The following is a 71,919-nucleotide window of genomic DNA, read 5'->3' on the forward strand; positions in this document are numbered from 1 at the left end:
CATCTACCTTAGACAAATAATCTTATTTAAAAATACAAATATAATCAATGTCTGTTTACAAGCCTTTAGTCTTATAATTGATGGATGATGTCTCACTGCTATATTGTTTGAATAGAAATGGCTTTTCATTGCTTTAGAGTTTTCTTTAACAAGGGTATTTGAAGAACTAAAAAGTCAAATGTATTGCATCTCCAACAACTCACTCTTGTTGTACTGGTTGCCCCTTATGGCATAATTACGGCCTTAACATCTCGTTCAGTCACATATACCAACCTACATCAGAAGCCGAAATCATTTTACAGGCATCCAAGGCTCATGCTGCCTTTCCTTTTAAGATACACTTGGTTTTGGGACAGTATTTGTTGTGGGTTGGATAAAAAATATATAATTATATTAAAAATATATAAATGGTGTTATTTTTTTAATTGTATGCAATGAAATATTTTAAATAATAATTAAAAACTTGATTAATATACTAGAATAAATTAATTGACCACCATAAATATTTTCTGTTTAACTAAGCGAGCAAACAGACAGAAAATTAGTTGCTCGCTCAAATGATGATTTGTTTTTTAAAAAAATCAATCTCTATTATTCTAGTTTTGTTTAACTTTAGTTTAAATGTGAAAATAAAAAACTGAGTGAATGAAATGAAAAAACGATAACAAATTATATTGACTCGAGTTCACACGTAAAATCTACGACCCGAATAATGGACATAACCATAATGATTAAACCCAATTGGATAATTTATCTTTCATTTTCCTTCTCTTATTCTCTTCCTAAATGAACCTTTATTATGTCTTAATCGTCAACAAATCAAATTAAATTTAGAAGCAAATAAAAGAAGCATAAAAGAGTTTAAACTAAAAATTTAAAAAAATGTCATATTGTATTGATAGTAATTAACTTTAATCAACAAACAAAATTTAAAACTCAAATCAAAACATGATCCTAATTATGTACGATTTTTTTAAGCTAAATGATAAAAAATGATTAAATTGCATTTTTTATTTGAATTTAAATAAAAACATCAATGTTAACAAAGGGCTAAATTGCATTTAAAAAAAAATTAGGAGGAAAATGCATTAAATGTTTTCCTAAATATTGTGTCACAACCCGTCAAATCAGCAATTCGCACCAATAGCTCAACCGAGTCTAATAATTTTTTTAATAAATTTATGTTGCACCTAAAAAAAGACAAAAGAATTGCAAAAGAAAAGCTCCACAAAAAAATCCAAGTGCGCGGGCCTAATGACCCTGGGTGTCTGGACCTATGAAAAAAAGAGCTCAAGATCGTGTGCCTAGGCCTTATATTTTTATTTTTTTAAGGGGCAGACAACTTGTCGTCTGCCCTTTTGATTAAAAATAATCATGTAACATGTTGTTTGCTGAAGTAGACGACGTGTCCCCTGTCTACCTAGTGGTAACCGGAAAATCTGAATAAAGATATTTTTTTCCCTAAAAATCCTTTTTTTCAACTCGTTTTAACAAAAAAAAAACTCATAAAAACCCTAACAATATCTAGAAACCAATTAATCAACCTACGAAACTCCGAAAAACGACCCAAAAACATGAAATCAAACAGGGTTAGGTTTTTCTTCCTCAACCTTGCTTTACTTTTTCAGGTGATATTAAAGTTTGAAACAACCATTATTCAAATCCTTTCATTAAATGAAACCCGTGGACATCAATATCAACTAATTTGGTGGCCGGAATATACGAGATGATGACTTTCTCTCTCTATGCTAGAATCCGGCAAAAATTTATCTCTCCTTCCAAAGTTAAGGACTTAAAAAATAACAGAAATGAAGTTGTGTACTAAAATTGAATATAGAAAAACATAAGGAACCAAAAAATTCTAATTTTATAAATTGGAGGATTAAAGTGTATTTTTAACGCCAACTTTAAAAACACCACTCATTTTCATCACCTTTTCTAAGTTGGTCCTCCTAGTCTTTTAATTTTGTCCCTAGCCAATAAATTTAAAGCAATTGGGTGTTAATTTCACAACCAAAGGACACAATCAAAAAATAAAAAATAAGGAACTAAAGTGAAAAAAACATTGTTTCTATTCATAATGCTCAATGATTAACACTGTTCAAAACATCCTTCCGTTTTAGTTGTTTACTAGTTACATGACCCGCGCGATGTCGCAGGTCAATGATTTTTGCATAAAAAATATCAAAAAAAAGTTAAGATCTAAAAGTATTAGGTCTTTTTGCAAAGTTATACCCAAGAGTCTTGGGTGTGGCTGCAACGTCTGACCCAAGAGTAATATTTATAATATTAATAATAACATTAAACTTGCATGACCCAAGTTTAAGTGAGTCTGACTACAATACCAGATCCAATAGTCTTGGATGTGGGTCTGGCTACAAGGTCGTGTCATAAAAGTGTGTTAATTAAATAAATTAATTAAAAAGAAAAAAACAAAGAAAAAAAACCAAAAGGATGAAAAAAATTAATGAAGAAAAGGAAAAAAAATCTGAATTAACTGGGTTAACCCTTCAAACCAGGTTAACCCGTCAAACCTTGGATTCGTGTCGTGAAAGTTTGATAACTAAATAGAAAAAAAAAATTGATAGGTTAACACAAAATTAACTGGGCTAACCCGTCAAACCAGGTTAACCCGTCAAACCCGGGATCCGTGTCATGAAAGTTTGATAACTAAATTAAACGAAAAAAATTAATTAAAAAGGAAAAAACCAAACAAAAAGGCATCAACCTTTTCACCGTGGACTCAGTATGCAGTCTACAGTTAAAGACATAAAAACAACAAAAAAGCAAAAAGCAAAAAAAAACTAAAAGCATCAGTCGATAACTAAATAGAAAAAAATTTAATATTGATGAACTAAATTAAATAAAAAAATATTAAATAAAAAGAAACAATAAAAGAAAAAAAAACTTATATGAAGAAAAAAACTAATGAAGAAAAAGAAAAAAAAATCTAAATTAACTGGGTTAACCCGTCAAACCTGAGATCCGTGTCATGAAAGTCTGATAACTAAATAGAAAAAAATTTAATATCAACAAACTAAATAAAAAAATTAATTAAAAAAAAGAAGGCATCAGCCTTTTCACCGTGGACTGCACTATGCAGTCCACAGTGAAAGGTATAAAAAAAACAAAAACTAAAGGCTTCAGCCTTTTCACTGTGGACTGTATATAATATTAAAAGATGAAATCGGAAGAACAAAACTAATGAGGAAAAAGAAAAAAAATCTGAATCAACCGGGTTAACCCGCCAAATCAGGTTAACATGTCAAACCTGGAATTCGTGTAATGAAAGTGTGATAATTAAATAGAAAAAAGATTTATTATTAATGAAATAAATTAAAAAAAGATTAATTAAAAAGGAAAAGGCAAAGAGAAAAAAAAAACCTACAGGAAGAAAAAAAAACTAATCAAGAAAAAGAAAAACAATCTGAATAAACTGGGTTAACCCGTCAAACCTGGGATCCATGTCATGAAAGTCTGATAATTAAATAGAAAAAATTTAATATTAAGAAACTAAATTTAAAAAAATAATTAAAAAAAAGACAAAAAAAAAAACTAAAGGCATCAGTTTTTTCACTGTGGATTGTACTGTGCAATCCACAGTAAAAGGCTTAAAAAGGAAAAAAGAGAGAAAAAAAAAGGCATGCGCCACGGGTTAAAATTTTTTTCTTGCATAAAAAATATCAAAAAGTGCTAAGATCTAAGAGTGTTAGGTCTTTCTGCAAAAATATGCCCAAAAGCCTTTAGTTTAGTTGCAACGCTTGATCCAAGAGTAATATTTATAATATTAATAATAATATTAAACTTACATGACTCAAGTTTAAGTGAGTCTGACTACAACACCGAACCCAAGAGCCTTGAATGTAAGTCTAGCTGCAAGGTCGTGTCATAAAAGTGTGATAATTAAATAGATTAATTAAAAAAAAAAGAAAAAAAAACCAACAGGAAGTTAAATACAAAGAATCTGAATTAACTGAGTTAACCCTTCAAACCAGGTTAACCCGTCAAATCTGGGATTCGCGTCATGAAAGTTTGATAACTAAATATAAAAACAAATTGACGGGTTAACCCGTTAAGCCCGGGATACGTGTCATGAAAGTCTTATAATTAAATACAAAGAAATTTAACATTAAAAAACTAAACTAAACGAAAAAAAATTAATTAAAAAGAAAAAAAGCAAAAAACAAATTCCGGGTTAACTCGTCAAACTTAAAAAAAAACAAAAAAAAAAAATTCCGGGTTAACTCGTCAAACCAGGTTAACCCGTCAAACCCGGGATCCGTGTCATGAAAGTTTGATAACTAAAAAAAAAATTAACATTAACAAACTAAATTAAACAAAAAAATTCATTAAAAAAAACAAAAAAAAAAAGCAAAAAAAAAAAAAAAAAAAAACCCATAAAAGGCATAAAAAGCAAAAAAAAAAAACAAAAAAAAATTTAAAAAAAAAAAAACAGCTTAGCATTTCACGGTGGACTGCACAGTGAAACACTGAACAGTTTTAGTATATGTTATTAATTAAAAATAAAAAAAGCAAAAAAAAAAATTCAAGTTAACTCGTCAAACCCGGGATCCGTGTCATGAAAATCTCATAACTAAATAAAAAAATTAACATTAACAAACTAAATTAAACAAAAAAAATTAATTAAAAGAAAAAAAACACAGAAAAAAGCAAAAAAAAAAACCCATTAAGGCATAGAAAAAGAATAAAAACAAAAAAAAAAACCAAAAAAAACCAAAAAAAAAACCAAAAAAAAAGTTTACTGAGAAGTTGCATAATAAAATACTGAGAAGTTTTAGTTTATTGTTAATATAATATCTATATACAAAATATTTATGCTTCATTCTGATTTAAAACCATTCCGGGTTAACTCGTCAAACCAGGTTAACCCGTCAAACCCGGGATCCGTTGTCATGAAAGTTTGATAACTAAAAAAAAATTAACATTAACAAACTAAATTAAACAAAAAATTCATTAAAAAAACAAAAAAAAAAGCAAAAAAAAAAAAAAAAACCCATAAAAGGCCATAAAAAGCAAAAAAAAAACAAAAAAAATTTTAAAAAAAAAAAAACAGCTTAGCATTTCACGGTGGACTGCACAGTGAAACACTGAACAGTTTTAGTATATGTTATTAATTAAAAATAAAAAAAGCAAAAAAAAAATTCAAGTTAACTCGTCAAACCCGGGATCCGTGTCATGAAAATCTCATAACTAAATAAAAAAATTAACATTAACAAACTAAATTAAACAAAAAAAATTAATTAAAAGAAAAAAACACAGAAAAAAGCAAAAAAAAAAACCCATTAAGGCATAGAAAAAGAATAAAAACAAAAAAAAAACCAAAAAAACCAAAAAAAAACCAAAAAAAAGTTTACTGAGAAGTTGCATAATAAAATACTGAGAAGTTTTAGTTTATTGTTAATATAATATCTATATACAAAATATTTATGCTTCATTCTGATTTAAACCAAAATAAAAGTTTTCAATTTATATGCTAGATTTTAGCTCTTTAATGTTTAACGCTACACTTGGATATTCAAATAAAAGTTTTAAAGGAAATGCAAAATGCTGGAAATTAACAATTAAAAGGTATAAGATTTTCAAATGCTTATATTATTAAGAAACATCCTAAAAAAAAAAAAAAAAGCTTGAAGACCAACCAACCAAGTTGTGGATTTGAACGTATTTTATATTCAACACGTGCATGTGAAAATGTGGTCATTCAATTCACCCCTACACTCTCTCCTTATATATCTCTCTTGCCTACCCCTGCCTTGCCTCTCTCACTTTTTGCTGCTGCTATCTTCTCTTCTCTACGATTTTTCTGTTTGGTTTCTCGCGATCAGAAATCCAGCACCAACCCACTAAAGGGCTGTCACCATATTTTCTGAAAACTGATTTGCAAACGTAAGATACTGCAAGTTTTTATCTTTATTTTCTCTCTGACCAATCTTCCGACAGCGCCCCAATTATTCATGGCCTGTCGTATTTTTTATTTTTGTTGCATCTGTCACTTGTTAGATCTTATATCGTTAGATTTAATTTATAAAAGTTAGATCCTTGAAACTTTGCAACAATTTGGAATTATAAATTTTGTGTCGGTTGCTCGCTATGTCTTTGACTGAACGAGGTGTTTTATTTTTATTTTTTGCGATGGAAAATGAAGAAAGAACTTGGGATTTTGTGCTTCTTCGAGATTGAGAATTGGTTCACTTGTTAAACATTTGTAAATGTTTTGGCTCAATGCTTTGAATGGATGATTTATTATGGATCATATATATACTTGCATTGCCAAATGACTGCTTGTGTTTGCTTGTTAAATTAGATGCAATGCGGAGAATACTTGTTATCTTCCGATTGCTCTTGAACTTTTGGATGATTGTTATAAATTCTTGGTACAAATACTACACTATGTGTTAATTTCACACTATAATTAAACAATGTTAGTGTTTAAGAACACATGAAACAAACTCTTGCACTGAATACTCAGTTCTTTCTAAAGTCTTTAGACTTAATAAACGATCAATGAAACTAATCATAGTGTCATAAAGGGCACTTTAGAAGAACAGCGGAGTGACTTAAGCCTTAGACAAAGACTTATCCGACATTTGTTCATTTAGTGCATGGTGTTGAGGGTTTTTCTTACTTCTGTTCTTTTCATTCTTGTATTTCCTGTTTGTGGCTGGATTAAACAATTTGGTTTTGATTCTGTGGCAATAGTTAATTGTATCTAGAAATGTCATTGTGACATCCCAGGCAGGTCTGCATGTGGCTATATTTAAGCTGGCAAAATCTTCAGAGGCTATGATTTTTAGGCACATGCCATTGCTATCCTGTGCAGGGCAATTGATCTTTTTCTTTTACCTGTGAGGTTATTTCTGAAGGCCTTCTGGCTTAACAAATGGATATTTGAACCGATGATAGGATCTTAACAACTAGAAGGCTTGCTGAACTTTGAACATGCGGACATGTTTCATGTTAGATGTATTGATTTACTGACTTTGTGTACATTCTTGACAGATTTGCTTGTACCCTACGCATGCTTTGCACATTAAGCAGTATTAGAAGTTTCTGATACTGTGGTTTTCTTTATCTCTACCTCAAGTTACAACATCTCGTAGGTAATTGCAAGGACGTTACGTGCTTAATGCTTGTATCTTTTGCTGCTTGTATGTCTAGTACAAGGAACTGAAACAAAATTGATTACTTTGATTTTACTTCTCATACATTAAAAGCAAACATATTTGATGCTTCTATTGCAGGTTTGGGAGTTTTAATCTGTACAATTTAAAATGTCTTCTCCAAGCAAGAGGAGAGAGATGGATGTCATGAAGTTGTAAGTTTATCATTGTCATTTATGCATGCATATGAGATAATTAAAGATAGACTGACTTAAAATGAAATCAAAGGCATGGTTCAATGAGCTTTGGATGGATTTATAGTTTTGTGAGAAGTGCAAATAAATTTTAGGGAAGAGGACGTCCGTGACTATGGCACCCAAGGCAAGTGCCTCCCTATTTTCTAGGAAAATATCAACAGCATTTTCATACTGTAATCTGTGTGGTTTTAGCTTAATCAGGTTGGCATGCACTGTTAGAGTTATGAGGGGAATATAATTGTTTAGAGATAGGTTTAGGATATGGGGGTTTATGCTTAAAACTAATGGAGTAAGGATGTAGCTCTAGCACAGGCTTTTCCATACCATTGGCTCCAGTAGTACCGATTAAGGTTTGTGAATGGGAAAAGGCTCCGCAGTTTACCACCAGGATTGAGTTTGGTTGGTCCATGGTGTCTTTCACCATGGATGATATAAGATCCCATTTACTATTAATGATTGTGCTAAAGTTGAATTTTTATTTGGTATTCCTGATGGTTTTCTTTCTTTTTTGGCATATATTTGTTTGGATTATAGGCTTTTTATCTGACCAGCATAGTCTGTACAGCCATTTGCCTAGATTTGGAGTTGCTGCATTACTTCTTGAAGTTATGGATAATTATTTCTTTGTGACATGTTTAACTGTTGGATTAATGCTGTACAGGATGATGAGTGATTACAATGTGGAGACTATAAATGATGGACTGAATGATTTTAATGTGGAGTTTCATGGTCCTAAAGAAAGTATTATCTCTTCTCTTTTGTTGTTTCTTTCTCCAATTTGATATATTAGCTTTTCTTTTTGTGTATCTACTTGGTACATGGTGCTTTAAAAATTGTACAGACAGGGTGTAGTCCATGTACAAGCATGCTGTTGTAAATCTATGAATGAACTCGGGAACATCATCTGTTTTACCAATGACAAAACAATTTCTTGGTTTGTTGTATGGATTATTTGATTCCAATAATGGCATGGAAATAACAATTGTTTTAATCTTCTGTCCACATGGATCTCTGGCATCCTTCAGTTATTGTTTTCCTTGTTTAAGTCTATTTAGTTTTGGGAGCTCGGGGAGCTTTCTTCCATTGTTAATTTTGAATGAGAAAAATATGAAGAGGTCATTTCATTTAGTTTCAGGACTTCATGATTGATGTCGACATGTTTGATGGCTTCTCACTAACTGAAGTACTGTAAACATTGAGTTTAGGGTGACAGAATCTTATGGCATATTTATGTAAGACCTTGTTACCTATTGGAGTTTCCAATTTTAGTATTTATCTTTGTTCTCCTTTTACCTTGAGAATTCTGAGATGCACCTTTTCTCTTGCAAACCTCTATTGGCTGTTTCCAGTTTTATTCTTTTATTTTTGTATTTTAGTAATGTCTTCTATTTTGTATTTTGTGTTTTCTTGCTTCGATGCTTACAGGCCTTTATGAAGGTGGTGTCTGGAAAATCCATGTTGAGCTTCCTGATGCATATCCTTACAAGTCGCCTTCTATTGGGTTTGTGAACAAGATATTCCACCCAAATGTTGATGAACTGTAAGCAATGATCTTGCAACTGCTGTGTTGCAAATAGTTTAGATTTTATGTTGTTTCTAATTTTGTGATCCTTCAGCTGACATTTGCAATATTTTTCTTTATCAATAACAGTTCTGGTTCTGTATGCTTGGATGTAATCAACCAGTCATGGAGTCCAATGTTTGGTAAGCATCATATATCACATTCTAAATAAAGCTATATATTGTTTGTTTAGATTGCACATTCTAGGTGGATGGTTCACATGCATTGTTTTCTCATTGAATATGCACCATCCACATGATCTGTTTTTGTCGATTGTTTCCTTCAATCTTGACTTTCACCATAGTTACTCACATATATGGTCTTTGTTTCTGCAGATCTTTTAAATGTTTTTGAAGTTTTCTTGCCACAGCTCTTGATTTATCCAAATCCTTCAGACCCCCTCAATGGTGATGCAGCTTCATTGATGATGAAGGATAAAGAACAATATGATCAGAAAGTGAAAGGTGAAAGTTATCCAGAATCATTTTTTTATTCCCCACCTGAAAAAAAATCTAGATTGTAGAATCTTTTCATCCTTGTCTATTCAAGTATTCATTCATATTCAAGTTCAGGAAATTGAAATATACTGGGATTTTGGGTAATTAGCTATTCAAAAACACATAATTATAGTATCCAACGCATGATTGGGTTAGTTCCTCAATGATGGGACTCTATACAGCGTAACCATGAGTTTGCAAGCGTGTTTGCCATTCATGTGAAAAGGGAAGTCTTAGATCCAAGTGGTTAAGTGATTGAAGACATTGACGAGTGATCTATCTATAGGCATCAAAGGAGCGCCTATAGAATGAGAATACGTGACTTCACATTCTTTTATCCTCGAGTTTCTGGAAAAGGGTGTTTATAAGGTGGTAGTGGTGTTTTGTTGCATGACTGAACATGAACCGTGTGCCCATTATGTTGCCTAGGGACCTGTCTTCTGATGTTTGTGATTAACTGCACTATTGGAATTTGCTGTAATTTAGCACTGATAAAAAGATCATAGGCTAATGCTAGGATATAAGGTGAGGTCTTATCACACTAGGGCTGTTCAAGAGTCGGGCCCCAGCTTAGGAACAAGAGATGTAATTATTTTCAGTCTTATTTGTTGAGCAGAGTATTGTGAAAGATATGCAAAAAAGGAGCATATTATGAACTCCACGGGCGAAGAGCTGAGTGACGAGGAGGATGTCAGTGATGAAGAAAGTGGATCCAGTGATGAGGAAGATGAGATTGCTGGGCATGTAGACCCTTAATGTTTTGCAGCAGGGGTTTAATCATCTTTAAATTAAACCCCCTTGTAAGATTGGCAATGGACCTTTATTACATGTTGATCTTCACTGTCGTTCCAGTCTACATCTACCTTCAGTTTGCTTGATTAATCATTAATCATGTAGCTCATCTTTCCCAGAGTAAGAAAATAGTTGGCATGAATTATTTGATTTGAAAACATGGACTCATATGGGAAATCGAAAGAGAAGTGATTACTTTCAGTATTTGCATGTTTGATTCTTTTAGTATAGGAATTGTAGAGAAAACATGGTTTAATTATGTAATTTGGACGGATTTGTGGTGCTAAAATGGGGTTTTTAGAAAGCTGATCTTCAACTAGGTAAAGTCATTAATATATAATTTACCTAACTAAATTAAATGAGAAAGAGTTGACTCAATGAGATCATAATATAAAATTATACAAAGATCCATAGGAGGATATTTAACTTTAAATACTCTAAATGTGAGTATTTCCATCCAACCCATGAACCTGTTTATCTGCAACATACCCCACAACATCCTTCAACTTTGCAACCTTTATGTTCATAGCTAATTTTCAAATGGCCAACACTATATCTCAAAAGTCCCTCACCTCCTATGCAAACATTACATTATTTCAGCCTTTCCAAATAAGCTACACAACTGCTCTAAAGATTACAACCCAGTCCCTTCTATAACAATCGCTATTTCTTGAAGCCAGATTATCCACCAACCAAGTATACAAACTAGTTGTAAAGAAAACTTGTTGATCTTCAATTCTAAGTTTCTAACCACCTGCTCTCAAATCTTCCTTGCAATTTGACAGTCCCTTAATGTATGTAAAATAGTTTCAACACTAGTGATGCAATGATGGCAACAAGGTCTTTATGCAATCCTTCACTTATATCTCTTTGCATTCATTAATATTGCATTGTGTCCAACTATCCACAAGAAAGTCCTAATTATTTCCATACCTTTCCACCTCTAAATCAGTTTCCACAAAGAATCCTTATAATTTTGATTCTTCAGCTCATAATTCTAAAGAGAATAAGTCGAGTATGTGAAAGAACCATTAGTCGAATCCCTCCAATACATATTATATTTCCCCAACATACTGTTTGAAGAAAGATAATTCGCGATTACCTAACTATTTGTATGGGTAGCAAATAAAAAAAACACTCTCATCTCCATTGTTTGTTCTCCCCACTATGTCCGAGACCGTGGCTTCCCTCAAATCCTATGGAATTTCCTACCTCACATGATTGATAAAGTAGTTTATAAGTGTCAAGCCAGCCATCCCTCCAAAACTTAATACATGCACAATCATTTACACTCCAACATAACTCTTTAGTAACCTAATTCTAAACATCACTTATTACTTTCCATAAACTTGAATCTCTATGCTTAGCAGTAACCTGAGGAACTCTCTCATTAGATTTGATATATTTTCCCCTCAATACTTTCACCCAAAGACTATCACTCTCAAACATAACTCCCCAAGCTAGCTTCATCACAAAAGACATATTCATATGATGCATCTTTTTTAACCCTGACCTAACTTTAATTTTAGGTTTGCATATAGTCTTTCAGTTTATATGGTGCATTTTACCTCTACCTGCCTCTAATCCCTAGATAAATTTCCTACATATCTTCTTTGTATCATAGCAAATTCCTTTTGGTAGTACTGTTAATTGCATTGTATAAAAAGAAATAATTGTTAGAACAGACTTACAAAGAGTAATCCTTCCTGTTAGAGAGAGATTGTTTGCTTTCCAACCTGCTAGCTTCTTCTGCACCTTCTCAATCAAGTAGCAACATGTCTGCTTAGTGATTCGCTGATGAAGAATAGGCACACCCAAATACTTTCCCATATTGTCAATTCTTTGAAAGTCACTATTTCTATTTGTATTTCTAGCAGTTGTTGTTGACATATTTTTTGAGAAGTAAACCCTTTTAACCTGAAGCTTTATAAAAAATGTTAAGACATCCCATTATGTTCTCCATTTGTTCCTTACTTGCTTCAGAAAACAACATGTCATCTGCAAAACATAGGTGATAAATATCAATCCTATTTCTATTAATTCTAAAAGGTTTACAAGAGTGATTTGTAACCTCTTTTTGAATTAATTGGGATAATTTTGAAGCTTACATTGCACAGTCCAATTGGACGAAACTGATGCATGTATTCAGGGGACTGCACATTCGATATCAATACCATTTGAGACTGATTCACCATTGCCACATTAATTCTTTCCTAAAAAATATCTTTAATGAAATTGCACACTATTGGCCCCACCACTCTCCATTGATCATGATAAAAGAATGGCTAGTAACCATCTGATCCTAGAGCCTTGTAAGGCTTCATGTAAAAAATAGCCTTTATGATTTCTTCATTAGAGAATGAAATAGATAACATCTCAAGCTAGTTTTGTGGAACCTTAGGAAATTTCCCATTCAACATCCTCATTTGCTCTCCCCTTATCTTTATCTCTACTGAATAGCTTTTTATAATACTCCACCACTATATTCCTCAAACCATACTCCTTCCACACCCATATATTATTCTCATCCTTTAGTTCCTTAATTCTATTTTTATGTCTTTTAATCATTGTCTTCGTATGGAAATATTTAGTATTGTCAAACACCACATTATTCCAATCCTTCAGCTGCTTAGTCATTTCATCCAAGGCTAGAACAAATTCCGTATCAGTTTGTCACTTTGAATAAAATCCCCAAACTCCTCATATTGCACCCATACAACTCCAAACCTAAAAGGTTTGCTCTAACTTTGAACACTTTAACCATGACCACACAACACTGCCAATATTGGATAATGATCCAAATTAACTTTGGGCAGAATCTTAATAAAAACATTTTAAAACTTCAGGCACCGTTGCATATTCCCAAACCCCATATCCAATTTGTCAAACAACTTACCAAAACCACTTCTTTTTTTACCTCTCCAAGTAAATTTCGACCCATAAAAACCCAAATCAATCAAATAAACTCTTGTACCCATCTCCCAAACCTAGTACAATGCCAGAAGGCTTAGAACGATGTGGAATATCTAAGGAGATTTTAGCTTAGTTGATTTGGGAAACATATTTTTTTGGCAAAATTCTCACAATCTGAAGATAGAGAATATGTGTTTTTTGGAGGACCCTGAATGGTCGCTGATCATTATTTGACAGTTCATACATGACATCCAAACATTGATCCGTATGAGGTGACTATTGAAAAGGTTGCAGTATGGGTCAGATTGTCAAATTTAGCCATGAAATACTATGATAATTTTATATTATAGAGAATTGGTGATCATATAGGAAAGAAATTAAAAGTGGATCGTACCACATCTTTTGGCATGAGGGGTAACTATGCTAGAATTTATGTGGAGATGGATCTAACGAGGCCATTGTTAGCTAAATTCAAATTGTATAGAAGAATTAGACGTATTATATATGAAGGGCTTCATTTAATATGTTTCTATTGTGGCTAATATGGTCATAAAAAAAAATTCCCCATGCACGTCAAAATCATGAGGAAAATATGAAGGTGACAATCAATGAGAATGGAAGCAAAGATGATGGTGATTTGGTGCAGGGTATGAAGTAGAAAGGTGGTCGAGTTACTAGGCCAGAGGTGGAAAAACAATTTAGGCATTGGATGGTGGCTACATGGAGATGACATAGCAATGTTAGGAAAGCACCAGTCATGACAAGTAATAACAAACCTAATAAAAATCCTGTAAATAATAGGACTGCTTCTAAAACGAGTTTGATGAGTAAATAAATTGCTAGAAGTGTGGGATTTAAAGGAGATGGATGTGGGGAATAATGAAGAACATATGTTTATTAATGATAATAATAACAGAAATATTCAGATGAGGTGATTGTGGGAAAGATACAAAAGAGAAGGTGGACTTCAAGAATAGAAAAGAGCCTAAGAAAGGCCCGAGTAATAAATTAGGTAATAAAAGGGTAATGTTGCATGGGCCACATGGGGTTATTAAGAAGAAAGAGGCTAGACCATTGATTAATGAGTGGGCTTGGGTAGTAATATTATCTCCTTAGTAAATAATACCAGGGATAACAAAAATAATGGAAAATTTCATCAACAACACAAAAATAAACAGGTTATGATGAATGACAAAGATCAATCTACAGTTATCTCATCCCTATCGATAACTGATGAGATGCTTGTGAGGGAGAGGTCTGTTCAAATCCAAAGAAGTGAGGTGTTTCTAGAACCAAGACCTTATGAATCAAGTTATTAGGCAATAATGGATGTTGCGAAAGATAATTTAATTGAAGATGATGTTGAAGTAGTGCAAATTATAGGGGTAACGATGGAAGAGGATGAACAAATAGGCACCTTTGTACCATCTTTAAAATAAATGAGTATGATGATTATGGTAATTCTTTTATAATTTATTATTATGAATTTTCTATATTGGAATTGTAGAGGGACGGGAAATGATAGGTTTTGTTCAATTGTTAATGATTTGAGGAGAAGTTGTAAGGTTGATGTAATGACAATCACTAAACCTAGAGTGTGTGGTGTAGTAGGTGATAAAATAGTAGAGAAACTAGGGTTTAATGCAAGTTTTAGGGTAGAAGCTCATTGGAGATATGAAGGGATTTGGGTGTTGTGGAATAAAAATAAAATGGAGTTAGATATTGTGAATTCTTCTCGAAATCTTATTCATCCTATAATGGATGAGGGGAGAGGGATAGGTTGGGTTTTTACAACTGTTTATGTTAATCCAAATGAGGTTTTGAAAAAAAAATGTTTTGAGAAAAATAAACAAATGGTTGATGGGGTTTTTGTACCCTAGTTGTTATTAGGGGACTATAATAAAATTTTATTTGTTGAAGATAAGGTATGAGGCTCCTGTTAATGTTAGGCTTTTACAAATTAATCAACTTCAACAAAAGTTAACCAACTATTTTATTAAGATCCAAGGGCTAAAAAAAAAAGAAAAGATAAAGTGATGTGGAAGGACAGATAAATGGGGGAAGAAAAAAAAAAAAAAGAATGGGTCACTGGGTACATACCATGATATTTTTTGGCTATTGAATCTTTATAAAATTTTAAATTGATTTTTTATGCATGTTAATTGAAATGAGAGGGACATGGTTTTTGGAACAATTATTATTTTCAATAATAATTGTGTTTAAACTGTATTATTTTTCTAATATTTTTTTAACATGTGCAACTTTTTCCAAAAAAAAAAGTTATGAAATATGTTAGAATCCTAAAATATCATTGCTCTCGCTACATGGACAGCGGCTTTAGGAGTAAACAAGTTTGGAAAACTACTGTAATACTATAATTAATTAATAAAGCTGATGGACATGTTCAACAGCAATGGTCCAGACCAGAAGCTGTTTAAAAAGGATCAACTACAAAGCTCGACCATATGGAGGATGGAAATATTGAAGCATCAAAGAGAAGGTTTCTAATTTCTTCTTTGTTGTTGGCCATCGACAAGAAAGTTACAGTTGTATCATTTTGATTAGTTAATGAATTAACTGAAGCATAAAACGCTGTCAATTTTGTAGAAACCAGCTGAGAAGGACACGACATTGAAAATGATGATGACTAGTCAAGTCTGCCGGCCGGCTCCTGTTTTGAGAATCTTGTTTTAGGCCTTTGGCATGTTTTTGTGAGACCTTATGGGCAATCCATTTTAAAACAATGCGAGCTCTCTTTGTAAATTCAGTCAATTGTCTCTCTATACTGGTTTAAGCAACAATGGCAATTTGGTTCCTTTCTCCTTGGTTTTACTTAGCTAGCCAATCAGAGGCTACCCTTTAAAAGAGAAACCACAATATAGCGCCATTTTCTCTAAACTCACTTGGTTCATCTAAGAAAAATGGATCGAATTCTTATCTGGATGCTCCCCATTTTGATGTTTTTCATACTTCCAAAGTCAAATTCAGAAGATGAAAATGTCATTGAGGCACTGGTGCAATTCATGGAGAAACTTTCAGCAGGAAATTCGCAAAATTATCAAAATTGGGGCTGGGACAGAAATTCAGATCCCTGCGTTGGCAATGTCAATTTCGTTGGCACATGGAAAGGAGTGGACTGCAAGAAATCGCAAAATGTTAAGAAGATTGTTCTTGATAACTTCAACTTAACAGGAACATTTGAGGCTGCTTTCGTATGCACGGCGAAGTTTCTTGTTTTCTTGAGCCTGAAAGAGAACAATATTTCTGGCTTCATGCCTAAAGAGATAGGAAACTGCGGACGTCTGAGACACTTGTACGTAAAAGGGAACCGATTTGCTGGTGATATTCCTGACACTTTTCCTCAGTTACGTAAGTTGAAGAGCATCGATATATCTGACAACAACTTCTCTGGTGAGCTTCCTGCTGATATGTCCCGGATTTCAGGCCTGCTAACCTTCTTTGCTGAAAACAATCAGCTCAGTGGGGAAATACCGGATTTTGATTTCTCCTATCTCAAGGATTTCAATGTAGCCAACAACAACTTTAGCGGTCCAATTCCTGATGTCAAAGGCAAGTTTGGGGCAGACAGCTTCTCAGGTAATCCTGAATTATGTGGGAAACCATTATCAAAAGCCTGCCCACCTTCAAAAAAAGGATCAAAGCATTCATCAACTGATCGCTTCCTTATCTACTCAGGCTATATAATACTTGCCGTGGTTGTGCTGCTCTTGTTAGCTTTATATTTATTTAAGAAAAATAAGCCTAAAGAAGAAACTGCGAAGGTTGTCAAGAAGGGGAGGGTAGCTAATGCAAGTAAGGAACATAGTAGTACTCCAAGTGAATCCAAAACTGGTGGTAATAGATCAGAATATTCAATTGCATCTGTTGAAGCTGGCATGACATCATCATCTCTTGTAGTTCTTCCCAGTCCTGTGGTGAATGGTTTGAAATTCGAGGACTTGCTTCGAGCTCCAGCTGAGTTGCTTGGTAGAGGAAAGCATGGAAGTTTGTATAAGGTCATGTTCGATAATGCTACGATCTTGGCAGTGAAAAGGATCAAAGACTGGGATATTTCGGCCGCAGATTTCAAGAGGAGAATGGAGATGATAGACCAAGTGAGGCATCCCAGAGTATTGCCTCCGGTAGCATTTTATTGCTCCAAGCAAGAGAAGCTCCTGGTATACGAGTATCAGCAGAATGGCAGTCTCTTCAAACTTCTCCATGGTAAGTCTATCATCTGTACTGGCATTCTAAATTTTAACATTACCTCATTTTAATGGTGGAAACTGGAAAGGAATTCTTAGGATATAAAAAACAATGTGAAACTGAAAGGTACAATAGGATTAGGATGAGAGAAATATTCACCATATTAAGTGCATGCACTTGGGGATGTGACTATAAGAAGTATGAAGAGGATTTTCTGAAAAAACCCATTGGATAAACATACAACTCAGAGACATGGTAAATTTCAGTCTGATGAGAGAAATATTCCTGGCAACTATTATTTGTTTTCTCATTTTTCTCTGCATTTCTCAGGCATAAGCAATTTCATATATATGAAACAATAATATAAGATACATACAGGAAAGTGACACGGTTCATATAACAACTTGGAATTGTTGTTGATGTTCTTAGGGTCCCAGAATGGGCGAGTATTTGACTGGGGAAGCAGACTCAATGTCGCAGCTAGTATTGCAGAGTCCTTAGCATTCATGCATGAGCAGCTTCAAGAAGGTGGGATTGCCCACGGGAACCTGAAATCCACCAACATTTTATTCAACAAGAACATGGAGCCCTGCATTAGTGAATATGGTCTAATTGTGGCTCAAGGCCAGGATCAATCATTCCTTTCTCAGTCTGATAGCTTCAAAAGTAATGCTTTGGGTGGAGATGGCGCCTATAGCACCTTCAAGGTGGATGTTTATGGCTTTGGCGTGGTTCTTCTTGAGCTTTTGACAGGGAAACTAGTCGAAAACAATGGGTTTGATCTGGCAAGTTGGGTGCACTCAGTGGTTAGAGAAGAATGGACTGCTGAAGTTTTTGACAGGGCCTTGATCGCAGAAGGTGCTAGTGAGGAGAGGATGGTGAACCTGTTGCAGGTAGCATTGAAGTGCATAAATCCGTCTCCAAATGAAAGGCCAGCCATAAACCAAATATCTGCTATGATAAACACGATAAAAGAGGATGAAGAGAGATCCATAATTTCAGAACCATGATCATGCCCTGGAAGCCTAATTCGCATTATTTAGTTATATTTAGGTCATTAATCCTACATCAGATCAGATGGTACGTAGACTTGGTTTAAAACATGCGTATTGGTGACAAAAATAATTATTTCTTCAAGCATTTTGATTTGGATTTTCTTCAATTTATGATCATTATATAAATTCTTATTACCATTGTTAATTATGCTCGTTGTTTCCATCAACAAATTTCATCTATCTCGGTGCAAGTTTGGAAACTCCGTCCAATCAGTGTTTTATAAAAAAAATTAATTTTATATTTTTAAATCGTTTTAATTTTAATATGTTGATATCAAAAATAAATTTAAAAAAATATATTATTTTAATATACTTTCAATCACAAAAATAATTATTTTTACATATCCAATACTCTGCTCCATTTACTTTTTTGAAGTTATAACTAAACAAATTTTATTATTTTATCACACTAGAGATCCAATCAAGATGTCAACTTTAGTCAAGTTAGTTGTATCATTAAATAAGTATTTATTTAATTTGACGAGATTTCACAATTTATGTTATATAATAATATTATATTATTGCTCTTTTATTAAACTCTAAATTGATAAAAATGATCGATTTAGTTAATTAGCTTGACTATATAATAGAGAGTAATATGGAGAGATTTAATTTAACTTTTTAATTAAGGATCTTAGTAAAATTTATCACACAAATAAAGAATTTCAATTTTTTTCTGTATAAAATAATATATGACATGCAATATAAAATAAAGAGATTTTTTTTTCTTCGTATACAATATTCTATTTGTTTTCTTTTTTCTTTTTTTTTAATTTAAATTTCATGTCTGACTGACCCTCTTTTATCTTTTTTCCCTTTCTCCCAGTTATACCATCAGGCCATAGCTTCTTTCTTAATATAACTAGAATAATTTGTGGATGTTAATGTGCTCGAGAGTAATTAGATATATTAGAATATCAAAGTTAGCTTAAAGTAATTTAAGTTTAAAATATATTATGTTAATTGTCTTATTATTGTTTGGTACTTGTTCATGGAGGTAGTGTTTAGTATGATCAACCAAAAAGGAATGGATATGACAAATGTTTCGTGAAATTATTTGGTGTACTTTTAAATACTATAAAAATCATTTTTTCTTTTGTTCAAGGCTATTGTAGTGGAAAACAATTAGTCCCACAAAAAAGGATAAGATAATCTTATCCAATTCTCTACACAAGTATTAAATCGATACAAGTATTAAATCGGGTTAATATAAATCAATACAAAAATAAAAATAGTTATTATTATAGTTTTAAAAACCATTTTAAAAGTCGATTCAAGACAAGGACCAGGTCACAGATTGGTTAACCATTAACCCGGGTCAACATAAAGATAAAAATAATTATTATTATAGTTTAAAAATGTGATTCGGCAGTCGACCTAGGGCTAGGCTCGGGTCACGGGTGGGGTTGATCATTGACTCGGGTTAACATAAGGATAAAAATGGTTATTATCATAGTTTTAAGACCCGGCTCAAGAGTCAACATGAAGTAAGGCTTAAGTTATGGATCGGGTTGCCATTAACCCGGATCAACTTAAGGATAAAAGTTTTTATTATCGTAGTTTTAAAATCGAAATCGGGGATCAACCCGGGACAAGGTTTGGGTCATGGTTCGAGTTGATCATTATCCTGGGTCAACATAAGAATAAAAATGATTATTATCATAGTTTTAAAACTCGACTCGGGGATCAACTTAAGTCAAGACTTAGATCACATGTCGTGAGGGTCAATTCAGGTTGACCTGAGTCAACGTATAAATAAAAGTGATTATTATTATAATTTTAAAACCCAACTCGGGAGTCGACTTGAGGCAAGATCTAGGTCACGAGTCGGGAGAGTCAATCATAGTTGACTCAACTTAAAAAAGATAAAAGAGTCAAAGCAACCTTATTTTGAACAACAACAAAAATCAATGAATTTTTCACCCTTGTTTTATCTCTAGTTGATCGGGTCGTGGGTCAACCCGAGTTTTTAACTGGGTTAGGTCAAATCAATTCTTCTTCTATTTTTTTTAAACCCGGACTAGTCCAAGCCCCGGGCCTACCATATTCCATCAAGTTTCTACCAAACATAAAATAAAATAAGACAACAAGTTGTTTGCCATAATAGATGACTTGTTGTCCAATTAAAAAAAAAAATTGGAATGGATGACGCGTTGTTTGCTTCATAAAAAAATTCAGCCTAGCACTCGAGCTTGGTTGATATCCATTGAATTCAGATTAAATTGTCATCCCAAGTTTAGGTAGTAGTTGTACAATTAGGGGTGGTGATGCAAAGTATATAGTGTTTATGTAGTATTGTGATAACACTTATTTTTTAAAGTGTTTTTTACTTATAAATATATTTAAATAATTTTTTTTATTTTTTTAAATTAATTTTTAATATCTACACATTAAAACGATCTAAGAATATAAAAAGAATTAATTTTATTAGCCGCAAGCCCTATTCCCAAATGATTTCATATTCAATTTCAAATGGTAGGTTTATTGATTAAAAAAGTTTGCATTTTCATTAATCTAATTTGTTCAATTTAAAATTCATAATTGAGAAAATTTGTTCTTTTACATGTATCAAATTAATATGAAAATATATTTAAAAATTATGAAAAAAGGATTTAGATTAATTAATACATAAATTCGTATAAAAAAGAAAAGAAAAGCATATCCAATCACTAAGTTACTTGAAACCGAGAGAGAGGGAGGAAAGAGAGGAATATAACAACTTTGCCACTACAAAGAACATTCTACATTTTCAAGACGAATTAATTAATATAATTGTTGTTGGTTGGTTGTCATTTTAGTACAAATTTAGATATTTTGATATAGATTTGTGATCCCTTCTTGTGGTTCTGAATATCCCTTTTAATTTATAAATAAAATTAGCACAAATCATCTTCTGACGGACGTGGGAGGTAAGACCTTGTTGAGAATTAGAACATGTTTGGGAATTCCTAAAAAAATTAATTAATTTTTTTTTTTAAAATTTAATATGGTTTGTACGTTTTGGATCGTTTTGATATACTGATATCAAAAATAATTTTTTAAAAATAAAAAAACATCTTTAATATGCATTTCGGCACAAAAAGTTATTTGAAAAACAACCGCTACCACACTGCCAAGCATCCTCTTAGAGTGTATTTGATAATAACATTTGATAATGACACGTCAACGTATTTTTAAAATTTGTTTTAATGTATTTTTAGATTATTTTAATATGTAGATATTAAAAATAAATTTTAAAAAATTAAAAATATTATTTTAATTTATTTTTAAATAAAAAACAATTTATTAATCAAATTTCTATTGGTTACCGTGCTGGTTGGACATCAGCAATCATCACATGAAAGTGTCTAACCACTACAAATATGGCAAGTAATTATCAACAGCTAGAGTGGGCATGATAATAATAATAAAAAATAAATAAATAAATAAAATTCAAGAATAAGTTATTAAATGTCATGCGTTCCATGAAAGCTCATGTGACCTACCATTAGGTTTTGTCTACGTTTTCATTTTTCTTTGACTGGTCATACTAAGCAGCTGCTCTGTATAATTTAATAAAAGGGAAGATTTAATTGTGCTTAACGTGTGTGTTAAAATAAAAGTGCTCATATATGATATCTTTGCGTTTACTTTACATATACGAGATTTTTATATTTATAGTCTATTTGAAAACGGGGTGTAAATTATATTCTTAAAAATTTTGATTTTTTTTGTTTGAAATGAATTTTTTTTTATGTTTTTAAATTGTTTTAATGTGCTAATGTTAAAAATAATTTTTAAAAAATTAAAAATTTTATTTTAATACATTTCTAAATAAAAAATACTTTAAAATCCTACAACTACCCAATAAATAGACCTTTAACTGGTTTACCTGGTTATTATCATTTAAAAATGGAGTTAAAATCATATTTTTTAAAAACTATTATTATAATCTTAAAATTCGTATTCTCAAACAACCCTTGATGGTTCAACAAACTTCAGGCGGATCAGCAGACAATCATGCCAAGAACCATCATGGAAGGGTAATATTTCGATAAATCCAAATTAATAAAGAATGTTTTTGTTCTTTCCTTTCCCAGAAAGCAGTCACAGTCACACGGACCACTGGAAAATCAAACTGTGAAAGGTGGTGGGCCTATGAAAGTATGAATCATTAGAAATTTGTGGTGTGGCACCGCACCCTCGTCTTTTCATTCAGCCTCTAAACCTTGACGAGGGAGACAAGAGGAGGTCTCAAGAAGAGTCTCCACATAAAAGGAGCCTCGTACAGGTAGCAGTGGGCCTGTGGAGTGTGGCTAAGACATGAGAGGATCATAGCGACAAAGCCACGGTGTGAAAACAGTAACCCAGTTTAAGTGCCTATTGCCAATATCATAGTCAAGATGGGCCACCGGCTCACATTCCTCCGCAACCACTCCTGACATTAAGTAGCAACCACTAACCACCCCTTCCTTCCCTCCTCTATCAGTCCACTAATAAATATATCAGACAAATTAAGAATCCCTTGTGTCAAAGCTCGAAAACTCTCTGCCTCATAGAAATTCAAAACAAGGACCCATCGTCATCATCATCATCAAATAGCCAACCGAATACATTTTCTTGCACACTTTTGGTGGTCATGTGTACTCGTACCAAAAAAAGGTAGGTGCTTGCAAAGCCTTACCTCACGCTCTTCAAGTTCTCCTTGTAACAAAAGCACCGAGCTTTCACACTTGTTTAAAGATAGTTGTTCTCTTTGGCACATAATCCTCATCTTAGAGCTAAAGAATCTCCTCGAGGCACACTCAATTCCTCCAAAAGAATATGTTCTTAGCTTGTTCACCCCTTTTATCCTTTATATCCTCAATAGAAGCAAGAATGTCTTTATGAGGGCAACCAGTTTTAGCAGTTACTCATGAGAAAGTCTTGTTCTTGAACACCCCCGTCTGCTAGAATGTGCAGATTTCTATTTGAAGTCAAACAAAAAGATGGCTTTGCAATATATCCACCTCCTGTATCACCTCCCTCATCAGTCTCGTCTCCATACAATGGTCTCAACTATGAAAAAGAATCAACCCCGCCTTCATCTTCTCTTAACAAAATTAGTCCCGTGCTTCTTTTGGTTATAGGAGTCCTTGCTGTTATTTTCTTTGTTTCTGGTCTTCTTCATTTGCTTGTTAGATTCCTCCTCAAGAGGGCATCTTTTTCCCCAATTTATCATTCCAATAGGTTCCCAGAAACCTCAGGGTCTCATTCTATTCAAAGACAGCTTCAACAGCTGTTTCGCTTGCATGATTCGGGTCTAGACCAAGCTTTCGTTGATGCTCTACCTGTGTTTTACTACAAAGATATCATGGGTTCAAAGGAGCCATTTGACTGTGCAGTTTGTCTCTGCGAGTTCTCAGGCCAAGAAAGGCTCAGGTTGCTTCCTCTATGTAGCCACGCTTTTCACATTGACTGCATAGATACCTGGCTTCTCTCAAACTCAACGTGCCCTCTGTGTAGAGGAACCCTTTTGGGCTCTAGTTTTCACATGGAAAATCCACTGTTCAATTTTGATCTCTCAAGGGAATTATCAAATGGATTCTCTAGTGAAGGAGAGAGTGGATCTTCGAATTGTCAAAAATCAGTTACTATTGTGGAGGACAAAGGTGTTGGTGAAAAGAGGGTATTTTCAGTGAGACTGGGCAAGTTTAAAAGCTTGAATGGTGGAGAAGGCAGTGGACAGAAACAACATGGAGAGACCAGCAGGTCTAATTTGGATGCTAGAAGATGTTACTCACTGGGAACAGTTCAGTATGTGGAAGGTGAATCAAGTTTGCAAGTGGCCATGTCGCCTGGTAACCTTAATTGCAGAGGAAGAGATAAAGGATGCCCTTCAATTGATGGGGATTTGGAAGATAAGAAAATCAGAGGTAGGACAGGAGGTGATAGCTTATCAGTTTCCAAGATTTGGCTTTGGTCTAAGAAAAGCAAATTCCCAACGTCTTCAACTACTCACATGGATATGTCTTGTTCTACTTCCCTTGCTGTAAGTTTACCAATCAATGCTAATAGAACTGGAACTCTAAGAGATATATAACTACTACTCACTCACTAAACTGTTTTTCCCTTTCTTGATTAATCAATTAATTATATACCGGCCAAAATCTGCATATATTTTCCTCTACTCTGATTTTTTTTAGTTATATATTTATATTTATTACCCATTTGAACATTGTCGAACACAAGACTGCAGTCGTTTTTATGACTAGTTTGAGATAAAAATGTTGCCTGAGAGATGTGAAGGGGGTCAGCTGTGAAGCGATTACTCATCAGCAAGTTTAAGGCACCTAGATCTATGTAATCTCGAAAGCCGAAGGCCAGAATTGCCTTGGTTTGGTTCACAGAAAATGTAACAAGTTATGGTTAAAATATCCAATTTCTATAATTTTATTGCTTCCAAGGTGAATTGCTTGCTTAATCTACTGATCCCCCTCCAATCTCCTTTACTTGATAAAAGCTGAGAACCTTGGAATGAGTGAATAGCCTGAAAAAATGGATACTGACATGAGACTGCAACTGTTCAATAAACGCACCAGTGCCCCCACAATATTCCCTTGCAGTTGCCCCCGCTCTGATGCAAATTTCCATGAGAAATATCACGACTTCCAAAATGAATGAGCTGGGTGGGGTTCTCCGCGAAATAGAGAGAGAGAGAGAGAGATTAACCATTACCAGCAGCAACCAAAAACCTTAACGTGAACAAGAAAATTGGCCACTAGCTTTTCTTGATGGGCGGGTGGCCAATCCTTGACATAAACAAAGTAGGATCACTGGGGGGAGAAAGCACACAAATTTTAATGATAATCACTATACCTCTGTCATCTAAATTCACTGTATATTGTATTGCAAAATGATCTTAAAATAAAATAAAATTTGCAAAGTGGATTTAGAACATGAGTAGGAGTACAGAGTACTACTAGCCTACCTGCTAGCCATATTCGTGTATGTCATTGTCTTCTTTGTTCACTGATAACTAATCAGATCAAACCCCTAAAACCCACTCATGTATTTGTCTTTTTTAAGAAAATTTCACTTTTCATATATGTATTCATATTTTCTCTTGTATAGGCTTTTGTTACTTTTTGGACAAAAATACCTTATAACTACCAAAAGAAAAACTAATCTTGAAAAGCCTAAAAAATTGAAAAATTAATGAAAAGGAATTGAAACAAAAAACCCACAAAGCATATATATTTTAAAACCTAGAAAAATATGAAATTGAAAAGCCTAAAACATAATAACTTGTAAAATCTAAAAAAAAAAAAAGTCATGTCTATAAAAACCCATAAATAGAAATGTCCATGAACAACAAAATAAGTTTTGTAGGACAAGGGTTTTTCAATTTTTTTCTTAAATTACCAATGTTTTTTTTTAAATATTTTGTATGGGTCATTTCAATTTTTTCGGGAGTTTAGAGTTTTTTTTACATATCTAGGTTTTCTGATTTTTTCTAGTTTGTTTAATTCTTTTATATATGTTTTCCAGGTTTTTCGAGTTTTGTTATCTTTTTGAAATTTTTTTTTTTTATGATTGAATATTTTTTTGTGACTTAACGGCATTTTTGTAAAAAAAAACATTAGCAAAAAGATTTATGAGAAAAACTATGAAAATTCAAGAACATGTAAGAGTGAAAAATTCTAAAAATGGTTCATGGAGGGATACATTAGTCATCTTATGAACATGCTAATCCACAATCATGTACAACTTTTGATGACATTTCATTTTTGTATTAAAATAATTTTTTTTTTATTTTTTAAAAATTAATTTTGATATCAGCGCATCAAAATAATCTAAAAACACCAAAAAAAATATTAATTTAAAGCAAAGAAAAAAATAAAAAAAATTTAAATTTTTTCAAAAGCACTTTTAAAATGCAAAAACAAATAGATCTATCTTGACTAATGAAAATGATGATTTTGTAGTCTTGTAAGGATGATAAAATCGAGTTTGATAACAATGACATTTTTTAATAAGCTTGTGAGATTTTTAATTGTATTTTGCATCTTAGGGTTTTCTTTTAATTGATTTATTGGAACTTTAATTTTGTTAACCTACCTAATGTCTTCATTTTTTAAATTTCTTTGTTTTCAATTGATTATCTTTTTAAGTAAATGCTTCTGTTACTAAAAAAAGGGTTTTTTTTTTAAAAAAAAAACTACAAGCTAACAAAATGAAAGAAAACCTATCACTTGACCAACATTAGTAAATGTTGGGTATTGTGGGTGAGTTACTTTTTGCAATTGTGGTTAAAAAAGCATTTGTGGGAAAAAAAAAAGCTAGAATAAAGAAGTCTTTGATTATAATTGTTGTTGAACGAAAAATTACTTGGTTTAAAATGTTATGAAAGTGTTAGTTGCAAGTAAAATAACATAAAAATACATGTATTACAAAAGAAAAAGTATTTGTTTAAATATGAAAAAAAAAAGAATATAATATGAGAAATAAACAAAACAATCCTTAATAATTTTTTATGAATAAACAAATTCTCAATTTCTAATTTTTTTTAAGTGAATTTTTTTTTTTTTTTTTTAGTCTATCAATCATAATCACAAATGAAACAAAATGATTATGTCTTAGAAATGTCCAGCTCTAATATTCACTAAATAATTTGGAAATATTAATATCTTTGATTAGTTTACGTGTATGTATGGGGACAAGGTACTCATTGTGAATGTATATGTACATGAGTTATAACACTAATGTGTACAACACTGATGATAAGCAATTAATAAAAAAAAAATCATAAGAATGTGAGTAACATACCTTAAAAACAAGTAAACTCTAAAAGGATTATTTGTTAAAATTTAATCCACAATGGAGGTTCATGTCACTAGATCCTTTTCCAAGTACATGAACTCATAATAATCACTATTTAGATAGGAATGAGGCATTTGATCTTCATTCATTCAACAAATAGTACGAGTGAATCTTGGGTGCTATAGAAACAATGCATTATCCATAGACATTTTTTAAAATCTTGGCTGGTTAAATCCACTCAATTATTCACTAACATGGCTTGATAAAATATTGATAGTCATATGTATATGGAATAAATAAGCATAAAAATATCAACTCATCAAAAAAAATTAGAAGTGACAAAAATAACCAGGATCTTAGAACAGATAAGCATGAAGCCTACCCTAGGTTTAAGTCATTGCAGTAGATTCACATGGACAAACCACAAATAAATTATGCACAAAATACTATTAGGAAAAAAAAAACAATTAGCAATACAACTTACCTTGAGTAAAATGCTTTAACATAATATTATCTTTCTTTTAGCATAACCAATTCCTTTCTCGAGAACTCCAAGAACTAGATAAGATTTTTCAGTGATCATAATATTATATGAAGACTCCTCTTCCTATATTTACTCTAAACATAAACAAGATTTGTGTGACATTTATTTTAACATTATGTGTATTTGTGATAATCTAATTATAGAATATTTATTTTATTTTATTTAAATTAAAAATTATCATGAAAAAATTATATTATTAACTAAAAAAATTTATATTAGATTTATAATAAAAATTAAATTTATAACACTAACTAAATATGAAAATAAGAAAATAATCATATATATTATAAAAGGTGCTTGTATATAAAAGAAAATAATTGTATTGTTCATATCTTTTCATAATTGTATTGTTCATATCTTTTCTTTATTTGAAAAATAGTGAAAATTCTGTAAAGAAAAACTATTGAAGAACTCTAAAATTATGTTTTCTAAAATCAATACAAATATAAAAACCTAGTTTTCTAATTTTTTAGATGGAGAAATATTGCATTTGAATTGAAAGTTTTAATTTTCCTTTTTCTAACTCTATTTTTTTCTAAAAATTAAAATATTACTTTATTTCTTAACTGCCCCATTGTTTTTATGCTATTCCAAAAATGATGGACCTACCTCAATTTTCAATAGGTTCCACGTAGTGCTTCCTTTATTCAAACAAATTTTAGAGTATGGTAAGCTTCCATCAAATGATGTTTATTAATTAAGGAACACAATAGACAAATTGAATAAGTAAATGAGTTGTCATGAATATAAAATATTTAAGATTTTTTTAGCAAGTTTTTATTTTTATTTTAAATACAATATAAATATTTCTTTGAGTTAATAATATAACTATTTTATGGTAAGTTTTAATTTAAATAAAATAAAATAAATATTTATAATTACATTGTCATGAATATAAAATATTTATTATAAATTTGATTTTTATTTTTTATAAAAACATATTTATAATCTTAATATTTTTTTATTTTTGTCTGTGAAAAAATTTATTTTTTTATAATAAATGAATAATTTTTTTAATTAAAAAAGAAAAAAAAAAGAAAATGGAGAAGGAGAAGGAAAATAGTTTTCTCAGCAAACACACCAACGATTCTTCTGTTAAAAAGAAAATAAAAATAAAAAGAGAAAGACTCAAAACATGCACAGAGAATTAAGCAATTTATTATAGAACAGTTCAGGGATTGTAATAAAAACCTGTTTGTTTTTTTAGTTTTGAATGTTTTTTTTTAAAATAAAATAATTTTTTTAATGTTTTTATATTTTTTAATTTTTTAATATTAAAAATAAAAAATATTATTTTAATATATTTTTAAATAAAAAATATTTTTAAAAACAATAATTAAGACAATAACTAACGGCCGGTAAGCAGTTAAAAAAAATTCACACTACTTCCTTCTCAGCGACTGCTCTCTGTCTCTGTCGCTCAGAATCTTTTAAAAGCTACCAAAACCCTCTCCTCTCTAACTATGGAAGTGGTAGCAGAGAGACCCTCAGTTCGTGTCACAAACATCCCGCAAACAATCACAGCCAAAGAAATCTTACAGTACCTCGTAGCTCAACTCGGCAAAGATTCAGTCTTTGCCATAGAAATCTCCACGGTAAGGAAAAACTGGAATTCCCGTGGCTTTGGCCGAGTCCAATTTTCTTCCCTCGAGGTTAAACACGAGGCACTCTCTCTCTCTCTAAAGAACAAACTCGTCTTAAAATCCCAGAATCTCAAGTTATCAGAAACCTATGATGACATCATTCCCAGGCCCGTCAAGGACCAAAATAGAATGGAAAATGGGGTTTTGTATGTGGGTTTTATGAAAAAAGAGACTACATTGTGTGTACTTGAGTATTGGGAAGGTGTGAGAGGGTGGTTTATGCCTGAGAGGCGGAGGATTGAGTTTTGGATTCGGGTGGGGCAGGAGTTCCGTTATAAGTTAGTGGTGGAGTTTGAGGATATCTTGGAGGCTGTTGGGTACCCTTTGGATGGTGACAAGGTTAACGCTGTTGTTTTAAAGGTATGGTTTTTTATGGGTTTTGTTTGGATTAGGAGAGAAATTAATATGGTAATGCCTTTTTACATGGAGTATGATGTTGATTTGCATTTGCATGTTGAATTTTTTTACATTATTATCTTTGTGGAGTTCCTCGCACAATTGTTGAATAGAAGTCTTGGTGTGGAATTTAAATGAAACAATAGGTTGTCATTTAGGAAGATTAGATGGGCATGTAAGACATGCTGTATTGAGCGCACTTGTATTTTTGTTGAAAGACTGGGTATTCTATCTAAACAACCTTCACTAATTGAAGTAGATAGGGTGAATGATTTTGAGTATTGTAGGGAGTATTGTAGGGTTGATACACTTACAGAAAGTGGCATAATGCCCTCATCGATACCTTTTACTTGTTTCTGCAAAATATGGATTTGAATATGGAAGTATACAAAAAACAATTCAAGCTTTCAGGTGGTGTTAGATTAGATTCTGACTAAAGATTCAAGCTTTATCAAAATTTTACTTTGTTGGAATGGGGTTATGAGGAAAAGAGAGTGGCCTGTGCTTTTGCTATGGCCCTATATGGAACCAGCATAAAGTTTCTCCACCCATCTTCTAATAGTAGGATGATGTTTCCGAGTCAAATGGATGCGAGTTAATGCCCCACCAATTTTGTGCAACCTGTTGTAAATGCAAGATAATCATGGCAGCAAAATGTCAATTTGAATGCATCCTTACCTAAGCTCCAAAAGTGAACACTCCTTGTCTTAGACTTCGAATCGAGGTTTTGGAATTGGGCTTCGGTGAATTTCCAGTTTACCATAATTGTATGCTATACTGAATGGTCATTGCATATTAGATTGCATGAAGCTGTGCTCAACCAAGAGATGAAGATTTTTATTTCTCTGTAAACCCAAGATATTTTTCATTTCATCTCCTTCTTTGTGCTCTTATATTTTCCCCTTATTTCAAATATGCTCAGATATGCCCAAACATTTGTGAAGTGTGACAGGAAAAGAAATACTCCTCTCCTGTGCAGAAATATTCCTCCCTGCTCTCTGTTCTGGTTTAACTAGTTTTCTTATTGGAAATCTGACTTTTTATCAGCTTCTCTTCTTCTGTTTATTGTGTTACTTGGGTGATGTCTTAACATAGATTGTATGTTTTCAGCTCAGGTATGGACCAAGGATCTATCAAAAAATCTCTGGACCTGGCATAGCTTCGAAATTTAGTACGAATCGGTATTTTTACTGCAAGGAAGACTTTGACTTTCTTTGGGTTCGAACAACAGACATTTCTGCCATAAAATCAATTGGACAGTCAACGTCATTTTGTTGGGAAATTGGAGAAGGATTAGAGGCTTCAGATACTTTTAGAAATTTCCCATATTATCAAGAAGATATGAACAGACTTGATTTGGAGGATGGGGAAGAATTTTGTTCTGCTTCTGAAACAGTTCCACTCATAAGATGTGGATCAGATAAGTTAGCATATGAGGTCCTTTTCCAGCTGAATTCTCTTGTTCATACTCAAAAAATTAGTCTTGCTGCAGTGGACAGTGATCTGATTAAGATCCTTCGCAATCTGACTGTAAACACCGCTATTATAATTCTTCAGAAATTGCACAAGTTAAAGATGACCTGTTATGATCCCTTGTCTTTTGTAAAACAAAGCCTTAGAGAATCTCTCTCGTCACCACCCAAAAGCTTAACAGAGAATAATATAATGAGTTGTCATAGGGCCTTAATTACACCATCAAAGATTTTTTGTTTGGGTCCTGAGTATGAAACCTCCAACTATGTTGTGAAACACTTTGCTCAATATGCTTCAGACTTTATAAGAGTTACTTTTGTTGAAGAAGATTGGAGTAAACTTCCTGCGAATGCAATTTCAACGAGTATCCAGCGAGGTATTTTTGCAAAACCTTTCAGAACTGGAATATATCATAGAATATTGTCCATTCTTCGAGATGGGTTTGTGATTGGAGCTAAAAGGTTTGAGTTTCTGGCTTTTTCTGCTAGTCAATTGCGATCCAATTCTGTTTGGATGTTTGCTTCTAACAATGGTGTGAAAGCAGAAGATATTAGAAAATGGATGGGTTGCTTTGACAAGATACGCAGTGTGTCCAAATGTGCTGCCAGGATGGGTCAGTTGTTCAGTTCTTCTTTGCAAACATTTGTTGTTCCTGTGCAAGATGTAGAGATTATTCCTGACATTGAAGTCACTACTGATGGCATTGACTACTGCTTTTCTGATGGAATTGGCAAAATTTCTCTTTCTTTCGCCAAGCAAGTTGCTCACAAGTGTGGATTGAGTCATACTCCATCAGCATTTCAAATTCGGTATGGTGGCTATAAGGGGGTGGTTGCTGTTGACCGTAATTCCTTCCGGAAGCTATCTTTGCGTAGTAGTATGCTAAAATTTGACTCAGAAAACAGGATGCTCAATGTCACTAAATGGAGTGAGTCCATGCCTTGCTATTTGAATCGGGAGATCATTTCTCTCTTGTCTACATTGGGAGTGGCGGATGAAATATTTCAGGCTTTGCAACAGAAACAGTTGTATCGGCTCAGAAAAATGCTAACTAATAAAGAATCAGCTTTAGATGTCTTAGAGAATTTGGCGTGGGCTGATTCCAAGAATATTCTTGTACAAATGTTGCTTCAAGGCTATGAGCCCAATGTGGAACCTTACCTCTCAATGATGCTTCAAGCCTATCATGAAAATTCATTGATGGAATTAAGAAGCCGATGTCGAATATTTGTCCCGAAGGGTCGCATCCTGATTGGCTGCCTGGATGAAAGTGGTATTTTAGACTATGGACAAGTTTATGTTCGCATAACCATGACAAAAGCAGAGCTGCAATGTTGCGACCAGAGCTTCTTTCGGAAGGTAGATGAGTCAACATCCACTATAATAGGGGAAGTGGCTGTCACCAAAAATCCTTGTCTTCACCCAGGAGACATTAGAGTCCTTGAAGCAGTCTATGATGTGGAACTGGAGGAGAAGGGCTTGGTGGATTGCATTATCTTCCCCCAGAATGGAGGAAGGTATGTTTAGATCTATTGAGGTGCCATCTATTAACATTTTAGTCCAGTGCTTTCATTTGTGATATGTTTAATGGTCATTTATCAGATACCACTGCTCATCAGGCATTGCAAAAATGTTTAATATTTTCATGAATTTATCTTTTGGTCACATTGTTGTGTTAGCAGTTGTACAACTTTAGGTCTTGAGATGATGAGGAACACTGGTTCAGGTCCATGCTCTGTGGACTCCATGAATAGGCACATCCTTGATTTTGAGGTTAGAAGGGTTAATGTTTCATTTTTTTTAGAGGAAAAAATACAAAAAACATATAAAGGTAGGAGATGCTGGATGCCAAGTAACAGTTTTTTTTTAAAAAAATTTGGTATCCTCTTCCTTCGTGGTCTGCCTATTGTAACCATCAGTAGTTAACCTGACTTGTATGGGGAAACTTTTCCAAAATTAAAGTCTATGTAATCATGTTTTTCATGAACCTTTTCCCCCTGACTTTGGTTTTTATGTCAATAAAGTTGCTCCAATATCTGCATATATATTTGTTTTCTGACAGAAGCAGCTTCGTTTCTACTCAACAGCATCCTCATGAACTCTTTCTAGTAAAAGGGAAAAGGATTTCTACTTAAACTCCGTTTTATCATGCATCATCATTGAGCATTTTTCATTTGCAATGCAATAATATGCAACTTCTGTTGTCTGGAGGTGTTTAAAGTAATTTGTAAATAGGGAGGAAGTGGCAGTGGATTCTTTTAGTAAATGGATAGTTTACTAAAAGAAACTGTACACAGGCCTCATCCAAATGAATGCTCTGGTGGTGATCTTGATGGGGATCAATTTTTCATAAGCTGGGATGAAGGTCTTCTCCCTTGTCATACTGAAGCCCCAATGGACTACGTTGGAGGGAGACAACGTATAATGGATCACAATGTGACTTTAGAGGTACTTCAACTTGCATTATGAAATTGGTAATAAACTGACATTCTCTATACTATTAAACCGACAAAATGTTTTTCCTGCATTGCTGACTTTTCAGGAAATTCAGAGATTTTTCGTTGATTATATGATCAATGACACTTTGGGTGCCATCTCTACTGCCCATTTAGTGCATGCTGACTGTGAACCAGATAAAGCCCGAAGTGAAAAATGTCTGCAGTTGGCAACCCTCCACTCCATGGCAGTTGACTTTGCAAAGACCGGAGCGCCAGCTGAGATGCCCCTGTATTTGAAGCCGAGGGAATTTCCAGATTTCATGGAGAGAGCAGAAAAGCAAATGTACATATCTGATGGGGTATTGGGAAAACTCTATCGAGACATCCATGATTCAACAAGACAAGAAAGGTCAAACTTTATGTGGTCAAAAAAGATTGCTGAAGCAACTTATGATCAAGATCTTGAAGTGAAAGGTTTTGAGGATTTCCTTGGAATTGCATCAATCTATAAGGAGAAGTATATGGAGAAAATGAGCACATTGATGGATTATTATGGGGCTAAAACTGAGGATGAGATACTGACAGGTAATTTGCGACACCGGCCAACTTATTTGCAACGTGACAACAGAAAATACGGAGATGTGAAGGATAGAATTCTAGTGTCGCTGAAGAACCTGAAGAAGGAAGCTAAAGAATGGTTTGAGAGCAGCTGCAACCCTACTGAGCACCAGTGCATGGCCTCAGCATGGTATCACGTTACTTACCATCCTACTTATTTCCATGAAAGGATGAATTGCTTGAGCTTTCCATGGATTGTAGGTGACATTTTGTTGAACATAAAGTCTTTGAATAGCAGAAATGCCTGAACGTGTTCACAGGTTCTTGATTGTAATGTTTCGTTTAGATTCCTTTTCGTACAGGTCCATGATTGTCTAACTGGGGCCATTTTGGTAAGTTGTTGGCTTTGGCTTTTGGCTGTGGCTGTGGTGGTTAGGATTAGCAGTAACTGTAGCTGTATGGATATGCAAATATGAATATATTTGTAGAGAATTAATGGTTACATTTTCTAATTCTATTGTCAAAAAATACTGGTCAAGAACTCCATTTTGGCTTTCTGTCCAGAGCAAAGTCTTGGACTAGAAAAGAAGTCAGTTAAAAATTAATCAATGGTGAATGAAAGAGTTCAAAGGTTATTTATTCAAAATCCTAATTTCTTAATTATGCATTTTGTTCATTTTTTGACAAAAATTTTTTTATTAATAATATGTCTTTGGATTGCAAACACCAAAATTTCAACTTATAATAATAAGAAAATATATAGAAAAAACATTGGGAATAATAATCTCATTCCCAATCTTAAAATAGCCTTTAACCAGTATTGGATAAAAAAAAAAACCTTTACAACCCTGATCTAAAAGGAAAAATATTAGCTTTTTGTAGCTGTAATGTGGCTGGCCAAAATCCTTTTCCCTCCTCTCTTTCTAGTGATTTTTTTTTCCTTTCTCACTATTTAAGGACCAAAACACAATGAAAACAGAGCTATTAGACCGATAGCGACTCTCTCTAATCATAACTTTATGATTAAACCCAAAACCCTTTCAATTTAAAAAGGCAGGTTCGTCATTCAACATCATACACGTCATAACATACATAATAAAACTCCTTTCAGAGTATTAAAAGTTTCTCCATATGAATTATGAAAGAAAAGAAAACTAAATTTAAATTATCTTAGAGTTTAGGGTTATCTTGTCTTTTATAAAGTTTCAGATTCTAAAATGATGAAATTGAAATCTAGAGTTTTAAAAAACAATTTTGTTGATTGTGCTGAAAATTCAAAAGATTTAGAATACTAGATTCAATTTCTAATACAATTGTGGAATTTAAAGATGTTGAGTTTATTGAAAATAAATTTCAAATTGATTCTAACTCAATTAGTGAACAAATTAATAATTCTAAAATTGAAATAGAATCAACAAATAATGCAAGTTTTTATCCAAGTTTTAGAAATAAAAGAATTCAAATGGATTATTCTATTAAAGTTAGAAGAAGCCATCGTACTAGAAAAGAAAAGATTTTACATCCATTTATATATCTTCACAAACCATTGTTTTCTTAGTTTAAGGCAATAAGAATGATGTTATTAATTAAGAATTTATTAATCTTATTAATAGTAGAAGATAATCCTAAAACATATAAAGAAACAATGATGTCTCAAGATATTTCTTTTAAAAAAAAGACAGTTAATGATGAGATGGATTCATTATTATATAACAATACTTGGGTTATTGTTGATTTACCTCCAAATTCCAAGGCAATTAGATGTAAATGGGTTTTCATAAGAAAATATAATAATGATGGGTCAATTCAAACTTTTCAAGCAAGGTTAGTAGTTAAGGGATTTAGACAAAAAAAAAAAAAAAAAGAGAATAAACTATTTTGATACATATGCTCTTATAACATTTATAAGAGTACTTTTAGCTTTATCATCAATTTATAATTTGTATGTATATCAAATGGTTGTCAAGACAACTTTTTTTTAATGGTGAATTAGATGAGGAGATCTATATGGAAAAACTAGATGGCTTTACTCTACCAGGAAATGAGCATAAATCTGCAAATTGATTAAATATCTATATGGATTAAAACAAGCTCCTAAACAATGACATGAGAAATTTGATTATGTAATTTTAGAATACGGTTTTAAACATGCTAGTGTTGATAAATGTATTATTCTAAACTTATAAATGATTTTGGTGTGATAATATATCTTTATATGGATATCATCCTTATTATTAGTACTAACATGAATGATGTCAATGATACGAAGAAATATCTAACCTCAAAGTTCAAAATGAAGAGCTTAAATTTGGTAAATATAATTTTGGGTTTCAAAGTAAGAAAAACAATAAGGGTTTTCCTCTTTTTTAATCTTATTATATTGTGAAAGTCTTAAATAAATTTAATCATTTGAATATCAAAGAAGCAAATACTCTATATGATGTTTTCTTTAAATTGATAGAAAATATTGATAGATCAATTGCTCAAATTGAATATACTAGTGCAATTGATAACTTAATGCCATGCATTGTACTATACTTGATATTGCTTTCATAAGCTCAAATTGAATATGCTAGTGCAATTGGTACTTAATGTATGTCATGCACTGTACTATACCTGATATTACTTTCACAATATGCAAATTATCCAGATACACAAGTAATCCTAGTATGGATCATTGGAGAGCAATTGCAAGAGTATTTGGTTGCTTGAAAAGAACTATAAATTTTGGATTATTTTATAATAATTTTTCAGTTGTACTTAAAGGTTATATTGATGCTAATTAGATAACTAGTGTAAATGATAATAAGTCAACTTTGGATGAATATTTATTCTAGAAGGTGGTGTTATTTCTTGGACTTCAAGGAAATAAACATGCATAACTCAATTTACAATGAAATCTGAATTCATAGTTTTAGCAGCCGTTGCCGATAAGGAAGCAAAATCGTTGAGAAATATGTTATTGAATATTAAGTTGTGACCATAACCGATGTCATCTATCTCCTTACATTGTGATAGTTAAGCAATTATGTCTAGGGCATTTAGTAAAATTTACAATGAAAAATCTAGATATATCAACTTGAGACATGAATACATAAGATAATTAATTTCTAGCGGGATAATTACCATTGTGTATGTCAGATCTTACAATAATCTAGCAAATTCTTTTATTAAAAGTCTCTCAAGAGATTTAGTTAGAAATACTTCTACTAATATGAGCTTAAGACCATTTAATTAAACTTATTAATAAAATAAACCTAACTTTTACTAGTTAGGAGTTTCATTGATAATAACAAATTATTAGTATGAGTGATGTGTACTAATTTATATATGAAATCAAGATTTACAAAATTAGTATTCAAATTAAATGGGAGGACAAATGATTAAAACTCTTAATGAAATATTTATGTAAAAAAAAAATTTCACCTACATGAATATAGAAAGTGGTGCTGCTTCAATAAAAGTTTGGAAAACTTTGTAAATGTTCATGCATTCAAAAAGTAGCACAATGCCATATTATAGCTAAAATAATGGTAAACTTTTGTTTTGGATTAATTGGATCGTGTATATAGTATTTTTAATTTTATTGAATAAAATTCTGATTTAAACTTTTTTGCTATCATAATTTCTTTAGAGTTTTGAAATGCTTATATTAAGAAGAGGTTTAATTCGAAAGATATCTTTTTTTTCTGCATGAAACATGGTAAGATCCAATATTACGAGCTAAGTGGAGGATTGTTATAAAAAGCTTGTACATTAAGTAGATAAACAAAGAGAACTTTATCCTATATTGAAAAGGTAAGAGGTTGTTTTGTACCTTATAATGTGAGGGACACCAAGTCAATATATTTGGATGTTGGAGGGAAAACCAAATATATATATAGAAATCAATTAGAAAATAATATTTTTTTCTTTACAAATTCTCTGTTTATGTTTATCACAAGCAAAACATAAATTCTTAAAAAACTTATAGAAATTATTGTTTATAAATTAAAAATTATTCCATCCTGAAAATATATTGCTATAACTCTATAATAAATATATTGAGTACAATTAATACCTTAAAGATAATAATTTTTACGTCTCAAATAAAATCTATTTGTTATATCGAAATAGCTGCTACTGACATGGAGGTGATGTGCGAACTCTTTTTTTGAATTAACTTGGATATCCGGGTCAACTTGCGGGCACCTCGACTAATTTTACGGGTCTTGAAATTAACGATCATATAAGTCTCCAGTAACTCTAAGAGAATTTAAACATGTGACCATGAAAAAATAAACCTAAAACCTATTGAATAACATAATGTGCGAGCTCTTGTTCCATATATATGCGCATTCATCTACACATGCCGGCGCTATAGATTAGTCACCATATATACGCAAAAGTGTCATATTTAGAATATTCATAAACTCTGAGAGGATCCACTCAATCCAGCGGATTTGTTCCTTTTTGGTCAGTGGTTCCATCATTTCCTTTCAATTTGAAGCAAATATTTCTAATGAAATAATATATATTTCTAATGAAATAATATATATATATATATATATATATATATATATATATATATATATATATATCTTGAATAAAACTATCTATATATAACACAAATACATAAGGTCCAATATGAATATAAATCTTATTTAATGCTCCATTAACATTTAACATGATTGTATTAGGATTACTGGTTTTACAAATCCTTTTATTTCAAAATTTTATTTTTTACTATATATGTGACAAATATTAAAGGTATAGAAATAAATAAAAAAATCCATTCTTCTTTTTTACTAACTAGTCTTTTTTTAATATTGGTATAACAAAAATTCTTTAAATAAGAGTTTATCAAAAACAAATTTCTTTTTACAATATATGACAAATATTAAAGATATAAAAAATATAGGTATGAGCAAAAGTTTTATGAATTGCTTTATTTAGAAGAGTCTCTTCTTTTAATATTATTAAGGATGGTAAAAACAAAACAACACAAGTTTTGTGAATCTTTCATCTAAAGGAGTAGAATATAATGCAAAAGCAAAGGATCTCTTTCTAATAAATTTTGATAAGTTTTTATTAATTCTCAGCTTTTAATTTTTGGCTTTTAGTAACCTATTTTAATCATTTTTACAGTTTTAACCATAGTTTTCAGACCTTTCTCGGTCCAAAGCCCGGATTCTGGGTTTTGACTGGGTCGCCCGGGTCAATTTTTTTTTTAAATCAAAACGACGTCGTTTTAGTAAAAAAAAAAAGTCAACGGGTTGCAACCGAGTTTTTGATCGGGTCACACATGGTTTTTCCTTTCTCTATTTTTCTTCAACTCGGCTCGGTTCCAACCCTGGGTCAACTCACCGGGCCAGACCGGGTTTCAAAACTATGGTTTTAACAATCAAAATAGAGTGTCAAAAAGATAGTATATAGATTGGCTGTGATTTTAGAAGTTTATTTTATATTATTTAAGGTTTTATATGCTGTATAAATAGATATATAATAAAACAAACGATATTAATCTTCTTTTAGGAATTATATTAATGTTTTAATTTCTTATTTAATTAGAGATAGAGTTGAATGTATAACATATATTTTATAATATGATATTAAAAAAATAATGTATATCTTCCTTTTATATAGAATAAAAGTCTTTAATCTTAGAGTATAGAATAATTTTAAGGTAAGATAATATATCTGATATTTATCATTAAAGTTTTCTTACTACGAGTACAAAAATTCTTAAAATTTAAAGGTGTTTTTATGAAAATAAATATTTTAACACATAATTCATGCTTTTATTTATATATAGGATATAATGATAGGTAAAGCATTTCTATCTATCCTCATGCTAAACAAATATAGTTTCCCGTAATGTCTTAAGTGTTTTTCATAAATATGTGAGCAAAAAGGAAGTATTTGGTTCTTTTTGGTAGACTTTACCATTATTTGCTTCCTAATATCAACTATATCCCTTATTATTTAATAATTTTAACTAATTAAATTAGAAAAAAAAAAACTAAAAAAGCTCAGTAAAATATTGTGCCATTTGAGAAGAAATACCGTGGAATTGTATAGTGTTTACTCTCTCTTTTTTTATCCTTTTATTTTCTTTGGTTATTTAATTTTTTCTTTTCATATCCTTCTATATTTAGTTAATTTAAGGTTAGAATTAATGATTTTTCTTGGTTAACTTCACAAGGATTTCTTCCAATGTTAAAAAAAAAATCTGATATTAAATCGATGCTTGATTTGAAAAAATCAAATCTAATTTGCTTGATTAATCATAATTAATACTCTAAAGACCAAAATAATTCTTGAAGTTTTGGAAGGGAAAAGGCGGGTTTTGAATTTTTTTTAGGGTTTTGAAAAAAATAATTATTTTACAATGGGTATCTAAAGCAAAATCACTCCAAAAGTGAAGAGAAAATAAATCAATAAAAAAAATATTATATTTTGATTTTTGTGTTGTTAAATAGTAGAGAAGAAATATATTAGATTCAGAAATCAATTTTGGGTTTTTTCTTTGAAAAGTAGATATTAGTTGCTTATATTATATTATATATGAATGTAAATTTATTTTTTCGATCAAATTTAAAAAGATTTAGAATGTTTATTGTAATTTTTTGAAAAATAGATATAAATTGAAAAATAACCAAACTATAAGTAGTTTACGTTAATTTTTACAAAAATAAAAATTCTAATCACATTAAAGTTGTGTTTGTTTTATAAAAAAATTTTCTTGAGGAAATGAGTTATTTGATAATAATAATAATAATAATAATAAATAAAAATGGAGAAGTGGAGGGGTAATAATGACAATGGTGTGATAAGTTGTGATTACGATAGTGACAAGACACCATTTGTTTTTTTTTCAATAGAGGGTCAGTCAATTGTTTAAAAATTCATCATCTACAAGTTTACAAGTAAATTCATTTGAAAATTAATTTTTTTTTAAAAAAAAAAAAAATCGAAAGTCAATAACTTAAAATTTAAAATTGATGACCCTCAAGAAAGGCCAATCAATTTATCATTAACAAATTCATAAAAAGTTTGGGTACAAATTATTCTCCTAAAATATCTTTGTTTTGATATAAAGAATGTATTTATGAATACACACAAATGTTACAAGACAAAGCCCTACTTCCCTATTCTTCTCCCAACAAGAAACCCAATTTATATATATATAAAAAACAATACATGCATAAAAAGCAAACTGGCCATTTTCCTGACACGTGTTTCCTTGTCATTGCCACCCCTACCGTCTCAAATTTATTTAATTAACCAAAAAAAAAGGTAATAAAACTCTATCTATACAGCTATAAGCTATAATAATACTATAGATGTACGCGCCTGCACATTGCGTCACCGAGTCAGCAAACACTCGATCGTTATCCTGCACAGCCCGGCGCAAATTAGCATCCATTGTGCCCTCACTCACAGGCTCACAGCTCCTCCTCTCTCTCAAGCCATAACCACAACGTCTTTACTCTCCGAGGCATCCATAGCCACCGGCTGACCAGAGGCCGACACGGAGGCGTAACGGGAGGAGAAATCGCGAAACCCACCGTAATCATCCAGTTCATCGAAATCCCCCTTCTGTCCTCCCGGCCCTTCATCGAAATTCAGCGAGTAACTTAAAGGATCATACTGGAAGTTCCCATGGCGCCTTCCGCTACCACTGCCACTGCTTTTAGTTCGATTGAATCTTCGAATGAAAGTTTTCCATTTAGGACCCGCAACGATCTCTGACCACTCTCTGATCTTCTTCAACGCTCTTATCCCCTTGAACCACCATTGATTTTGATGGGGATCATAGCCGTGTGACTGTGATGATGATTGGATTCGTTCCCAGAAGGATAATCCGACGGTGGAGGATCGTCGGGAAGAAAAACAGGGAAAACAGAAGCAGCAGCGCGTGTTTGTTAAGAGAGAATTCGACGTCGTTTCTTCTGGGATCGGTTCTGCCCCTTTAAAGGCCATTTGGGTTGATCCAGTTCTCTCCTTCTCTCTCTCTCTTTGTATTTTCAGGAAAAGAGAGGTTTTTAAATGCGAGAGGAAAGGTGAAGAGAGGTAACGGAAAGATACCGGGAACTGACAGGTGCCAGTTCAGGAAGATTTCATTTTTTTTCTTATAATTTTTATTTAGGAGAATTTTAAGCTTCACAAATTTGTATGAGGTCGAAGTTTAAAAGATGACTATTATATATAAGACTATAAAAAACTATCAAGTGATTTTAGATAAAATATCAGATTTTAATCAATTTCATCCCTATAAAAAACTGCCTATATGTTTAATCACGGCAATAATAATAACATAAAAAAGATAAAACATCATATTTTAATCAATTTCATTCTTTTAAAAAGACTATGGTATGTTTAATCATAAATGATGATAATATCAATAACAACATCAACAAAATTAAATTAAATTTAATAATTTTATCATACTCTTAAAAATATGTTTTTTAGAAAAATCATGTGAGCAATTAGGATTTGATTTGAGCATTAGAAGTAAAGTGAATAAAAGTTTCATGACCAATTCCACCAACTCAATACACTGTCATCTAGTTAAGCTAGTAGCTTAGGAACAAGTAATTTAAGAACAAATAAATACAACAATATTTCATAGATGGATTCTGAAAATAAATTTATATTAAATAATAAAGATTACGAACCCGAAGCTTAAAGAATTTATTAGATATTATATAGCTCATGAGTCTTATATTTTTGTGAAGAGAAAGAGTTAGGATGTAATTTTATTCTAATAGCATTAACGATACAAAATATCTCTGACATATGCATTAATAAAAGATAAATATATCTTACATAAATATTAATGCGATGGAAATATGGTGGCCCTTAAAGAAATTTTATACACTTAAAGGTGTAGGAAGAGTAAAATCCAAAATATAACTGAGCTCATGGGGATTAAGTTCTTTCCTTAGACTGAGTTCATGTCGTTAAGCTCTTTCTTTAGGTCGAGCCCATGGTATTAGGCTCTCTCTCATGATTAAACTCATGAAGGCTGAGCTCTTTTCTTAAATTGAGCTCATGACATTGAACTTTTTCTCAAGCGTGAAATCATGAAGGCTAGTCTTTTCTCTTAAATTGAGTTTATTGGTGATTTTATCAAGACAAGTTGTTTGAGACCATGAATTTTGGGTTTTTAGGATTTTTTTAATTCGAGTTTATCACTATATTAATTAATTAATTAATTAATAAATTGTTTTGATTAAGACAATTAAGATAGTTTTGGCGTGAAATGGGAAAAAGAAAGAAGAAAAAGGGTATGATATTTAATAGATTTAATAATTTATTTGAAAAAATATATTTCGTGCTATCTTGGACAAGAGATGGTTTTTGTTCACGGTGGCATGTGAAAAAAAAAAACATTTTTTTGGAGACAAAATTCGGTAGTTTTTAATAATTGTAGAGCAATATTTCTTGGTTCTGAACTTTGAAAACCTGATTGCAGTCCAGCTACATGATTGGAGGGCAGAGTGTCTTCCTGTATTTTTTATTTAAAAATATATTAAAATAATTTTTTTAAATAATTTTTAATATTATTATATTAAAATGATCTGAATATATTAAAAATATTAATTTAAAATAAAAAAATTAAATATTTTCAAAACCATTTTTAAAATATAAAAATAAACATGCTTGTAGTGGGTGGGCAGTGTGAGCAAGATATTACGGGGAGATAAGGGAGGATATGAGCATTATAATCCATGTGATAATTAATCACACTGCTTAATGGTTGCGTGTGGGCATGGGCTTACTGGGTGCGGAGGGATTATTCGGGAAGAGCCGTTGTGGAGTCTTTGTGGTAATCAGGTCCTTTGCGAAGCACAATAGGTGCGTGGGGTCCAGATGAGGTGTCATGACGAGGAATATTGATTGGGAAGGAAATAATGGAAGTGTGAGTGAGCAACAAGAGTCCAATTGATTTATCATGGCGGACCCACCACTGCATCTGCCAGCTTTATCATCACCAGGACAGGACAATGGGATTATACCGCTCTTTATCAACCTTGTCTCATCCTCTTTTGTTGACACGATTTCTTTCAGTAAAATCAACGACTTTATAAACAAAAACTCATTTTTTTCTATAGTATTGACGGCCCACGGACCAAATTTTTTTAAAAGGAAACAAAATAATTCTAATCATCATTACTAATATATTTTTCTAGTAAATAAACAGTGTAAAAATTTATTTGATGTAATTTGATAATTTTGATGGGTCGAAAGGTAACCTGGAAAATTAGTAAAAACACATAGTTTGAATGAAAATAAATATTTAATATGATATGTTTTTAATAAACATTAAAATTATAATATATTGGATCGATTCAAGTCAACTCGGAATAACTTGTTAATTTGCATACCAAGTTATGAGATCATAATAACCTCATAAAAAACAAATCATAACAAATTAAAAAATTCAATTTCCAATAAACCCATTGTTGAATGATAAAACTGTGTGGAGATTGACTTGATATGACCCACTAAACTTGGTGGGTCCAAAAGCAACTCGGATAACCGGTAAAAATATAATTTGACTCAAAACAACTATTCATAATGATATTTTTTATATAAATATTGAGATGACAATATATTTGATTGATTCATGTCAACCCGAATTAACCTTCTAATTCGTATTCAGGGTCATGAAACTATGATAAATTTACAGAAAGTAAATTAAAATAAATTATAAAATATAATTTCTAATAAATTCAATGTTGAATGATGAAATTAAAGAAAAAAACCAAATAAAAAAAGGATAAAAAATTATTCGAGTCAACTCGGCATAACCTGACAAACTCGCAACCTTGGTCATAAGACCAGGACAACCTAGTAGATTATGAAATCCAATTCTCAATCAACACAGTTCTGAAAGATGAAATTAAAAAAAAAAAGATAAAGAAATGACTCAAGTCAACTCATATTAATTTATCAATTTGCATTTGAGATTATGAGACTATGATAACTTCATAGAAAGCAAATCAAAATAAATTATGAAACATAATTTTCAATAAACACAATGTTAAAGGATAAAATTGAAGAAAAAACCAAATAAAAAAGGATAAAAAAAATGATTTGAGTCAAACTGACTTAACCTGACAAACTTGCGACCTTGGTCATGAGACTGAGACAACCTAATAGAAAATATATTATGAAATTCAATTCTCAATCAATCTAGTTTTGAAAAATAAAATTAAAAAATTGATTAAAAAAAAGATAAAGAAATGACTCGAGTCAACTCAAGTTAATCCATCAAACCTATGACTCGATTCATGAGATGGGGATAACCTCAAAAAAATCAAAACGAAACAAATCATGAATCTTAATCTCTAATTAACTGAATATTGAATGATGAAAATAAAAAAAACACCTCTCTAATCATAAAGCACATCGAGTGCTTCTGGATGATGACAATGTTGTCAATCTCCTTTCCATAGCTGCAATGGAAAAAATAGGTAAACAACCCTTCAAAATGGCCGTATTAAGAACTCTTCTAGTAAAGATTGAAGGAGGCGGTTTGAAAGTGGAGGGTATTATATACTTACCAATAACTATTAGCGGTCACCTTTAATATTGCATACTCCAACAAAAATTCATGGTCATTAAAATGAAATTACCTTACAATGCTATCCTTATAGAACCTTTTCTCCATGAAATAAATATTGTAATTACTACCAAGTATTTAGCTATGAAATTCCCTACTTATAAAAGAATCTCCACAGTAAAAGAAACCAAATGATATCCAAATAATGCAACTCCATTTATCTCATGAAGAAGAACTCACTGCAACCTCTAGAATCAGGTACAATACTAAAAAAGAGGAAAACTTTACAAACTTCCCAACATCTAAAAGAAAGACGTTGTCTCTTATATGACCATCCTTTTATGTACTTTGAACTTTTGCTTTAATGAAACAATATTTGCTCCATAATCGATTTTGATTATGTCCTGCTCCATCCATCTCTTTATCTTCAGATACATATATATCTCAATATTTATTGTCTTCATACCATTTATTTATTTTCTCCATTAAGTAACAGTGAAAAGTGTCTCCATAACACAAATAACATGAAATGATATATTTCAACATAAAAGTTTTTTAGTACAAGCAAAATAAGAAAGTATAAATGTAAAATAGATATAAGCAATACAAACTAAACATCACCCTCCTCACGATGAAGGTATACTCTACGTGTAGTATCCTCAACACGTCTAGGGAAGAACTCATCAAAATTAAGAGGTTCATATGGATGAAAAGCTCAAGTGAAGTTTATATTGATATTCCTAGTCTTGTTATCAAAGTGAAGATACTAGCTCATCATCAACATAATCCCTACACATATGAGTATTTCTAAACATAGCCTAACACTTCCTAGGATGATTCCTAATATCTTGCAATCTAGAAATCTCATTATGGGTACAAGCGAGTTTGGACTTTAGCTCGATGGTATTTTTTTGGGGAAAAAGCCAATTGTTGCTTATCGATCATGATTTCCTCACAAAGGGCATTAAGATCAACTTAATAAGTATTTATTCCTTGGACCATGTCGTGATATAGTAATTGTTGTTCTCTAATCTTACTCTCTAATTATGCACAAGAGGATATCAAATCTTCAAGCTCTCTTTGATGTCAACACACTGCATTCCAACACCCCAGACATGTTCTCTCTTTTGGCTTTCCATCTCTTTGATATCGTGGATTGCATTTGGAAAGCTTGTAAAAAATATCAAAACATGATATTTTATTTAAAGGATAAAGAAGAGACCGAGTGTCCTCACTTCAAACAAAAATCTCTATATGGCATTGAAATGCTCGATCAGGTTAGGGAAATAACTAGCATTTATCTCTGTAAAAAGTTATGATATTCTTGCAATGATGTTCACTGACTCCATGTATCTCGCCCTTTAAAAATATAGGTATTCTATTAGTAACACATTCAGAGCTCCACTTTGCTCTCCTAACCATGCAACATCAGGAAGACATGCATAACATATTACCTGCAAGTTATGTTGTTATGAATATGAACTACTCCTAGACTTATATTTGAAAAATAGTGATGAAGGAAAATGTTGTAGAGGAAATTGATAAGAACTAGTTGAGTTAAAAGAGGAATCGCAAGAGTGGATGGATTATCATGATCTTTAAAAGAGGATGGATTAATAGAAGTATGTCTACTTCTATTACATGCCACTATCCTTTTAGTTGTACAATTAAAATTTCTTTGTGATTCCATAGATGATGATTGAGTTTTAGGTTTTATTTTTATCTCCTCCTCAATATCCTTCTCTTTAGAGTTCTTAGATTCCTTGTTATCTATTTATTGCACTGAAGGTAAATGCCTCCTAGCTCTCCTGAGGAAACTAGGACCACCTGCCACCGAAAAAATATATGATGAGATATGACTTCAATAAATAATGCAAGTCACATATTAAGGTATCTCATACCCCATTCACCATTCCCCAATGAATGTCCTTCTGCTAAAAACACCACATATTTTCTATTTGGGCTACATTTCAATCTATTGTATAATAACTTATGTCCACTATTAAGAGATGGTACTCCATTGCACTTATTTCTTAGGGCTTTTCAGGTAGTAGGATTTCCCCAGTTACTAGGTACATCTAATAATACAACGGTTCTAGTGTACTTGACTACTATCCATTTACTTTTCTATCTTATGATAAAAGACTATTGGTTCTACAATAGAAGGTGTAAAACCAAAATATACCTTAAAATCCTCTTACCCCGCTAACTTATAACAATTGTAGAATATATCAATAGATGGAGTCTGTCCGAGTAATTTCATGAATTTCTCAAAATCCAACACTATTTACCTGTCATTTAGATGCAACTAACTTAAAAATATTACATAAATAAGGAATATATCCTTTATATAATCTTAAAGAGGAAGATTGTACCCATACTTGAACAAACACATGAGCATGGTGATCATTGATTGTTCTTGTATGGTACTAACAAGTGGTGTGCTAATTTTCTCGTATGGAAGAGGAAGCCTCACTAAGTAATCATTTTTTAGTATGCTATTCACTCTTTAGACATCAATAGTAATTACAGTATTAGGATAGGGATCAAATAATTGTTATTGAGAGGAAGAACTAGATGGTTTATTATTGTATGCATCCATATTCCTAATTGTTTGAATTGTTTAACTATCATTAGTCGTATGACCTTATCCTTTCTCACTGCTCCTATTACTAAAAGCCCTTCTAAACCACTTAACCATTTAAAAAAAAATATCCAAAAAAATATCCTCTAACTTGTGCTACCAAAACCAAGGAGGATAAAAGGTTAAGTGTAGAGAAAACGGTGGAGAATACAAGTGTATTTATAGAGCCATTGGACTCAAATTTGAAATTTAAAAACTAGACTTAATTTGAAGTTCATGAGTTGCCCTCATACCTCTTTACTTCACCTGCACACTTGCATAACCATTTATGGCATGCACAACAACTATAATTTATAGGTTCACTCACATTTCCAAATAAAGGAAAAGGGACAAAGAAAACATGTAAAGTCACGATCTAAAGTCATGAGGCATTCCTTCTCATCACCCATTAACCAAGATATAAAGAGAAAACGACAAATAACTCACTAGTCCAGTCCTCCCTTTCATCTCACAAGTTCCTCCCTCTTAACTTTCAAGGGACTAAAGATAAAGGGAGAGGGATAAAACCATATCATAAGTCCAAGTCCTTTCCTCCAGCTCACATGTAAGATCATCTCTCTTATAAATCCTATACTTTTATAAATTATCTACCACATGTCCATCGCATCTTCAAGTGATGGGAATATAAATTTCTTACCTTGAAATTAGACTCACTCACTTATCTATATGGTGGAAGGAATGTGCAGGTGTTTATCTTCCTATCAAGTCTTTTGAAACATATACCATGTATAATATGTTTAAAAGACTAGAGGCAACTAATTGACTTGAAAAATAAACTTATGGCAATGGCCCAACAACTAAATTAGGCTCGAGCCCAACTACAAGACTGAGTAGCCAAACTACTAAGTCAACAAGTTAGGCCATAGCCTAAACACAAAATCGAGTAGCCAAATCTTTTTTATTAAAAAAGGTTAGGGATTAAATCCAACCATAAGACCGAGCAACAAAAACTACTCAATAAAAAAGGCCTAACCACAAAACTAAGCAACCAAATCGCTCGGTTAACAGGTTAAACCTGATCCCAACACCAAAACTAAACAGTCAAAGCTGCTCTATTATTGGTCTTGACCTAACGTAGTCGATCATGATTAGCTTGACCTATATTATTGTGCATGACATATAAAATAATATAAACTTATGCAATAAAAGTCATTATACACTTTAGCACTCATAACACTTTAGCTTTTTTTATTGGTCAGTATAACAAGTATGACGATTCCATAAAAGCCTAACATTAATCACTTAGGTTGTCACCCCTACTTTATTATTTTGGATACTAATCTTCAAATTCAGGTAAACATGTGATCTCATTAGTGGCCATGTATATAAATATCTTAGTTACCCCACACCATATGGAACTATCTCCACAACTAATAGATCAAAAATATTTTCTCTACAAAACCCTAATCATTGTATTATTTCTTTTTATATTCATCCTTCTTTGTCATTGCATTAACTTAAGCATTAGAGAGTCCCTTACAGACACATATAAAACTCATTTTGTAGGTGTTTTAGGCCTATTTATATTAGTCTTTTCTTCATTAGCCCATCATTAATCATGATAAGCCTAATCTTTTATAAAGTTTTATGCAGCCTCGTCACTTATGAATTTTTATTATTCATACTAATACTAGATTACTCTAACTTACCATGAAATAAGATAAGAACAAGGATAGTTCTTTTACCTATTAGAATGGAGCATGTTAAAAAGAAGCTTGGTAATCAACTATTAGAATAATTCTAAATCAATAAAGCAAAAGTGTAAGCTATGTGGAATCTAAAGATCATAGAGAAATAATTTGTGCTCATCACTGAGGTTTGTGGATTATGCTCACATTGCATGGATTCTTTTTTTTTAAAAAAAAAATATCAACTGCAAAACTAGAAAAGAAAAATTAACTAGTTTTAATTTGGTTTTATTTATTTATTTTTATAATAGCTAAGGCTTTAGAATAAGTATTTAAAGAAAGCCTTGACAATATTTTTTGCTTACCCCATAACAATAATTTCAATATAAGTCTTTTTTTAAAAAAATCTACTTTCACAAGTTCATTATTTTAACCTTATGCTTTATCCTTGTTTAGATGTTTTCTTTATTATTTTTTTCACATGCTTTATTTACAAACTTTAATTATATCTATTACTTTTTTTACCATGCAATTTAATGTATTTTTTTCATTTATTATAAAGAAACTAAATCAAAATAGTGTTTCACTATTTCTTTTATTGTGGTCATAAAGACAATTTCTCTATAGATTGTTACAGTTCAATTGTTTTTGTCATGTTTTTTTTTCATTGAAAAATTATTCATTTACCATCACTTAAATGTTTTCTTTTCAATTTTATCCTCTCATATTATGTTGACATGTTTTTAAATTGTATAATTAGTTTTGATTTGCATGTTATAAACATATTCATGGTTACAAGAAACTTCTCAATATTAAACTAAAGGTCATTATTATAGAATAGAATTTAAGTTGATAATCTTAAACAATTGAAATAACAACAACCAAAGTTAACACTAAAAAAAGCTTTTTTTCACTATTTATAGGGCATCTAAAAACTATAGTTTGGTCCCTAAAGTTTTTTATTTTTATGTTTGACACCCATATAATTTTAGAATTTTACGTATCAGTCATAAAAAAAATTTATTTATTTATTCAGTCTTTTGATGCTAAGAGGGAAGAGAGAAAGCCACTATGAAGAAAGTATTTGGTTGGTCATATTTCGATCATAAAAAAGCAAATCTGATGTGAATGGATTTGATTTTGAGAGGAGTTCAACAAAGATGTTTTTGTTTTAAATTTAGCCCTATATTTTTGTCAAAATTGCTCCTATATTTTTGTCAATTCGACAAATAAGCTCATATAAAAATGCAATGATAAAAAACTGTCCTGTGTTTATTAAATTTAGCCCATTCAACCTAATTAAACTAAATTGCAATATATTGTAAGATAACTAGCAATTAAAACTTTGGACAAGCTTATAATACAAATCCAAAAAAAAAGACATTTGTTTTTTTTTTTAAAAAAAAAGTCCAGGATTAAAAAATATTTTTAAGAAAAAAAAAGTTATATATATAGTGAATATTATAGATTGAAACTCAAGAAAATAACATTTTTATTATTATTATTCTCTTTTGATCTTCTTAACAAACACATGATCTATTTTTAAAAATAAAAACAGGGTAGTGATTAAAAACACTTTATCTACTTGTTATATAACATCCATATAAATCTACTGATTTGGTTCATAATCATTGCCCTAATCTTTTTGCTTAAGCTCCAACGATGGGGTCGCTTAAGGCGGATTGAAGCTCACACACACACCTCCTCTCTTCTGACATATACCAACATTTCTCGCCTACCCTCTCGCGTCAACCTCACAATCATATCATAGGTATACAATAATATTCAATTCAAGATACGTGATGAAATAAGTATAAGAAAAAAAACAGGAAGAGAGGAAAGAGGGGTGATTGGGAGTATGGTTGCGGTTATTTTTTAAAGTGTTTTTTATTTAGAAATGTATTAAAATAATATTTTTTTTATTTTTTAAAAATCATTTTTGATATCAGATCAAAATAATCTAAAAATATAAGAAAATATTAATTTAAAAAAAATTCAAAAATTTTTAAAAACATTTTTGAAATGTTAAAATAATAGGAACTTAACAAGAAAAAATGACCAAAAGCATTACTAAAAAGCCAACTTGAATGAATACTAATATTTCTATTTATTTCCTCTCATTCATGAATGACGTGTTAAATATTATTTGTTAAAAATTTAATGTTTTTTTTAATGTTTTTTAAATTATTTTAATGTATTAATATTAAAAATAAATTTTAAAAATAAAAATATTAAAAAAATAATCGTTGTGATAATATTAATCACGCTTTTAATCGCAGAATGATCTTCCTAATGTGATGTTGTTATATAGTGGGGGCTATGTGACCCGTGATAGGGAACATGCAAGTGGATGGCATAGTTTTTAATATAAGCAAGCCAATCAGATATGCCAGAAGTGAAGAAAGACCCCGACAACTGAGGAGGCTGCAAGGCTTAATAAACCTCTTGTCGGAGGACAATCCCGGAGCAGGTGCAGATTAATTTCAGTAGATTGGACCATAGTTATTAAACCCGGCCCGGCCCGGCGGGTCGACCCGGTGGCTGGACCGGTCCGGGTTTAATAAAAGACCGGCTGTGGCAACAGCCCGGCCAAACCCGGGCGACCCGGGCGAACCCGGACGAGACCCGGTTTTTTTTTTTTTTTTTTTTCAAATGTGGGATTTGAAACCCATTAGTATATATACTCTATGTTTCCATGAAAAAAACCATGTTTTTTCAATGTGGGATAAAAATCTTTTGGTTTAAATATTTCAACTTAAAAGGATAACATAGTATCTTTTCAATGTGGGATTTGAAGCCCTTTCATATATATACACTATGTTCCCATGAAAAAAATCATGTTTTTTCAATGTGGGATAAAAAACCTTTTGGTTTAAATACTTCAACTTAAAAGAATAACATAGTATCTTTCCAATGTGGGATTTGAAACCCTTTCATATATATACACTATGTTCCCATGAAAAAAAACCATGTTTTTTCAATGTGGGATAAAAAATCTTTTGGTTTAAATACTTCAACTTAAAAGGATAACATGATATCTTTTCAATGTGGGATTTGAAACCCTTTCATATATATACACTATGTTCCCATGAAAAAAACCATGTTTTTTCAATGTGGGATTTGAAACCCATTAATATATATACTCTATGTTCCCAAGAAAAAAAATCATGTTTTTTTAATGTGGGATAAAAAACATTTTGGTTTAAATACTTCAACTTAAAAGGATAATATATTATCTTTTCAATGTGGGATTTGAAACTCATTAGTATATATACTCTATGTTTCCAAGAAAAAAGTTATGTTTTTTCAATGTGGGATAAAAAACTTTTTAAAATATTATTTTAAACTTCATAATATGTATAATCTATATTTACATAGATTTTTTCATATGAAATATTAAAACTTTAATTTTTTTTAATTTTTCCGGGTTAATCCGGGTTGACCCGAGTTGACCCGGGTTGACCCATGAAACCCGGGACCCGGCCCCTTGGCCGGGTCAACCCCGGGCCGGGTTTAATAACTATGGATTGGACACGACCAAGACATAAGATATCTCATTCTCACCCTTTTCTGGATCTTGTACACGCCAAACCCAATTAATGAAAGAGCTGTGGGCTAGCCATATTGGAAGAGCTGTGGGCTAGCCATTTGTAAGCTGATTAGAAGAAAAAACCGGTCCAGGACAGAGCAGAATCGAGATCAAGGACAGGCACGAATGGTGTAAATTGAGGAATCGGAGGAGTTCGAAGAACTCTAAAATCCCAATTATGAGAAGCAGAGATCAAATCAGAAACAGTAAAATAAGCATCACTGCCATGGAGTTGAGGTAACATGCACAGCTTATCAAACCATGGTAAAATCTCGTTACCATTCCCAGCCCACCAGATATATCCATCCCCCAACTCCAGGAAGCGCTTGTGAATGGACTCTTCCAGGTATAAGGAGGAGCAAAAGAGAACCGAAAATAAATAACTTCTTTTCTTTTAGAAGCAATGGATAATATTGTCTACAAGTCCTATGCTTGTATTGCTATAGAATCCAGAAATAACTCTCTCTTTACAAGTGGCAAGATTCAGAAGACGTCTCTGACATATGCAAACATCTGATATCAGTACTTGACGTAGTTTCTATGTGGAAGGCCATTTTCCGATTCACGGGATGCACAAATGGCTTTGCATCCTAATGCTGAAGGCCATCTAACCCTAAATTAAGAATGCTTCTGTTACCAGTTCGGGTCTTATAAATTTTAGGATCACTGAGGCTTATATGGTCGTTAACTTTAAGGTCTGTAGAATTAGTCGAAGTACGTGCAAACTGACCCGGACACCCACCCACATTGATAAAAAAAAAAAAAATTACTTTTTATCAACGGAGCCAGATGTCAAGGTCTATGGCATCATGGCGATACACGCAGTGTCAGGGCCAGAAAAGCATCACCAGAAAAAACTGATTATTGCATGACGGGAAATACAGTGTTTTTTTTTTTTTTTTTTTGTTACTGTGATTTGGACCCTTCAAAGTTTGGTATATAACATCAATTAGGTTATTAGTTGGGAAACAAGTAGATAGACTCATCACCTAGGCAAAAAACGAACGCCTATAACCCAGTGAAACGTGCTGAACTACAACAAAATATGCTTATAGCCCCTTCTAATAGAAGTTGTTCGATACGCTCCTATCTATCATCTAGTTTGCCTTGCCATGTAAAATCCTGACGATGACAAGCCTCGGGCGTGAGGAGAAAATTTCACTTCTATGACGCAGATGCAAGATAATTCCAACACTATTTAGATCAAGGCTCACGCATTCAAATTTTCTATATCTAGTACAGGCAGGTAGACGCCAAATCAAATACACAAAATAATCTTTGTTTTCGAAATTCTGGCACACAATCCAATCGATACTTTCAAAATCCATAAAGGGAACTCTTTAAACAGCATGGTCAGAACACCAGGTCATTATGATTTTCATAATCTGGGACTCTAGCTCATAATTCCTCTTTATGCTACGTGACAAGAGAAACCTAACTACATATGATGGTTGGGATGCAAGTCAGGATCCATAATAAGACAGGCTAATCGGTACATTAGACTCAACAGACTAAACTATTTGCCTCACATCTGCCCATAGACGGTGTTAAGAGTGAAAGTATATAAAAGCCAAGTATCTGCTGCTCGGCGTTTGTATTCTAGATGAATGATAGGACAAGCAGGCATCACTTTTAACAACTTCACTGGTTAGAAAGTATACTTTTACATGCACAGGGCACAATGTTGCATACATTTCCCAATAAACATAGCTGAAACAAGGTTCCCGAAACCTACTTAATGTCACATGAGTGAGAATGCAAAACCAAATCAAAGGGTATTCTGTGTACAAAAATATTACTTCTCCGACATAAACATACATATTTCAACCAAATTCAGAGTCAGGGGAACCAAATATTAGTTACATAACCATATTAAGTTATTAACAGTCAACCTAATGTAAAGTCCCCTACCGAGGCAAACACCACTTGGCATACATTTTCTATGAACAATGATAAGAGAAAGCTCACTTACATAACCATAGGTTTTCCAACCTCACGACCGTGAACCTTCCAAAACACAATGCCAGCATCATCAGCCTTCTTAGTATCAATAGCAATAGCCCCAAATAACGCCCTGAAAGCACTGCAAACCACTAAGGGAGTCGTCGAATTAGTTTTGGGAGAAACTCTAACCACCTTGTGCAACCCCAATCTCATCCCATCGACAGCACATGAAGTGTCCACTTTAGAGTTATCTGCTATCCGGCGGTTAAGGTCTTTCGAGGAGATCTCAGCGTCCTTTCCAAGGTAATACATAGAGACAGATGTGTCAATCACATTTGATCCCAGAATGCTCAACGCCTTATTGTTCTCCTCGGAGAATGATGAGTGTGTCATCGCTCGGCGAAGATAACCAATGTTCTTGAAGGCATAGCTGCAAATTTAAGAAGCAAAGCAATGATAAATCTTTCGGTCCACCAGGAAATAAAATACATTCAATCAATACGATAAAAAATGAAATATGTATACCAGTATGGCAACTAGCTATACATTTAGCACAAGTTATGGCTCTTTTTTTTCGAACTTAATCTTTTGGGTCCAATACAATAGCAAATATATTTCATTTGAAGATCCCAATTTTACAGTTGATTTTCCTGCTTTTTCTTGGCAACCAAATACAGTTCTATGATAGAGAAGGCAAAAAGGAAAGGGAACACAAAAAACTTACCCGGTCTGATTCTACAGCGTGTCCAGTGCAGACTCAAATGGCGATGATTTGAGCTTGTTTGCAGCTCCAACCTGCATAGTAAATGATATCTTTCCAGTTTCATTCCTTCTCTTCTACATTATAACAACAGAAACCAAGCAAAACATTTTAGGGTTTCTAACAATAGGGTTTCGCCCAAATAAATATACCTGTGAGAGGGAGAAGATGGAAAAGACGGCTAGCGTAAAGACAGTGAAGCGAGAACAAGCCATTGTTTACTTTTGCGATCTTTTGAGGTTGGTTGTTTTAAAGACTTCGCTCTAGGGCTAATGGTTGAACTGGGATGTCAGATGTCAGATGTCAGATTGTTGTCTATGGGCCCTTCCTAATGTTTTGGTATGGCCTTTGCATGGGCCCATTATAAATTTAGTCTACAGATGGTGAAATCCTAGGATGCCTAGAAAAATGCAAATCCAAAATGAATGAAGAATGCCACGCGCCATGCAACGACCGTTTTTTCAAATCCCATGCAAATAAATCGACATAAACCAGCCAAGTTTTGGATCCTCTTATGTTTTTAGACAAACATTTTAATCATGTTTTATATCTCATTATTAATCTTCAATAAAATGTTCTAAATAAGGTGAGAGAAAATAATTTCTAAGTAACCTAAATAGGGTGTTTCTTATACTATGCACATTTTGAGCGGTGATTTGTTTTTTTTTTTTTTTTATCAAAATTAATAGCTAATAACTTTTGATTTATTAAAAAAACGAACAAAGAAATAGCGTGAAAAACATGGGGAACTAGGTGGTGATTCTAAAATTAATGCACAAAATTCATTTTAGCTCCCTTACTTTTAAATTGATAGATTGTTGGTCTTTTTAGTTTTTAAATATTCGATTTTAATAGAAAACTTCGTTATTTTTCTTCTAAAGTTTTGGTTTAGAGAAAGGAAAAAGAAAATATATAAATTCTAATTAGAGAGAGAAATCATCCGTTAGCACTGATTTCAGCCATGAAAAAAGTTGTTCTACACCAGTTCTATTCAATAAGATGAGTTCCAATAAGGTGTTTTTTTATCTTCATCTTGCCTGAAAGAGTAGATTTGGGCTCAAAAGTTATTCAAGTTTATTTTTAGTCCTTTAACCTATTTTTTGGTTATTCAAAGCCATGCATGGGTTTATTTAGGTCTTTAGGATGACTTTTGGATGTTTTTGAGAAAAAAATTGATTGAAAAATGAGCTTTTGGATTCAAAAATACCTCCCCGAGGATTGTGTGCATCTTTTTTTTTCAATCTTATCTTTTAACGTTTGATTTTTCTTGATTTATTTTATGAACTTTTTATTTTTTCAATTTTATCTTTTTATATTTGATTGATTTTAAATTGATCTTCGTAATCTATTTTGATTTAATTTTTTTAAGTTTCTCATTATCTCAAACAAACATTCTGATATTTGATTGATGTTTAAATTTATACGTGTCTATTTTTATTTTTATATAACTAAATGAAAGATGATTTTAATAGCCAATAACTTTTTCCTTTTTTTTAATTAAATATTTTTCAATTTCATACTTTAATGTTGTATAAATTTCACAATTCAAATCATACATGTTAGCATATTAACCCAATTGTGTCAATTTTTATAAAAGATCTTGTAAAATATTCATCAGATTATGAATTCATAATCAATTTTTGTTTTAATCATGTACATTGCATGTTAAATTTTAATTTAACAGTTTGGACTTAACTGAACATGATGGCACATAATAAGATGAAAACATTAAAGAATCTCCTTGCTAAAAACAAGATAGATAAGTATGGCCTCCTAAAGAATGCCTTTCTTTTATAATAAAAAACATGTATACAAAAAACCTAAATAGTTCTCTTATCAGTAAACACTACCTATGATGATGAACATCTGAACCTGTGAACTACACAGTATCTACCCCCCCTCCAAGCCAGAAAATTCACACACCAGCCCTCATTTCCCTGCATTTTTTAGGGTAAAAAAGATAAAATGTATTAGTCATGCTTGATTGAGACCACAAATTCTTCATCATCCCATCTTGCATTATGCAAGGCACCAGCATCGATCCCCACACAGCATGCAACAGATGAGTTAATATCAGAAACCAGCTTCAGGAGAAACCTACTGTATAAAAACTAAGGATTATCAAAACAAGCACCCTTCTTGCACCCAACCATACAGACACCCAGGTGCTTGTTCAGCCTGTGTCATTGCATGGAAAGGGCAGAATCACAGTTCCTTTCGTACAACATTATCGAAAGAAACTTGTGTTTCTGTGCTACTCAAGTTTGAACTTGAAGCATCAGCCAAGCATTGAAGTAAAGCTAATACATCAACTGTATCATCTAGATAGTATCTAGCTTTGCTTGGCTTTTGGCCAACAGTGCATGCAAAAATCGCTGGAGCTGAAGGGAGTGATGAACTATATGGTGTTTTTGATATGCTTTCAAACATGTCTTCATCAGATCTGTCATCCCCGATGCACAACACAAAGCCAGGGGGTTTCCCACTAGCGATCATTTTGGAAAGAACCTTCTCTGCAACAAACCCTTTAGTTACTCCCTGCACATTTTTAAGGTCAATGTTAGACCACTTTCAAAACAAAAGGGGAAAAAAATCAGGAACACAGGAACAAACCATAAACAAAAAGCACGCATACCTGTGGTTTTACTTCAACAATATTCTGGCCCCTCTTAACAGCTACTGGATCATTTGCAAGGACATTTTCCAGATGATCTAACAGTTCCTTCGCCTGGCAAGATCCAAAATCTGGATCAGCATCTTGGTGGTGCCATACCAAAGCACTCTCCTTAACCTCTATATAGGAACCATCAGTTGCCTCTGTATACAATTTCATGACAGGTTCGGCAATATTTTTCCAATCAAAATCCACAGCCAAAGAACTCGTTTCCCAGTCAGACATCCCACTCCACCTACAAGAAGAAAAGGCAACATCTTACAAAAAGGGATCCTACCAAATCAATAGAAAACCACTAGCTTCATTTACTATTGCAGCCACCTAAGAAGTAGAGAAGTTAACTTTCCTTGAATGATTTCTGTGTTTGAACCTTACAAGCTCTCCATTTAATAGACAAAAAGTTTGCCTTGCTAGCAAAATTAGTAAAGCTAGACAATCAATATTTTAATAACTACTAAAATACCTGAAGAAGTATCCATGCTCAGCTGCTATACCCAGATTTTCACATTGAACAAACCAATCACTCAGGGACTTTTTTCCTCTGCCACTAACTATAAACACACTGTTCATGGGATCGGCGCAAAGATTGTTTAGAACAGAGATGACTTCAGGAGTGGGGGTTTTAGCAAGAGAAGTATGAGGCACCATTGTTCCATCATAGTCCAAGAATATTGCCCTTTTAGATGTTCTCTTGTATGCTGAGATGATATAGTCATTGGAAAGCTTCCTAAAGCTAGGAGAGAGTGCTAAAATTCTGAAATTCAGACCAAAGCCAATACCCCAGCAACGTTTGCTATAATGATCTTTGCACGCTCGCTTCAAATCCTGCATAAAACTGCGGGCCCAATAAGCTACATCATGGGAGCTAACATAGCAATAGTGCTTTCCATGCCGCAACTGCTTCTCTAAATCAGGCATGTTGATGGCAGTATTCACTGCATTGGCTACAGCTTCAATATCCCATGGATTTACTCTTATTGCTCCACTTAATGATGGTGAGCAGCCTGTAAACTCTGATACAACAAGTGAGCTTGTATGACGTGACCCAGAGGCAACTCCTAAAGCTTCGTCCATCTTCGGCGTCCCCTGCCTGCATACAATGTACTTGTATGGGATCAGGTTCATTCCATCCCTCACTGCATTCACAATGCAGCATTCAGCCAATGCATAGTAAGCAGTTTTCTCACAAAAGGGAACATGACGATCAATCAGAACCACTGGTTCATAGCCTGGAAAACCAAAAGTATTGTTTATCCTTTTGGTAATTGAATATATCTCCATTTTTGCTTCTTGCACATCTTTCCCTGAGCTCCTTGCAGGATTAACAATTTGAACCAGGACTAATTTTCCCCGCAACTCTGAATTCTGCAGCAAAAGATGCTCTACAGCTAATAACTTCAGACTAATGCCCTTGAAAATGTCCATATCATCAACTCCAATGACAAGCCTTTTCCCCTTAAACTGTTCTTGGATCTCTTTGACCTTAATGGAAGAAGAGGGGTGATTTAGAGCAGATTCAACTCGACCCATATGAATCCCCACAGGCAAAATTTTTATGTACACTGTTCTGCCAAAATACTCAAGACCAATATGACCACGTTTCGATTCATAGTCTAGGCCCAACATCCGGCTGCAACAGGATAGAAAATGTCGAGCATAATCAAATGTATGAAAACCAATCAAATCAGCATTCAGCAGCGCTTTCAGAATTTCATCTCTAACCAGCAGAGTCCGGTAAATTTCTGATGAGGGGAACGGGCTGTGCAGGAAGAAGCCAAGCTTAATACGATTGAAACGCTTCCTCAAAAAAGTAGGGAGAACCATCAGATGATAATCATGGACCCAAACATAATCTTCTTCTGTATTATTAATCACTTCCGTGACCTTATCTGCAAATATCTTATTAGCAGAGACATAGGCCTGCCAGAGCAATCTATCAAAGCGATTGCCATGATCCGGACACAGAGGTAACATGTAATGGAAAAGGGGCCACAGATGGTGCTTACAGAAACCATGGTAAAATTTTTTATAAATATCAGGAGGAATAAATGTGGGTACGCAGTTAAATTCCTCCAGCAGTTTTTGTGAAACTTCTTCTTGTTCACTTGAATCAACATCGACCCTGAGAGACCCCACATAAACAACCTCAGGAATGGCTGAGAAGCCATCCTTCATCTGTAACAGAAGAGAGTCCTCATCAAAACTGAATGACCATTTGCCAGAGTTTAAATCCTTCTGAGCATTCAGAGGGAGAAAATTTGACACTATAATCATTTTTGCACCGCTTCCAGTTGATGGAGCATCAGAAATGCCATCATTAATTCCATCAACATCCACGTCAGATATTATTCCTGGAACAGTCATTATCCTTGGAAGGGATCTAGGAGACTGACTGAAATTCATCATGTTCCCTGATGCAAAGTCTAATAAACTTATGCAAGATCTCGACACCATTGTTGTACGATAATAGTATTCTTGTTCCTGGATATTGAGTTAGAAGAACAGAGATGGTGCAGAATCAACACCTTCCTGCCAAAATGATCTTGAAGGAGTAGTGCAATTATTAAAGAACTAAAGACCTGCAGGGAAAGGGGGGAAATATATTTAACTACCATGTGATGAGATGAGCAATGCTCAGCCTTGTAACAACCAAACAGAATACAAAGCGAATAAAAAGATAAATCCGTGGACCATAAATCATTCATTCTGATGCCCTGTATATGCATAAATATTATATGCAGTTGCCAACAAATAAAGGTCCACAGTTTGCAATAGATCTTTACACCTATCACAAGTTAAAAATCAGGAAAAAGCAAAGGCCTGGGATTTTGAAGCCACATGACATATCTAGCTCCTCTGGACATCTCTTGACTACCATGCATATAATCACAGGCATTACAAACTTGAAAGTGACAGAGGGAAAAGGAAAGGTCCTAGAGTGTGTACATCACTCAGCGAAACTTTCAAGATCTTGGCCAAGATCTTGATCATTCGTATGAGTGTGATACTGTATTCAGTGTCCCAAGAAATATCCTTTGATTCTTTTCTGTCAGCCAAAGTCCTCAAAAACTTTAATGGAGAATAAACATTTATAATCAGATGATCAAATAGAAGATTAGAGCTAAGATTTTAATAAAGATAAACCGGTAAGCAAATAGAAAGATGTGTATCATCATAAAAAGAGAGTAAAGTGACCATAGTTTCATAGTGAACTAAAAAGGTAATTAAGTTGTCACAGAGAAACTGCATGTTTATATATTTTTGTCTATTTATGCAAAACTATTATTGACTACTGACCTAATCTTAGCATTTATTAAACAAAAAGAAAGATTAAAATTATTAAAATGTATCTAGTCTTATTACAATTATCATCCTTTCATGTATCAAGAAAAATTAAAAGAGAGACAATTGTTCACTGTTAAATCTACAAAACAATTAAAACACAACTGGATGGTCAATCGCCGGAAAAAGGTGACAGACTGGTTGAATGTATCCAAAAGGGAGTTAGGCCATACATTCAAACTCAATCTCAAAGATTTAAAGTCTAGCCAACAAGTAAATAAATTCATGATGTTGATGAATTGATTGAAGGAAATAAACAAGTTATCTAGCCATGCATACAGAAAAGTCATAAACTCAACTGAATGATTTATACACATACCTAGATTCATTGGTTCAAACGCAGGCAACAGAATGTTCTCCTATAATTTTCTTATTCCTAGCCTTAAGAATTCATGGTTGAACACAAATTTATGACGCTGATAAAATGAGAAGGAGGGATATGTTTTGAAATGATAAGGATATCACAGCGAGTTTTATGAATGCAATATAGTCTACCTGTACATGCCTTTATCATACTTGGTTCCAGTAAAACAATTAAACTCACAGAATCTGTCCTCCAAATCAAAATCTCGGACTGGGATTACATTTTTATGAGTTGGATTGGCCAAATAAATTCATCCTTATCTCCTCTTGCAACGAAATCTTCGCACAAGCCGACAAAAAATCCAGAAAGAAGAAGAGAAATGTGGACGTACTTGATTCATGGAACAAATGTTCGTTCTCTAATTAAATATTCCAATTATTTCAACATAAAAATCAATACTAAACACCATAATCTGTTAATTAAATTTATTTATCCAAGCACCAATAATTCAAAGTATAAGATTACACCCAGCTATTCATGGCAAATATATAGAAAAAGAAACACAATGCTAGTTGCAATTAATTGATATATATTACTTTATTTTCCAAAGTCTACAGTTGGACTTTATCTGCAGCAGGTAGAAATGATTTTGCCTTCAAGGACCACAACTCAACTTCAAATACACAAGCATAAACCATGTAAATTTCTCTTATCCTGAAATTTCACTATTCTTTTATCGGAAACTATCTAGAGTAAAAAATGGTAATAAAAGAGACTGTGATAACAAGAGAAATCATAAATAGTGGCCTGCATACACAGATTGCAATCATTCCTTGTTCCCTACCAATCGTTTTAATTTTTAAGAGCTTGAGAGCCTAAAATGTCATTACACCTTATAGGTACATAAGGCAGAGAAGAGTAAAGGCAGTCTTGAAAAACTGTCTTGAACAGTAAAACCCGGAAACAAAGAGAGACAAATTATATTTTAGAAAAAAATTTTGATGCAATAAGAATTGGCCTTTCTAAGAAGAAAAAAAAGAAAAAAAGAAGTCATGAACGCTTCAACATAAGAGGAAATGCACATCAAGACGCAGAAAAAGGGAGAGAGGTGATCAAAGTTCCTGGGAAAGAATAAGTGTTAGATTTAGAAAAAGAGTTCGAAGGCCACACCTATAGATCTCACCGTTCCTATTTAAAAACATAATCCAAAAGGAGCAAAAGTTACCTGAAAGCAAGGAAACTGAATCAACAAAAAGAGCTTCCTGCCAGCACTAAGAACCTAGAGTTACCCTGCCACCAAAATCAATATCATCAAAGAGTTAAAAAAGAACAAACTCTATTGGTTGCCGAGAAAGAACACAATCTACTCACTAAAGTAAACCCAGAGAAACAATACAACATGCTAAAGAAAACCCAAAAATTAAAAAACATAAAATATAAAACTTAATATAACCCATCATTTCTCTCGCACCTTTGATAGCATGCAACAAAGCTTACAAATCAAAACATAAAAGAAACCCAGAAACATTCGGATAATGTGAAGTGCTTACTTACAAGAAATGAAGTAGATGTTGTCAGAGAGAGAATACTAACAGTTTATTAACAGAACAAAGATGTAAAGAAGGTGAGAGAAAGAGAGAGAGAGAGAGAGAGAGACAAAGAAAGGTGCAAAACTGGTAAGATTTCAGAGAGGAGAGTTTCATTTATTGGGTATGAAACCGACAAGGCAATGAAAAAATAGAAAGTTCTAAACTAAACGAATAGAGAATTGGAGGAAAAAGAAGAGAAGATTGAAGCTTTATTTACAGTTTTTGGGTTTGGCGTTTGGTGATTCAACATAGGAAGCTGGAATGGATTAAAACGTAGAAAACATAAAAGTCAAAAACAAACATTGGATTAGATTAGAAAGAGACTCTGTACAGTTTGATTGCAACTCTGGTTGGTCTTACGTTATAGTCTTCCCTACTTGTCTTTGCTCTTCTGCCCTTGTCTCTCCCTCTCTCTTTTTTCCACTATCACCCTCCTAATTTTCTAACTATAAATCAACTGACATTTTTTTATATTTCATTGATTTTCCATCCTACCATCAGAAACATTTTTTTTGTTTTATAAAAAAGGTTTATTTTTCCTGTCAAAAATTAAATGGGTCAATCGAGAGTATGCTACACCTTCTTATGTGAGTTTGCATCATCTCATGTGGGATGAAATTCTCTTTCATTTATGTTTTAAAGTAATTTTTATTTAAAAATATATTAAAATAAATCTTTTCAAAAAAATTATTTTGATATCAATATATTAAAATAATATTATAAAAATTAATTTTAAATAAAAAAAATTTCAAATTTTAAACAAATAGTATTTTAACCGCACTATTAAACACTTTTCCGAGCAAATAAAATATCAAAACCGATTACAAACATATCATTATAGGTAAATGTATTTTATATATTGTTTTCAACTTTATTGGCATACGCATTATAGTAGCAAAATGTATATACCACCACTAAACAAAAAAAAACCCTTTAAAAAATATTAAATATCTATGAATACTAACAGCTATTAATGTTGAGGTGTAAATCACATTAGAGATCGTATTTTAAAATAATTTTTTAAAAAATATATTAAAATAATATATTTTTTATTTTTTAAATTTTATTTTTTATATTAATATATAAAAATGATCTAAAAATATTAAAAAATTAATTAAAAATTAAAAATCTTCAACTTTTGTTTTGAGAGATTATCTGAAATCCATATTTATTTTCATTTATTGTCAGTTAAAATGTCAAAGTTAAAGAAATGAAAAATATAAATTATTCTCAAAGTCAATATCACGTGACACACTTGAAGATGTGTTCCACAAGGCATATATATATATATATATTTTAAAGTCAATATCATTTATTGGCTGCCTTAGGATAGACATAGACTTCGCCTCGTCTCTTCCACGAAGCTGCTTTATTTTTTAAAATATATTAAAATAATATTTTTTATTTTAAAGTTTTATTTTTAATATTAATACATCATAACAATTTAAAAATATTAAAAATAAATAAAAATAAATTAAAAATATAATTAAACCGCAATATTAAACACGACTCCCAGCTACCAAATCAGCGAAGAAAAGCTAAAAACAATAGTTTTTTATTTTCTCTTGCTCTCCCATTGAAAATGCTTGCACCAACATGTAGAATATTTAACTACTTGAACATAAACGCACCGCATCTTTAAAAATCTGGTGCAAAATAAGCTTCATTCTAGCACATGAGCTAGCCAAGCTCACTGGACTTCTCAAAGAGATTTATTGAGAGAATATCGTATCATCAAATCTTTGCTAGCAGAAGCACTGGTCAAAATAATTATTATATAGTATATAATATATCCTACGTTCCAATTAATGATTAATTTACTTGCATGTTTTACATAGGCTAAATTCTCCTTCCATGGCGTGCAGGTGTAGGCAGAACAGAACCCCATTTGGAGGAGGAAGAAGAACAACGTTCGAGTTCAAAATGCGAGTGACGAAGAAAAAATAATTTATTTTTTATATTAACAAATAAAAAAAATCTAAAAACACTAAAAATAAAAAACATAGTTAAATTAAAATTACAAATATTAAGGGATGTAGTTCAACTATTCAGACCTTGGGTTTGCTTTTTAATAGTCACTAGTTTGAGTGTCACAAATCTCAGAGCCACTGAAAACTTATATGATCGTTAACTTTAGAGTCTTAGAAGATTAGTCGAGATGCGTGTAAGCTGGCTCCAACGTCATAATTAAAAATAAAAAAAAAATAAAAAAAAATAATTGTGTCATGCTAGTCAAGAATATGAGCTGGGGTACGATAATATAATAATAATGACTAACAGCTAGGTGCAGCTCAGCTCGGCACAGCTGGGGGTAAAATGGAACAAGCCAGCACTCTTGACGCCCTCGTTATTCTTGTGTTTTTTAGAATTTATTTAGATAACAGATTGATAGGGACAAGGGCGGAGAGGGAGACTGTGAGCCTGTGAGTGGTCCGACATCGCACGCGGCTGCTCGACCTCGCCGTTTTCATATCCGGCATCCATTTTGGAAAAGAGTACCCATTTTTTACTACTACGTTTTCACCCACTTCTTCTTTTTACCAACTTACCCTTTTCTCCCTTCTCTTTCCTTTTCTCCATTTGCTTCTATTACAAGAAACGATTCTTTTCCTTTCTTCTTGTTTTGTTTTGCGGACAATGCCAGAATATTGTACTCCTTTTCTTTTTTTTTTTTTTTTTTTAATTTCTGATTTGAGAATAAAGATACTTTCAAACTAATTCTCTTGATTAAATCTTTAACTTGTTATTTAGTTTTATGCCCATCCTCACCCATGTCACTATTTATAAACACTTTAGCATTGCCAAATTTCCTTCTTGGTCCCTTAATTTTTTTTTTCATATACAAGTTGCGGTTTTTTTTTAATTTGTTCCTCAAATTATTTTTTATTGTCATTGATTATTTTTTCTTTTATTTTAGTTTTATTTCATAAACATGGCTAAGATTTTGTACTAGTTTTTTTTTTTTTTTGACTTAAGAATAAACATACTTTCAAACTAATTTTCAAGATTAAATCTAAGGGCATTTACCAATAAATTATGTTCATCTTTTTTTAAAATTTGAACTATTGATAATATGAAATATTGAACAGCCACTAATCATATAACCTCAATAGATAGAATTTGTAAATTATAATACTTTTTTAAAAAAATTTGAGATTTTTTGAAAAGAATGTATGCTTGTCATGGATTGAAGCAACATTATTGTTATTATTGTTGTATGCTGAAATTTATGTGAAAATTGTAAGGAAGTAAAATAGAAGTGAAAAAGGTAAACAAGTGAGAGTAGAAATTAAACTTTGGTTATTAGGATATTTCAAATATCCAATAGGCTCAGGAATGTGATTTATTTATTGTTTGAATAGTAAATAATCACACATTCATTTTATTATTATCTTCTCTGGAGTTCATAAAATTGATGTTGGTGATAGAAGGCTTGGCACCTATAAAATAATCACTTTTAATAGAATTTAGGGACTTTCTGATAATAAAATCAAAGAATTTTTAATAAGAAATTACAATAAATGAGATAATAAACTTTTAATTATAAGAACAAAAGTGTTTGTTCTTAGTTGTGTATTATAAATGCTCTAAAACAAGAGTATAAATATTTTAGAGAATATAAAATGTGTGTAACTTTACTTGGCTGGTTTAGATGGTATATATAGCCTCTGAACTTTGTAATGTTGCTTAAATAGAAAGGTTGAAGTATCATCTCCTCCTAGTAGCATTAATGAGGGATAAATATCCTTATACAATATTAATATTAATGGAAATATAGTAGGTTCTTAAGAGACTTTTATGCGTCTAAGGATATTGAGAGATAATCATTATTAGCTTTTAACATTCGAAGTTAAAAGACATAAGAATAAACAAACAAATTCTCATAATTCAATATGGAGCCTAAAAAGATTATCAACCCTGTATGTATTTTGACCTCAAATGATTCCAAACTCAAGGGTGTTGGGGTCTGGCTTCGTCAAACCCATATGCACTTGAGTTTGGTGTATAGCTGAACCTAAAAATATTACGTCTAGCATCTTGTAAGACCCATGTCATCTAGGCTTGATATTCTACCAAGTCTAGATATGTTGGGTAATTGCCTTACTTTTGGCCTCTTTAATTATAAGTTTTTAAGTAAACATATCACACACATTTTGACACTCTAATCCATCAAGTTGTCTATTCACCAATTTAATTTTAGATGAGATATTTTGAATTATTGAACTGATTTTTTTCTCTATTAATCGTTAATAATGATATAGTTTTTGTTATTTTTTTTTTGTTATCAATGTTATGTCACATGTTGGATGGGAAGGTGTAACATTTTAGAATAAACTAGTTTTTTTATTCACCATTGTTATGCCGCATGTTGGATCATTATTTTTTACAACCTTAAAAAATATAATGAACTTAGGAAGTAAGATTTATAATGCATATTGGTCGGAACATTTTTAAAATGCTTAAATAATAACATATTAAATAATATTTTAAAAATATATATTATTAAGATAACAATATATTATACCAATCCGGACTAATTATAATTAACTTGCGATGAAAATAACAGGGGACGAGGAAGGAGTCATTGAGATTTCATTTCCACAAGAATCCTTCCACTTTCCACCTCCTATCCCCCTCTGCTTATAATATAATTCCCACCATCTCGTGTATAGACTTTTCTTCCTTATTTAAGGACACCCACTTTTTTATTATCATTACTTACCTTCTTTTTTTTTTTTTTCTTTAATTGAAAGGCAGGCCTGTACCAACCAACTAACCTACTGCCCTTGCCCCTGTTTCTGCTTCTAGAACCTGTTCTGGTAAAGTATTTTTAAAGGTAATTTTTAATTAAAATAATATTTTTTTTTTAATTTTTGATAGAAACACATAAAAAGATATTGAAAATCATATTAAAGAATATTAATCTAATGTTTTTTAGATAGTTTGAAAAGCAATTTAAAGAATGAGTTGAAACTCAAGAACTAACAACAGATAGCTCTAAAGCTAGAGTTGCATTCCATGCCATCGCACCTGCTCCTTTCTGGTCGATTCTCTCAAACCTATGCATGAACTTTTCGTCTTCTCCTCCTCTTTTTCTTTTTCTGGTCGATTTATACCATGGTGCTTGCAAATGGGAGGACATGGTTTGCGATGCCGGTTTCTTTTTCTTTTTCTTTTTCGGACCACCTTTGCGGCTTGATTAGAATTAGGAACATGAGTTGTCTTGAGGAGTCAAATTCCCACCAGAGAATTTAGTCAAATTAGAATTAGAATATTAATACCGACAGCCCGAAGGTTGCTTTGTCGTCCTTTGGATTATCATTATCATTATCCCAATAATTATTTATTAGTCTAATTATATTAGCCATTATTTGTTTTAACGATATTTCTTGAATAAACACCCCATCCATTCCATGTAATATTATGGTTCATATTCTTAGCTAAAATTATGTGCCCTTGTATTTTACCTTAAAATCATGCTAAAAAAAAAAAAAAACATGTGTATGTTCCCCTTTTATAAACATATATGTGGAAAATTAACATCCTAGAATTTGATATTATAATTTAATGTTAGTAATTAAATAATTTATAAAAGTGCGGCTTATTTGGTCTTAAACAATTATGAGAATCGATAACTAAATTTTACAATTCTAAGAAAAAAAAAATGTATATTGGAAATCTACCAATAATTCAAGAGCATAATAGAAAACTATTATATATATATATATATATATATATATATATATGTATCAACCTTTTCAATCTAAACATAAAGTTTTTTATTTTGAAATGAAAAGAAATATTTTTTTTTAAAAAGAATTTTACATGTCATACAAAACCATACGAAAATTATTTTTGATTTGGTTATTTATTTTTATAAAAATTAAACCGAACTAAAAATAATTATCCCTATTGCATATTGAATAAATATGATTATTTGAGTTTTTTTTTCTTTCAATGACGTTGATGGCATTTAGTTCTCCTTTTCTTTTCTTTGCTTTAATTTTCTAATTTCAATGTTGTGCTTTAAATTCCCTCTCTCGATTTTTCTTTTAATTTCATTTGTTTTGGTCAAGAAAGCCCCACTAAAGTAATGCCATGTTGGTATTTAACCAACACTTAAGCAAGAAGTTAACAAATGCATTAAATTAGAGGGAAAAAAGAGTTACACAAAGAATGTAATGATCTCTTTGATCTTCGAAGTCTCAATTCACACAGTCCCAATGCTAAACTAATCATTCACATTGATTAGTTTTGTTGTAAAATCAACAAAATGATTATTACATTGTCACAAAACAAAAGGTTGGCTTGATAAATGATATAAACAAGAAAACTAAATTTCTAAACCCACCTGAATATACTGATAAATTAAGTTAGGCTGAGATATATATTTATCTAAATAAATTATTATTTTTTTTATTAAATTTAGTCTTTATTCTTTTTATTGCTATTTTTTTTTATTTTAGAGCCTTTTTTATTGCATTTTCCCTCAATTTCATCCCTCGGTGTTTTGTTGATTTAAATTTTTTATTTTTATTTTTTAAGGTTTGCCTTTTATGTGGTTAGTCCTGAGCTCATGACCACGATCACGGGTTTCAATAGTTAACACGAGTTGATTTTGGTTTTTTTAGGTCCTTTTTAAAAATTAATTTTTTTAATTTTATATTTTAACATTTGATTTATTGGAAATTGATCTTTATATTTTTTTTTTACTTTTCTTTCTATGAGGTTATCCCAATTTTATGTCTATGATCGCAACAGGGTTAGAGGATTAACTCGGGTTGACTCAAATATTTTTTTTCCTTGTTTTTTTTAATTAATATTTTTTTTTGTTTCACTCTTTAACATTGGCTTGTTTGATAATTGAACTTCATAATTCTACTCAATTTGCTTTTGACGGGGTTACCTCAATATCATGACTAGGTCGTAGAATTGATATGCAAACCTGGATAGGCTCGAGTCGAGTTTTTTTAACCTTTTTTATGTTGTTAGTTTTTTTGTTAGTTTATTTATTGTTATTGTATTTTTTATTTATATTATTTAAATTAGTCGAATTACTTATTAAACTCAGTCAAGTTTATGATTTGAATTTTTTATTTATTTTTGAAAATACTTGTGTTTACATAGAAAAAAAAGCTTGTGGCATAGCACAACCCCTATCCATTACTTACAATTACTTATGAAAATGAACGGAAGGAGGATGAGAATTGAAACTAGGAACAAACGTTACAGGGGATAATGGATAGAAAACATACTTTTAAGGTGAAATTGAGACATTTTTTAAAGCTCAACGGAACAAATTATAATTCTTCATGATCAAACTTTTTTATTTTCATTTAAATTTTTTTAACTATAAACACGTGTTGAATAAGTTTGCGTATGTAATTTTTTTATTTGAAAAATAATATCTGACCCACAGCAAAGCACATGTTAAATATATAATGATTTGTTTTTTTTGTTCACATTTATTTCACAAAAAAATTTCATATTAAATCACACATCAATCAATTTATTCATATTACAAATTACTATATAACAACACATAATCCAACTATATTTAAAAAGAAATTCATAAAAAAATTTATATTGTAATTATATTTCAAAAACTCAAAAAGGCTGAAATCATGATTAAGGAGATTTATTTCCTTTCTTAAC

The 71,919-nt window shown here is 31.9% G+C and overlaps 7 protein-coding genes and 1 pseudogene across 10 annotated transcripts in view; 5 read left to right on the plus strand and 3 right to left on the minus strand.

Moving 5' to 3' along the window:
- Positions 1–136, plus strand: part of LOC18105832 (RING-H2 finger protein ATL48) — a 1,780-nt gene extending 1,644 nt beyond the window's left edge. Inside the window, exon 2 of the mRNA XM_006374452.3 lies at positions 1–136. This exon is cut by the window's left edge and continues 419 nt beyond it. The gene's annotated coding sequence lies outside the window, so the exon portion shown is untranslated.
- A 5,585-nt stretch (positions 137–5,721) lies between these two features.
- On the plus strand, positions 5,722–10,432 carry LOC7457718 (ubiquitin-conjugating enzyme E2 4). Of its 3 annotated transcripts, XM_002321543.3 has the most exons (8): positions 5,722–5,907; positions 7,021–7,121; positions 7,263–7,336; positions 8,040–8,119; positions 8,804–8,918; positions 9,030–9,082; positions 9,275–9,403; positions 10,053–10,432. In XM_002321543.3, the coding sequence occupies exons 3-8, from the start codon at positions 7,293–7,295 to the stop codon at positions 10,190–10,192; spliced, it is 561 nt and encodes a 186-aa protein (XP_002321579.1). In that variant the 5' UTR covers positions 5,722–5,907; positions 7,021–7,121; positions 7,263–7,292; the 3' UTR covers positions 10,193–10,432. The 3 variants fall into 3 exon arrangements, with proteins under 3 accessions (XP_002321579.1, XP_024442320.1, XP_024442321.1); XM_024586552.2 differs by lacking the exon at positions 7,021–7,121; XM_024586553.2 differs by lacking the exons at positions 5,722–5,907; positions 7,021–7,121; positions 7,263–7,336 and adding an exon at positions 8,508–8,610 and having other exon boundaries at positions 8,068–8,119.
- A 5,048-nt stretch (positions 10,433–15,480) lies between these two features.
- Positions 15,481–18,550, plus strand: LOC7457719 (probable inactive receptor kinase At2g26730). Its single transcript, XM_002321544.3, has 2 exons — positions 15,481–17,365; positions 17,777–18,550. Exons 1-2 carry the CDS (start codon positions 16,063–16,065, stop codon positions 18,355–18,357), a joined length of 1,884 nt encoding a protein of 627 aa, XP_002321580.1. The 5' UTR covers positions 15,481–16,062; the 3' UTR covers positions 18,358–18,550.
- A 4,322-nt stretch (positions 18,551–22,872) lies between these two features.
- Positions 22,873–24,550, plus strand: LOC7457720 (RING-H2 finger protein ATL46). The gene has a single exon (XM_024586551.2). The coding sequence runs from the start codon at positions 23,336–23,338 to the stop codon at positions 24,461–24,463; it is 1,128 nt and encodes a 375-aa protein (XP_024442319.2). The 5' UTR covers positions 22,873–23,335; the 3' UTR covers positions 24,464–24,550.
- A 4,558-nt stretch (positions 24,551–29,108) lies between these two features.
- Positions 29,109–34,747, plus strand: LOC7457721 (RNA-dependent RNA polymerase 2). Its single transcript, XM_002321546.4, has 4 exons — positions 29,109–29,730; positions 30,877–32,756; positions 33,537–33,687; positions 33,782–34,747. Exons 1-4 carry the CDS (start codon positions 29,191–29,193, stop codon positions 34,541–34,543), a joined length of 3,333 nt encoding a protein of 1,110 aa, XP_002321582.1. The 5' UTR covers positions 29,109–29,190; the 3' UTR covers positions 34,544–34,747.
- Positions 34,748–41,202: 6,455 nt separating this feature from the next.
- Positions 41,203–42,458, minus strand: LOC7457722 (uncharacterized). The gene has a single exon (XM_002322121.4). It carries the CDS (start codon positions 42,198–42,200, stop codon positions 41,682–41,684), a length of 519 nt encoding a protein of 172 aa, XP_002322157.3. The 5' UTR covers positions 42,201–42,458; the 3' UTR covers positions 41,203–41,681.
- Positions 42,459–55,428: 12,970 nt separating this feature from the next.
- LOC7453759 (protein NUCLEAR FUSION DEFECTIVE 2-like) lies at positions 55,429–56,569 on the minus strand (annotated as a pseudogene).
- A 1,541-nt stretch (positions 56,570–58,110) lies between these two features.
- LOC7453760 (probable alpha,alpha-trehalose-phosphate synthase [UDP-forming] 9) lies at positions 58,111–64,598 on the minus strand. 2 transcript variants are annotated; one of them, XM_002322123.4, is made up of 5 exons: positions 64,229–64,598; positions 63,900–63,964; positions 59,492–61,607; positions 58,990–59,263; positions 58,111–58,892 (listed from the first exon to the last, which is right to left on the minus strand). In XM_002322123.4, exons 3-5 carry the CDS (start codon positions 61,480–61,482, stop codon positions 58,560–58,562), a joined length of 2,598 nt encoding a protein of 865 aa, XP_002322159.2. In that variant the 5' UTR covers positions 61,483–61,607; positions 63,900–63,964; positions 64,229–64,598; the 3' UTR covers positions 58,111–58,559. The 2 variants fall into 2 exon arrangements, with proteins under 2 accessions (XP_002322159.2, XP_024442611.1); XM_024586843.2 differs by having other exon boundaries at positions 64,225–64,598.
- Positions 64,599–71,919: the final 7,321 nt, after the last annotated feature.

This window comes from Populus trichocarpa, chromosome 15 (assembly GCF_000002775.5).
Source record: "Populus trichocarpa isolate Nisqually-1 chromosome 15, P.trichocarpa_v4.1, whole genome shotgun sequence".
Lineage (NCBI taxonomy): Eukaryota > Viridiplantae > Streptophyta > Magnoliopsida > Malpighiales > Salicaceae > Populus > Populus trichocarpa.

Coding starts and splice junctions, on each gene's coding strand:
- LOC7457718 (XM_002321543.3), top strand. CDS start 7,293: ATGTCTTCTCCAAGCAAGAGGAGAGAGATGGATGTCATGAAGTT. Junction 8,919..9,029: donor CACCCAAATGTTGATGAACT/GTAAGCAATGAT, acceptor TATCAATAACAG/TTCTGGTTCTGTATGCTTGG. Junction 9,083..9,274: donor GTCATGGAGTCCAATGTTTG/GTAAGCATCATA, acceptor TTGTTTCTGCAG/ATCTTTTAAATGTTTTTGAA.
- LOC7457719 (XM_002321544.3), top strand. CDS start 16,063: ATGGATCGAATTCTTATCTGGATGCTCCCCATTTTGATGTTTTTCATA. Junction 17,366..17,776: donor TCTCTTCAAACTTCTCCATG/GTAAGTCTATCA, acceptor TGATGTTCTTAG/GGTCCCAGAATGGGCGAGTA.
- LOC7457720 (XM_024586551.2), top strand. CDS start 23,336: ATGTGCAGATTTCTATTTGAAGTCAAACAAAAAGATGGCTTTGCAATA.
- LOC7457721 (XM_002321546.4), top strand. CDS start 29,191: ATGGAAGTGGTAGCAGAGAGACCCTCAGTTCGTGTCACAAACATCCCG. Junction 29,731..30,876: donor TTAACGCTGTTGTTTTAAAG/GTATGGTTTTTT, acceptor GTATGTTTTCAG/CTCAGGTATGGACCAAGGAT. Junction 32,757..33,536: donor TTCCCCCAGAATGGAGGAAG/GTATGTTTAGAT, acceptor AACTGTACACAG/GCCTCATCCAAATGAATGCT.
- LOC7457722 (XM_002322121.4), bottom strand. CDS start 42,200: ATGGCCTTTAAAGGGGCAGAACCGATCCCAGAAGAAACGACGTCGAAT.
- LOC7453760 (XM_002322123.4), bottom strand. CDS start 61,482: ATGGTGTCGAGATCTTGCATAAGTTTATTAGACTTTGCATCAGGGAAC. Junction 59,264..59,491: donor GAGCATGGATACTTCTTCAG/GTATTTTAGTAG, acceptor TTCTTCTTGTAG/GTGGAGTGGGATGTCTGACT. Junction 58,893..58,989: donor TTGTTGAAGTAAAACCACAG/GTATGCGTGCTT, acceptor AAAAATGTGCAG/GGAGTAACTAAAGGGTTTGT.